The sequence below is a fragment of the Paroedura picta genome, chromosome 1 (assembly GCF_049243985.1).
Source record: "Paroedura picta isolate Pp20150507F chromosome 1, Ppicta_v3.0, whole genome shotgun sequence".
In the NCBI taxonomy this organism is placed as follows: domain Eukaryota; kingdom Metazoa; phylum Chordata; class Lepidosauria; order Squamata; family Gekkonidae; genus Paroedura; species Paroedura picta.
The window spans coordinates 196,335,392-196,407,004 of record NC_135369.1 but is presented as its reverse complement, the minus strand read 5'-3'; the positions used below and the strand labels follow the sequence as shown (position 1 = coordinate 196,407,004).

Genomic DNA, 71,613 nt, shown 5'->3' with positions numbered 1-71,613 from the left:
AGTCATGATTGTATCAGCATGTTCCCTCCGCAAGTACTGGGTGGGGCAATACAGCCTAAGGAGGTGGGTTTTGTATAAAAGGGAGCTTCCACCTGGAGTTCGGTGGAAGCTCTTACTCCATACCAGCGGACTCCACGTTGCTGAAATAAAGCTTGTTCCTGTTGTATCGTTCACCAGGCCTGGCGTGACGTTTTCTTCAAAGGGGCACCCTGTTTTTTCAGTTAGCAAGCGGGTCCCCGACAGGGGAGAGGAAAGGGAAGGCGACTGTAAGCCGCTTTGAGCCTCCTTCGGGTAGGGAAAAGCGGCATATAAGAACCAACTCTTCTTCTTCTTCTTCTTCTTCTTCTTCTTCTTCTTCTTCTTCTTCTTCTTCTTCTTCTTCTTCTTCTTCTTCTTCTTCTTCTTCTTCTTCTTCTTCTTCTTCTTCTTCTAAATATGCCAGAGCCAGAAGGAATGTATTATAAAGATGATTTCCTGTATGTTTCATATCTGTATTTCCTTCCTTGGGAAAAATCAAACTTGAATAGTAGTAGCTTTTCAGCTAATGAAGAAGTGCAGGATTCAGTCTACTCATTTCCTCTTTGATTTAAGAATTCTGTCTTTGTATGTATGTGTGTGTGTGTGTGTGTGTGTGTGTGTTTGTTTGTGTGTTTGTTTGTTTGTTTATATCCCACCCTCCCTGGAGGCTCAGGGCAGTTTACATGGAACATATGAACAATACATAAAACAATCTATAATATATGAATAACCATACAATAATATTAATAAGTGATAGTTGTAACAATATAACAGTGTAACAGTGTAAACAATGCAATAGTGCAAACAGGTCCAGAGCACTCTGGTGGAGTTCTGGGAGGGAGGGGGGGAGCAGGGGCCCTTCAGTTGCTGTTGGTTATACCTGGTCTCAACCAGATGCTTGGCGGAAGAGCTCCTTTTTGCAGGCCCTGCAGAACTGTTTAACTGTAATATAGACAAGAACAGTTCTGATCATAAGGTGCCCTGGCTGTGTTAACTTTTCTCTGGAGGAAGAATCTGCATATTTGAAATGTTATGGGAAGCTTCACAATCAATTATATGCAACGTTGGATCTTTTTTTTTGGGGGGGGGGTGTCTCATTTCACAAACAAAGCTAAGCAGGCATTCAGGTCAACTAACCAGCAACTTCTGCTGGATTACTGCTGATGGGAGCCAGGTTTTTCATTCTTTCAGTATCTGGAGATTCAAGAAATCATAGAAGATGGCCTTGGCTATTCTCAGAACATGTCATTAAATCACTTCTGATGTGGAGGTTCAAATGATGCATGATGGTAATCATGTGTCTTTTCTGTCCTGAGTTGGTTTGTTAGTGACATGAGTTTGTTTGTTTGTTTGTTTGTTTGGTTGTTGTTGTTGTTGTTGTTGTTGTTGTTGTTCTTCTTCTTCTTCTTCTTCTTTTCTCTGTCTCTGTCTCTGTCTCCTCTCATTGAAGAGAGCGAAGGGGAATCTTATCGATATCCTTAGAGAATGGAAGAATTTCTACTGTTTGTGTCATAAATAAGTGGTTAGATCTGAAGGTAACGATGGATTTGTATATGTCGACATACACCAGGGTTCCCAACAGGGTCGGCTTGTGGGGGCCAGCCCCTTTTCCTAGTGCCCACCCAGCGTTTTTAGAAAGTAGGTGCTTTTGCTCAACAAGACTTGATTGACTATTTGAATTTTGATGGGCTATGCTGATTTTTGTAAATGTTGCTTTGACAGCAGCTGCCCCTGCAGCATAGGTCAGTGGGTTTAGGAGGGTGCAACTCTGCTTAGGACGCTGCTGTGAATGGCACAAAGGAACAGTCAGGAATGTTTAGATTTTAATTGTGGCTAATCCAGTATGTTTTGGTATGTTCTATCTGTATACTTTATGCGACATTTTATCCACCCTGCGTCTCAGGAGATGGGGCGGAAAACAAGTATACTGATAAATAAAGATGAAAGCATTTTTTGGATGGAAACTCCCTCACAAACCACTCTACAATCTTCCTTCTGTATCTGCAGGGTCATCATAATGAGCATCTTGAATTGAAATATACAATTCAAGCGAATCCCTGCGGCTTGTAAAATTCTGCTTTTAAAGATAGTCCACTCATACATTTTGTGTGTGTGTGTGTGTGTGTGCCTGTGTGTACATAAGCGCAGAAGTTCCTTGGTTCCTGTTTCGTGATGAAATTCATTCGAATTAACCCCCTCCCCTCCAATATTACTTCCTTAAGAGGAATCACTGGGGAAGCAATTTGTCTCTTTTAAGCTTAGATAGCTTTGAAGTCTCATGGAGGTATCTGCTATGCCAAGTAAGGGGGAGGTTTATGGGGGGAGGGAGGGATTAAATTATCTTCAGCTCTGGAAAAATGATTTCCCTCCTCAGCAGTCGGCGACATACAAATCCCACTCAAGGGTGATATCGGTTAGCTCTCTACACTGAACAGGTTGGTGGTGATAATAAATGTAGGATTCTTAGCAGGGAAGTAAACTGAGTGACCCATTTTCTGTCCTCACCCCTCACTATGTTCTGCATCCACTGGTTGATCTCCACTCGACTCGGAACCAACTTATACCCCTTTAAGGTAGTGGCTCTCACAAATCCTAATACTTTCATAGTACTCAGGGAAATCAGTCCACAGTTGTCCATACTAAGGTGACCCAGTGGTGTTTCCAAGGCTCCACTATCAGTTTGGCCCTCTACTCTAGGAATCATCAGATGCCTAATCACCCCAAATAACTATGCTGGATTCAACTGATGCAATGATAGCAGGAAAGAATGCTGTCCCCATTTCTATCACAACCAGTTAATAGACTACAATACACAATATTTAATTTGGCATTCTGCCACTACCAGTCAAGTCACCTCTCCACTTTCTTTAGCTTTGTGGTAAACCATATGATGGAAGGACACCTCTGTAGACGGGATCATGAAAAGAAACCATTGTCTGTTACAGCTAGCCTGGTGACCCAGAGTAATTAACACTGATATCTACTGGATCCATGTGACTTGATTGCTCCATAACTGAACAGATGTCGACTGTTTCTGGGTTGAGGATTCTGCGTTCTTTACATTACAGTGCATAGCCAACAAAAATCTTCTTCTGATCTAAGATCCATCTTCATCCATTTTTCTCTAGGAACATAACTTTGATCCAAATGCTATTACCCTATATACTTGCGTATATGCCTAGTTTTTCAGCACCTTTTTTCACACTGAAAAAGCCCTCATTGGCTTATACATGGGTATATACAGTAATTGAAATAAAAGCCTGCTCCAGCCAGCCAATTGTTGCATTGCCTTTTGCAAATGCAGGGTGCCAGCAGTGGGAGAGGTGACTGCCCACACTGTTTCCTGCTGCTGCTGCTGCTGCTGCAAGGGCACAAAGTTCCCTCTTGTGGGCTTGTTAATCCTTCTAGGTGCATAATTATTATCAGTGAAACTGCTTTGGGAATTGTGCCCTTGAGGCATGTGCATTCTGCCAAGCACAAGCCCGACAGGTCTGGGTGTAACCAACACCCCTCCAAACTGAGCAAGTTCCCTGGTGCTTTGGGGGGTCACTGTTTGCCATCACACGGCCTCCTGCTCTGGAGCAAGATGCCATTTCCTCCTCACCAATGATCACTGCCCCCAGTGACAATGTGGGCATCAATGGGTAACTAGGAACCCCCCCCCCTGAGGGAAGCAGGAGGGATGGCCCAGGATCAGCACCTCAAGTGCCAGGGTGGACGATGCCCACTTCTGCTGACTGGCTGAAGAGGATGTGTAGAGCAATCTTTGTGTTTGTATTCCTTTGCAAAGTTTGCTTTTTGCATATGTGCCTCAAGAGTGTATAAACACTGATTCACAACTCCAGTTGCAATTAATTCTCCTTTCTGTCTGATAAAACGGTGGTCCCCAACCACCGGGCTGTGGCCCAGTGCTGGGCCACGAAGGCCCTGGCACTGGGCCGCAGCTCCCTCCCCCCCACCACAGCAAGAAACTTCCCAGGCCGCAAGCTTGCGGCCCGGCAAGCTTCTTACTGTGGGAGTGGGGGGAGAGGAAGCAGGGCCGTGCACACACAATGCGCCATGTGCTGGCGAAAATGCGCGCGTGTGGCACTTTTGCGCATGCACGCATGCACACATGCGTGAAAGTGCCGCGCATGCACGTTTTTGGTCATGCATGGCACATTGCGTGTGCGTGGCCACACATGCGCTTGCATACACGGCCGGGCAATCGCCCTCCCTGCTGCCACCAGTCCCCAGCCTGAAAAAGGTTGGGGACCACTGTGATAAAACATCTTTTCCAAAAAGATGCTAGCATTCCTTCCTTTGTCAGCGCTATTATAGAGACGATTACTCACTAACTGGAATATAAATGCAGTTTGTAATGAGGACCTCTCAGTTTTCTGCATTTGGGAGTTTATTTTATTGTTAACTGCCAAAAGCAGGTAAATACCAGGAGAGACAGAATATAAATATAATTATAAATAAATACATACATACAATGTCCCGGTGCTGACAATATCAACCATCACAAAGGGTCCATCTGCAAGCCTTAATTTCTCTTGCTTTTGCTCATCTAATGCCCCCCCCCAAAAAAAAAACTCTCTATAAGTACACATATGGGTCATGGTCCCACTGTCTATAAACAAAATATGATTTTTTATGGCTCTTCATAATATTTCTTTATTGGCTGCTCCTTAAATTTGATTAGTGTTTCCTCATTGTTTCCCCTCTTTACTTTGTGAAAGGCTTTCCTCTGCTTATTGGTAGAACAGTCCCGCTCAATGTGGACATTTGGCTAGTCTCTGCTCTCCTTAATTCTTGTGCATCATATTCCTCCTCAAGCTGGTAGATAAATGCTTTGGAGGGACAAATCATTCTTAGACTCAATGTGAGATACTGTATTTCAGGCTGATTAAAATTAACACAAGTATATCCGGATCAGCAATGTATTTTCCTTCACTTCTCAATTGTTCAGTTAATTTCAACATCTTGTAAAGATGTTCATGTAGATTCCCACTGGCCTGCCTTCTCATACTAAACAAGTGTTTCTGAAGGTAGAAGGAGGATTTTACATGTCGTCCTTCCAACAGCCCAAACAGCCCTAGCAGCTGGCAATGACTCTTCAGAGGATAAGGAGATTGACATCACTACGGAGCCTCTGCAGACAGTTTGGAAAAAGACTCAACGGTGTAGAGCGCGACGGTTCTTGGGGCCTTTGGAGCTCCAAAATATATTTCACGCCCTTGCAGAGGAGGTGCAAGTGTCAACGAGGGAAGAGGTCCCAAAACAAAGTGTAAGACAAAGGGAAGAGGCCACGGGGACAGAAGGAAATGGAGTTGAGAAGAAAAAAAAAGGAGAGTACTGGTAGTTGGAGACTCCCTGCTAAGAGGAATGGATCGCCATGTGGCTGGGCCCGACCCCCTAACCCGAGAGGTGTGTTGCTTGCCAGGAGCAAAAATTAAAGATGTTTCAGAATGGCTGCCCAAACTCCTCAAATCTACAGATCGCTACCCATTTGTGTTGTGGGAATGAATGACATGTCCCTGAATACCATTAAAAAAGACTATCAAGATCTGGGGAGGAAGCTCAAGCAAATGGGGGCACAAGTGGCATTCTCTTCAATCTTGCCTGTCAAGGGAAGAGGAATGCATCAGGAGAGGAAGATAATGGAGGTGAATCAGTGGCTGCGTAGTTGGTGCCGGCAGGAGAGATTTGGTTTCTGGGACCATGGGATAGGCTTTCTTGAAGGCCTACTAGCATCTGATGGACTGCACTTATCGAAGCTGGGGAAGAATGTGTTTGGCAGGAACCTGGGGAGATTCATCAGGAGAGCTTTAAACTGAAGCCACAAGGGGAAGGAGACGATCAACAAAGGGAGTGTAAGGAAGGAGACCGATCGGGGGCAGACCAACCGGCAAAGCCAGCTCATAGGGAAACAAAAGTAAAAGGATTCAGATTCAGAAGCATGGTCAATAAGAAGGAAGAGCTGGAACTTCTCATGCTGATGAAAAGGTATGATCTAGTAGGCATCACAGAAACTTGGTGGAATGATTCTCATGACTGGACTGTAATGGTGGATGGATATGAACTGTTAAAAAAAACAGAATAGATCGAAGAGGTGGAGGAGTGGCACTGTATGTGAGGAAAGGGCTTACCCGTTAGGAAATTCTAGTGAAGGAGAGCATATCTACAGTGGAAAGCATCTGGATGAAAATAAGCGAGGGGAAAACAAACAGTGTGGTGGTTGGTGTCTGCTACCGACCGCCTGACCAACGAGAGGATGTGGATGCTGCACTTTATGAGCAACTTGAAAAAATATCCAAGCGGCAGGACCTTGTCATCATGGTGACTTCAATTTCCCAGATGTGTGCTGGGAAACAAACTCTGCGAAGCGTCCTCCATTAATGCAAGCTTCTGGCCTGCCTGGCTGACAATTTCATTGATTTATCATGATTTATTTATGAGTGATTTATTTACCACTCATCTTCGGGACCTCTTTAAGGACTGGAGATGTCCTGGAGGACTGGAAGAGAGCAAACGTTATTCCGATCTTCAAATAAGGGAGGAAGGATGACCCGGGAAACTACAGACCAGTGAGTCTGACCTCTGTTGTGGGGAAGATAATGGAGCAGATATTAAAGTGAACATCTGGAGGACAATTTGGTGATCCAAGGAAGTCAGCATGGATTTGTCTCCAACAGGTCTTGCCAGACCAACCTGGTTTCCTTTTTTGACCAAGTAACAGGTTTGCTGGATCGTGGAAATTCGGTTGATGTCATTTACTTGGATTTTAGTAAAGCTTTTGACAAGGTTCCCCATGATGTTCTGATGGATAAGTTGAAGGACTGCAATCTGGATTTTTAAAGAGTAGATTAAAGTGTATTTAGGAACTAACATTCTTATATGAAAGAAGCAGAGATGAGTTCCTAACTATATCTAGCTGAAAGAGAGAGAGAGAGACTGAGGTGCTGAATTTCTGAGAAGAAGGAGGACATTGCTGAGAGTAGCAATCTGGAGACAGATAAGGAATAACACTTCACAGGAGAGAGAAGGTGCTGTCCTCACTATCCCATCTATGTCTTCTTACTGCCCCCTTCAGGGTCTTCTTTTCTTCTTCTTTGTACACCAGACATCAATGTTTCCATCAGTGTTTTATTGCACCTCGCATAACATCAGACCTTTGTATGTTCAGCATGACTAACAGGAATGTAACTTCAGTCTTTGCAAGATGAGGTGTCTAAGGGCTATTCCACACACCATAAATTAGCATCATTCTCACCCCCTGCACATGCTATATTCCAGGCGCTCTACATAAAATCGCCAACCTCTTGCATCTGGCCAGCAAACTTCTTGTGATGAATGCTATTTTAAAGAACAAGTTGGTGAATCCAAAAAGTGGATTCACCAACTTAAAAAGCACTTTCCCCCAGAAGACAACCAGCAGACTACACACAAAAGAAATGTATGGAGGCAAAGAAACACTATCTCTGCCTTCAATGTCCTGCCCTCGCACCCGCCTCTGTCTATTTTCTTCTGAGGATGAGATTTTTATGGTGAACTGCCTGGAGCAACAAATAGGTGTACAAGCATGCAGGCAAAGCCAAAAATATTTTCCCAATAGTTAAAGCACGCCTCTCTAAAGTCCCCCCTCCCCAAAAAATCAGGAATGAGATTAATTTTTAAAAGACTTTAGACTTGTGATTCCATGAGGGGTTACGTTCAAAAATGCACTGTGCATCTATGATTAATAGATTTATCTATGATTAATCTATGGAGAACTACTGATTTTAAAAAATTGGTGTGCATCATGGGACCTTTTAAAAAAGGAGAAAGGGGATTGGCTGCCTAGCTTGATTGACAGGTGGAAGAGACTCTCTTCTGCCATCTCCAGCAGTGCTTGTGGAGGGTGAGATGTATGAAAAGGCAGCAGACTACAGTGAGACAGCAAGAAGGTGAGGAATGGACAGGATGCACGATAATATTTAGCGCTACGCCATTCAGCTGGCATAACACTATTTTTAGTGTTGTGTGGAAATGCCCTCAGTGTTACACACTGCCAGTGCCCTAGCAGGAGCATAAGAAGGTTTGGGAAGATTGCCTGCCTCTGGGCATCTACAGAATGAAATTCTGAAATTTTGTAAAACCCCACCCTATCCCAAGCTCTTCCTCTCTTCACATTTATCTTTTGATCAGAATGAGATTGATTCAAAACAGATTGCAAGCTCTTAAAAGGAGGGAAAGGAGAGAATTGGACAAGAAAGAATTAACAGAATTCCACTTAACAACAGATGGTAGGAAAGCCTTCAACTTACTCTTGGCTCTTACTCAATATTGCTAAGAGGTTTAAAGCAATATAATCTCAACCGAGAACTTGAGGTGCTTTATGGGGCTTTCGGAATTAATATTTAGCCTCTTCACTTCCTGTGATGTGCTAACTTTAAAAAAACCCTCTAGCTCTAGAGGAGAGTGATTTGTGATCATGGAATTGAAAACATGACACAAATTTAATTTGGCCACACCGGGATCGCACCAAATGACAGTAACAGCAGGGAGCTGTTAAAAGCTTCCCCTTGATATTCAAAGCCCTGTAATTTTTCTGTGTTTCTCCAATCAAGGGCTGCATTGACAAGACCAGCCCCACTAATGACCTCTGAAAGAGCTCTCATTCTGCTCTTCCTTAGGGAATTTGCTTCTCTAACTAGGGTGCCTTTACAGGTGTCACCTGCCCACACTTTCCAGGGACATGAGCCATGGTGGAGCTGGGCTTTGTTACACTGTCTAAGGGTAGCCTTTTTTAATGCTGTCCAGATTCTCCCTTTAGCTTATTTAAGGGTTCTTATCAGCCCCTGAACATTCGATGCAGCCGTGACTTTTTGTAAATATCTTCTATTCTCCTGACTCTCTGTCCTGGAACATAAGAATTAGAGAAGTATAAAACCTGTTAATCCATCATTTCTGCCCTATTTCAGCAGTGTTCCCCAAGGTACCTTTTTCTATCGGTTATCTGTTTTCACTTTCTAGGTGCAATTACTACCAGTCTCTTCCACAGATCCAGCTCCCATCAGCACTTAGTTTGATGGTTCATTTCCATTAAATTTGTTTTGAGAAAATGGATCACAGCTGGTTAGATTTTGCACCTGTAGAAAAAGGGATTCCCTCCCTCCCCCATGCCAAAAAACATTGACCACAAAATTTACTGGCCAACAAGCTCCTTGTTGAACGGATGTCCGTGCTGCCTTCTGGCAGGAATGAGCATTGGCTGTCAATGACCATTTACACACTGGAGGTTTCATGCTGAGCTGCAGGCCAGACCTGGAGGCCATTTCCCTTTTTATATAAGAGAGCTCATAATGGTTAATATCTGGATGAGGGGGTGGAGGGGATACTCATTAAATTTGCACATGACTCCAGATTGGGAGGAGCAGCAGACACCCTGGAAGATAAAATTCAATGAGATCTGAACATGCTGGAAAAGTGGGCCAATGAGAACAAGATGCAATTCAATAAGGAGAAGGACAGAGTTCTACATTTGGGTGACAAAAATAAGAAGCATGCCTACTCGATGGGGGAGACACTTCTGAGAAGCAGTGTATGTGAACGTGATATTGAGGTATTGTTGATTGTAAGCTAAATATGAGCAGACAGTATGATGTGGCAGTAAAAAAGGTGAATGCAGTCTTGGGCTGTTTCAACAAAGGCATAATATTGAAATCACAAGATGTCCTAGTCCCTATGCTGTGTACTGCATGGGTCAGACCCCACCTGGAGCCCTGTGTGCAGTTCTGGAGGCCTCACTTCAAAAAGTATGTATATGAAATGGAGAGGGGGCAGAGGAGAACAACCAGGCAGTTCTGGGGCCTGGAGATGAAGCCATATGTGGAAAGGCTGAGGGACCTGGGGATGTTCAGATTGGAGAAGAGGAGGCTGAGAAGAGACAGGATTACTCTTGTTAAGATTTTGAAAGGCTGGCACTTGGAGGAAGGCAGGGAGCAGTTCCTGTTGGCAGCAGAAAACAGAAGCCTTTAAATTGCACATGGAATGGTACCGGCTAGATATCAGGGGGGAAATTTTTCAGTTGCAATAGTTCAGCAGTGGAATGGGCTACCTGAGGAGATGGGGAGCTCCACCTCCTGGATGGTCTTCAAGCAGCGGCTGGACAGATACTCATGGATGCTTTGGGCTGACCCTGCATTGAGCAGGGGGCTGGACTAGATGGCTTTCCAACTCTATGATTCTATAATTTTGCTCTGAAACCTCTTCTCTTTTCAACCATAAGGCCAACACTTTTTTCCAACAAAATTAATTTTAACACACACTCATTAAGGTGTTGCTTTCGGTGCCTTGTTAAATTGTTTGAAACAACATCTGCTTCTAAGTGTGTCTTTTAACATAATGACACCCCATAGGTCTTTAAGCAGAATTGCTCTCGTCTTTCCGGATTTCATCATCACTTTGAACCTAATCCTTAGGAATTACAGCATGCTTTCTAATGGGGGAAAATGGAGAAAATTGAAGGAAGGTTGTTATATTGTTATGTGTGTTCCTTATTGTATCACGGCTTTTTACAAATGTAGCAGGGAGGAGAAGCAAGGAAAGCCCCCTTCTGTGAAGTCAGTGGATCATCACAGAAGCCTCATTGCCTCTGTGATGGAAAAGACTCACTTGCCTGCCCACCCCCTGTTCTGGCTGGTAGCCAACTTCAGGCAGGCGGAGAAAGAAGATCCGAAGAATGGCAAATAATATTAAATTTCAAAGTGGGAATCAGTCTGAGTCTTTTATTGAAGTATAAAGTCAAAACCACCAAAGTGAGGCCCCCAATTGTCCTCTCACTTTCAATGTGCATTACATCTTCCTCAGTGGGGTACCTTTAAATATGTTCCATAAAGTAAGCATCTAACAGAACTCTTAAGGTATCAGTTAGGCAATCAATCAGCTGCCAGCCACCCAGGGCACTCCCCCAAAGGTGGCAACCGAGGAAAAGGGGCCCTGCAAGGCCCAAACTTCCAAACAAAGCAAGCCAACTCTACCTAGGCCAACCAAAGAAACAGCTTCAACAAACAAACAACCAGAACCCACCCAGGGCACTCCCCCAAAGGTGGCTACCAAGAGAAACTTGCCCTGCGAAGCCCTAACAGCTAACCAAACAAGCTAACTCTACCTAGGCTAACCAAAGAAACAGCTTCAACAAATAAGAAGAAGAGTTGGTTCTTATATGCCGCTTTTCCCTACCCGGAGGCTCAAAGCGGGTTACAGTCGTGAGGCTGAGAGAGCGCTGATATCACTGCCCAGTCAGAAAAGTTTTATCAGTGCCGTGACAAGCCCAAGGTCACCCAGCTGGTTGCATGTGGGGGAGCGCAGAATTGAACCCGGCATGCCAGATTAGAAGTCCGCACTCCTAACCACTCCACCAAACTGGCTCCATATAAACAGCAGCCACCCAGGGCACTCTCCCAAAGTTGGCTGGCAATCTAGAAAAACTGACCCTGCAAGGCCCTAACAGTTAAACCAACCTAACAAACACAACCCCATCAAAACTGAAACTAGCCCCCCACCAAAAAACACTACAAATACCAAACAACCAGCAGCCACCCAGGGCACGAAGCCCAAAGGTGGCAACTGAGAAAACCTGACTGAAGAAAACCAAAACAATCAAACAACCCCCCCCAAAAAAAAACAGTACAACTTAAAAATACAAGCCCCCAACCCCCACCCCCACCCCCAAAATATTTTAAATAAAACCAAACACCAAACAACACTTTAAACACTATTAAAACAGGAAACACTATTCCCCCCCAGGCCCCCACCCACAGAAATCCAAAGGCACAAAACTTTTGAAAAGAGGAGGGAGAGAGAGGGAGAAGAGGGACGGAAAAAAGAGAAAAATAGGAATGGAGAGAAAAAAAACCCTGTCTTCTCCAGCGATGTCCAGGCCAGGATGTCCAGGAGGGTACAGCAGGCAGGCAGGCAGGCAGGCAGGCAGGCCACTCAACCAGGCAGGGAGCTTAAGAGCAGCACAGCCAGCCAGCCAGAGAGCTTAAGTGAACTCCAGCAAGCAGCCCCTTGCTTTAAGTAGCCTCCTCCTGGGCAGGCTACAAAGCAAGGGGATTTAAAAATCAAAAGTCTTCAGTGAGTGGCCAGAATGCCTGAGCTGAAAAGCTACAGCATTCTGATTGGCCACTCACCCCCCCTCCCCCCGCCGCCATTTTAGGTGGCAGGAAAAAAAAAAAGGTAACCAGAGGCTACAGGCAACGGCTGCCTGGCCTCCGACTCTGCTGAATCGATTCGGACCCAAATCGATTCGGACTATTTTTTCCCTCTAGAGGCTCGATTCGGACCGTTCCCGATTCGGAAACATCCGAATCGGGCCCGATTTGGGCGATTCGGAAATTTCCGAATCCGAATTGCCCATAGGCAGAATGTTCTTTTATAACCAATAAAATCAGAGTCCAGTGGCACCTTTAAGACCACCAAAGATTTATTCAGGTTGTGAGCTTTCGAGTGCAAGCACCCTAACAGTAGGAATACATAAGCAAAAGTTAATCCTGTTACATTAGTAAACAGGATTAATTTTGGCTTATATATTTCTACTGTTATGATGGTCAGTTCTTAGTCTGACAAAGGGTGCTTGCACTCGAAAGCTCACACCTTGAATAAATCTTTGTTGGTCTTAAAGGTAATACTGGACTCTGATTTATTGTGCTACTTCAGACCAACACTGCAACCCATTTCAATCTATCCTTTTACACCCAAGCACTACTGGAACAAAGGGATGAGATCAGTCACTGATCAAATTAACTATTCTGTGTTGCTTTACTCTAATGTCTCTTTCTGGTAAAATCACCCTTCTAGCAGCTTCCTCCTAGCCTTTAATTACTGGCACATCAAAAGTCCATTGAGAGGGTCCTCCACACCTGGACTCCCCCTTCCAGCCAGAATGCAGATGTAGTCCGTTCCCAAAGACTCACTCCAAGGGCTCACCAGGACTCTTTCACCAGCTCCGGAGGATCCCCTAATGGCCCATTAGAAGTTTATTTATCAAAGTCTGGTTCATCCATTAACTAACCTGTTTCTTCGATAGTTCCGCACTGATCTATTCTTTGCCCCTAGGTGTAAGGTACCAAATTCCTATTTAAAAAGAACACAAACAAGCCATCTTTGTCCTCATGTTTGTTTCTACCTGCTGGCCAGGCTTCCTCTTCTGGAATTCCTCCCTCTCAGTGTGTCAGTTGGTAAATATACCCTTTATTCTCCAAAAATCTAACCCCTATCACATCCAATCATGCCTTTACTTTCCTCTGTATGGCTGATTTAGATTAAATTGTATGCATGTTGTTAGGGACCATTTTTATCTGTTCCACTTAATATTTCTGGTAAGGGCTTGGAGGAAGAGCTGGTCTCATGGCTTAAGTGCCACTCAGCACTTAACACCCACTCAGGGCGGCTGTCCTGCACAAGTGCCTCCTCCAGTTTGGTGTAGTGGTTAGGAGTGCAGACTTCTAATCTGGCATGCCAGGTTAGATTCTGCGCTCCCCAACATGCAACCAGTTGGGTGACCTTGGGCTCGCCACGGCACTGATAAAACAGTTCTGACCGAGCAGTGATATCAGTGCTCTCTCAGCCTCACCCACCCCACAGGGTGTCTGTTGTGGGGAGAGGAATGGGAAGGCGACTGTAAGCCACTTTGAGCCTCCTTCCGGTAGGGAAAAGCAGCATATAAGAACCCACTCTTCTTCTCCTCCTCTAACCGGCTTGCCTGTCTGTCCAGCAGCCAGCCAATCCCCTCCTGTCCCCCATCCCTGACCACACCCTACTCCTTCCACTTCCCTCCAATGCTTGAAGGCTGTAGATCCCTGCCGCATGAGAGCTGCCCCTGCCGGTGAGTTCCCTAACAGCTGCCTGCAGCCTCTCCAGGTCCTGGGGGGAAGTGGAAGCCATCCGCAGAATTCTTCCGCCCTATGTCTCCTAATCTAGCACCCACTGTATTTCTGAATTCAACGGGCTTGGCCTCTAATTTTTCAATAAAGTTCCTTTTCATTAAGTTTTAGAACTGCCTCTATGATTTCTGACCAGATACGTAGGTGGAATATCTCGCTCCTTACTGCCTCTCGGATTGCTTATCTGTCTCCTAGAATCACTAATTCCCACATCATAAATTAAGGAGACAGGTCTATTTCCAGTAACAGTACCAAAAAACAGATGTATGGCCAGTGCAAATCTTTCAGCCTGGGGGTAATACAATCCCTGTAATCACCCCAACATTAGTCTGTTTTGGACCAACTGAAGTTTCCAAACCATTTTCAAGGGAAGGCAGCCCCATGCAGGGTGCTGTGGTGGAGTCGGTAGTCCAATGAGACCCAGCCAATGGCTGGGGATAGTTGCCAGCAAGGTGAGGAGCACCAGCCATGGTGGCCACTGGAGAGCACCAAAAGTGAGCCGGCAGCAGAGTGGCAGAGCAGCGTCCAAGGCAGCCGCTGGGGAGGAGAACGAGGAGGAGCCGCGGCCCGGTACCGACTGATCCACAGATCGGTACTGGTCCCCAGACCAGGGGTTGAGGACCACTGGGTTAGAGAACTGCACTCAAAGTGTTGTTGTCAATGGTGTTTCATCAGACTGGAGGGAGGTGAGTAGCGGGGTACCTCAGGGCTTGGTGCTCGGTCCGGTACTTTTTAACATATTAATTAATTAATTATTTAGATTTCTATACTGCCCATTTCTTTGCAGCTCTGATCTAGATGAGAGGGTGGAGGGACTACTCATCAAGTTTGACACCAAATTGGGGGGACTAGCAAATACTCCGGAAGATAGAGACAGCGTTCAACGAGATCTGAACACAATGGAAAAATGGGCAAATGAGAACAAGATGCAATTTAATAAAGATAAGTGTAAAGTTCTGCATCTGGGTCAGAAAAATGAAAAGCATGCCTACTGGATGGGGGATATGCTTCTATGGGGTACTTGTGGATTGTAAACTAAACATGATCAGGCAGTGTGATGCAGCGGTAAAAAAAGGCAAATGCCATTTGGGCTGTATCAACAGGGGCATCACATCATAATCACAAGATGTCATAGTCCCATTGTTTACGGCACTGGTCAGTGTCAGGATCAGCTTCTGCTCTCTGCCATGTTTGTTTCAGTGAACCTAAGAGACTCCATCTTGGTGTGCTTTGTTCTTGTTACCTTTCCCATGTAACCAAAATGCTTATGACTCTGTAGTATCTCTTTGACCCCCCCTCCTTTGATCCCCTCGCTTTCACACTGCATAGTCTCCCTGCTGTGATACATTGTTGCCAGTTTTCCAGTAAGCATCTTATCTGCTAGCCTGATGTGCCGGCCTGACCAAGGCCATGCTAACTCTGGCACCTTGGCAGGAAGCCTGGGATGGCACCTGGGTGAGAGAGTGACCCCCTCCCCTTGGGAACGGGTCTGGTTTTGGCTGGAGAAGTGTATTGATAACTGCTTGCATCCCCGATGTCAAACAGTCTTGAGTTCGAATGTTAAAGTGTTCAGATCTACTTCGAATTAAAGCTTTCTTTCTATGGAAGCCTGTTTGTGAGTTTTGTGTGCCCTTGACAGTCCTCCGGTCCAAAAACATCCTTCCCCCTCACCCACCATCCTTGGGACGAGGGCAGTGAGGAAACTCCCAATGAAACTCCTGCAACAGCTTTGGGACCCAGAGATCCCCCGCCTCCACCCACTCCCTGTCCCCCATGGGGAATTCCTTCCAGTCCACTAAGTACTGCAGCTTCCCCTTATGCCAGCGAGAGTCCAGGATCTTGTTGACTTCATAGTGCATGTCCTTGTCCACAAAAACAGGAATTGGGGCAGCAGTCGGCGGGTGCCAGTTGTCCTGGGGCGGGGCGTGCTTCAGCACCCTGGAATCAAAAACAGGATGCACATGTCTATAAGTCTTAGGCAGGGACAGTTCCATGGTTACCGCATTAGTCAGTCTTTTCACAGGGAAAGGCCCCATAAATTTCCCCCCCAGTTTTCATGACGGCTGCTGGCACTGAAGGTTCTTAGTGGATAGGTAGGCTAAATCCCCCACAGCCCAGGCCAGGGCCTCCGCCTGTTTCCTGTCTGCCTGAGTTTGGAAACACATTTTGCCTCCTCAAGGCACTTAACAATGTCTGGCCAAGCCTTCGCAATTCCCCCCACCCATTTCTGAATATCCAGGGTATCCGGAGAGGAGATTTCCCAAGTGGGAGCTGCAGTCAGATCGGCCCCATAGACCACTTTGAATGGGGACAATCCAGTGGACACGTGGGCCCCATTGTTATAGGCGAATTCAGCTAGGGGGAGGAGGGAGACCCAATCTGTTTGCTGGTGGTTAATGAAGCAGCGCAAATATTGTTCCAAGGTTTGGTTCACTCTCTCAGTTTGGCCATTAGTCTCTGGATGATAGCCGGACGTGAGTGCCTGCTCTACTCCTAGGAGCCTCAAAATCTCCCGCCAGAACTTGGCAACGAACTGGGGGCCCTGATCCATCAAAACCCTCCCCAGGATCCCGTGCAGGCGGTACACGTGTTCAATTAACAATGACGCTAACTTTGGTGTACATGACAAACCCATGCACGGAACGAAGTGGGTTTGTTTGGAAAAAGCAGCCGCCACCACCCTGATTACGGTCTTCCCATGACTGGGTGGGAGTTCAGTAATAAAATCCATCGTAATGTCTTTCCAAGGGCATGAGGGAGTGGGCAATTGCTGCAATAGCCCTTTTCTTTTGCTCCCCATAGGCTTAGCAGATAGGCACACAGGGCACCCCTGGACATAAAGTTCCACATCCTTTCTCAAAGTGGGCCACCAGTAGTGCCTGCGCACCCGGTGCAAAGTTTTCACAAAGCTGAAGTGCCCCGCAGGCTTAGAATCGTGGCACAGTTTCAAAATGTCTTTCCGTGCCGCTAGAGGGACAAACAGCTGATCCTTCTCAAGAAGGGAGGCGCGGAGGCTTGCGAAAGAGTCCAGCCCTACATCCTTCCGAACCCAGCCTCCCGGGAAGGGCCCTCCCCCCTTTGCCTTACTGTGTGTCATCACCATCAGACCCAGTTGGGAGGGGGTGAACACAGGGTTGACCAATCGGTCACGTTTACAGTCATACTGGGGGAGGCGCGAAAGCGCGTCAGCCAAAAAATTCATTTTCCCCGGCAGATGCTTTAGGGTGAAGTTGAAGTGAGAGAAAAACTCCACCCAGTGCATCTGCTTAGGACAGGGATCGGGGCTTTTTCAGGGCTTGCAAGTTCTTGTGGTCCATCCAAATGACAAAAGGGTGAGTGGCCCCTTCCAGCAAGTGCCGCCAGGTAGTCAAAGCAAGCTTTACCACTGACGCTTCTTTTTCCCAAATTGCCCAATTTTTCTCGGGCCCAGAGAATTTTTTCGAAATGTATGCAAGCAGGTGCAATTTCCCCCCTCGTCCCTCCTGGAGGATAACCACCCCCATGGCCACGTCAGAGGAGTCTACTTGGACCGTGAAGGGCCTGCGGGGGTCAGCATGGGCCAACACAGGTTCCGTGGTAAACAAGCCTCCTGGCACTGGGGGGACCAAGCCAAGGGCGGACCAGCTTCCCCCCCTATTTGGTTTTCAACAAGTCCGTCAGTGGAAGGGCTACTTTGGCAAAGTTGGGGATGAATGAACGGTAAAAATTGGCGAACTCTAGGAAACCTTGCAACTGTTTCCGCGTGTGCGGGGGTTCCCATGCCAATAAGTCCCTGACTTTCCAAGGGTCCATCTCAATCCCCACGCAGGAGACGCGGTAGCCGATAAACTCCACCGCCTCTCGGTGGAATTCACACTTAGAAAATTTTGCAGAGGTCGACTGAAGATGGCACCATAAAAAGCTGAACTTCTGTTCAGCTCTTCAGCCATGCCGAGGGTCAGGAGCTTCTGCACCTGGCTGACCTGAGCAGATACGCAAATCTGCTCGCCGGTCGCCCCAGGAACCGGGAACGGCATCCTGAGGGTCCTACAGATCCGTGGGGAGGTAGGGGGACCGAACTCCCCAGATTAATAGCGGCGTGTGCTCAAGGTCACGATGGCGTCCTTGTTGCAAACAACTTTACAAGCTTGAAACGACCAGCTGACCCTACATTCTTCCCAGACCATCTTTTACCAGATTGACAGAAGCGCTGACAGAAGCTGGAGTCTGCAACAGTAAGAATTGAAAGCTTTCTGGCTCTTCCCTTTCTTTTTCCACAAGCTCTTCCCCCCCCTCCTCAACCAATTTACAAGTGAATTCCCTCTTTCGCCGAGTGAGAGACTCCCAGCTAATTATACCCACTAACCAAACAAAGAGAGAACTTTGAAGTTTTGTTGAAAAAAGTTCAGTGGGAGTAACTGACTTGATACGGAGATCGACAAACTGATAATTTGGGATCGCCCGTGCTCTCGCGAGACCGCACGAGACTTTCTGTTTTTAATTTGTGACTGCCTGGAACTATGGAGAAATTAACTAAGGCACAGCTTTTCCATTTGTTATGCGAAGGGAACTCAAAGATACTGAAAGCAGTCAAAAAGCTGGAAAAGGAAATCCGTGGGATTAAGGGGGAGCTTTTGGACGAAGCCGACGGCCTGGAGAGAGCAGCTGATACAGCTTTGCCAATAATAAATCAAAAGAAAACTCAATGTTTGGAAGTTAATCAACAGGAGAGGGAGAGAGATAAAGTATTCAGAGTCTACTCAAAGGCGACTGCAAGCAAGAATCAAGTAAGAGATTTCTCTGGCCCTGACAGAAGGACAATCAGAAACACTCTACTATGGAAAAAAACACAATTTCATTTTCTGCGACCACCTGAAGGATGAGTTGAACAATGGAGTATTCTCCTGGCTTTCTGTGGGAAAGACAGCAGCAGTAACTTTTAGGACAGGACCAATATATGAAGAGAACTGACTTTATATCATCTAAGACAATAATAGAATATATCCTTATAATAGATTATACTCTCATATGTATCAACAACTAGTTTGCTAAGAAAGATGGTAATAACTCCTAGATCAGGATTAATATGCGATGGGAATTGAATATGTATGTCAATATGTATGCTAAAAGAGGGTGATAAACCATACTTCATAGGCATTAACAAGACGGCAGTAGTAACTCCTGGGTCAGGGCCAATTTATGAAGGGGACTGACCTAATATCATTTAAGATAATAACAGAATGTATTCTTATAACAGATCATACTCTCATATGTATTAACAATCACTTGGCTAAGAAAAATGGTAAAAACTTCTAGATTAGGAATAATATGTGATGGGAACTGAATATGTATGTTAAAAGAGATGGCAAACCATATCAGCTGGTCGCTTTTTCTTCTCAATTTCTCTGTAAATGCTTTATATAATAATAAATAACAAAATTATAAAAAAAAAAAAGAAAGAAAATTTTGCAGAAAGGTGATGTGTCCGTAAGCGGTGCAAAACTTCGCGAACCAAAGACACATGTTCAGCAGGGTCTTCTGAATACAACAAAATATCATCAAATTAAACCAGGGCCCTCTTGTACAGCAGGTCATGCATGACCTTGTTAATTACATTCATGAACATGCCCGGAGCACTGGCGAGGCCGAACGGCATAACAGATTCTCCCAGGGGGGTGTTAAAAGCAGTCAAGTACTTGTGCCCTTTTTTTATCCGCACCCTGTAGTACGCCTCTCGTGAATCCAGCTTAGTAAAAATGCGTGCTTGCCCAAGATGGCCCAACAAGTCCTTGATTAAGGGCAGGGGGTAGGCATTGCACTTGGAGACCGCATTCAACCCACTGTAGTCCGTACAGAGGTGTAGGAACCCATCCTTTTTTTTTACGAACAAGACGGGAACCGCCATTGGGGAGGTGGCGGAGTGGATTCTTGTCGAGGAACGCCCTGAGCTCTTGCATCTCCCTGGGGCTCCTGGAGTACAGTTTAGCCCTCAGGAGGGGCTCCCCCGGCTTCAATTCAATGGAACAGTCAGTTTTTCGGTGGGGGGCCAACTGGTCACACGCTTTCTCTGCAAATACATCCTGCAAGTCCTAATACTCTCTAGGTAACCTCTCTGGTCCCATCCTCACCAAGGCGGCTGTCTCGGCAATGGACCGTTTCGAAGCACCCTTGGTCACTGAGCGGTGATGCTTCTCGCACCCCGGCTCTAGGAATTGTATAGTTTCTTTGCTCCAGTTTACTATGGGCTGGATCCTTTCCCAATGTTTGGCCACGTCCATCTCCAGTGGAAGCGTCTTGCTCACCGCTCCCCCCCCCCCGGGGCACATTTCCCATCCATCTGGGTGAAGCGGAGGGGTTTTGCCAAGGCCACCTGCCCCACTCCCAATATCTTTGCCAACAGGGGGTTAATCAAAGTCTTGGTGCACCCAGAATCCACAATACTCTGGACCCCCACCTGCTTCCCCGTTTTTGGCACAGTAAGAGTCACTGGGAAGCACTCACCAAACGTTCGCCCCTGCCCGGGACCGGCTGGTGGGGCTTTGTTACCGCAGGTCTTCCTCGTTTCCTGATGGCTCTCCCGAAGCAGCCTCCTCCTCCGTCTCACTGTTGCTCGTGGCATCTAGTGGTACCGGGCCACCCTGGGGCGCGAGCAGGGAGCAGACGGTTTTATTGGTGGGGGTCTTTCACTTTGGTGATCCTACAGCCGGCTTGGCTGTTGCGGCCACGGCTTTCTTGGAAGGCTTGTCCCCATAAGTAGGCGGCTGCTTCTTGGAAGGACACTGGGCAAGAAAGTGGCCCTGTCCGCCACATCCCAGGCAGAGACTCTTCTCCTGGCACCAGTTGCGTTCGGCTGCATCCACCCTGGGGGCTTTCGGGGCCGGCGCTTTCTTTGGGGTGGATGTCTTAGGTGGAACTATACATGAGCAGGCAGTGTGATGCAGCGATAAAAAAGGCGAATGCCATTTTGGGCTGTATCAACAGGGGCATCACATCAAAATCACAAGATGTCATAGTCCCATTGTATACGGCACTGGTCAGACCACACCTGGAGTACTGTGTGCAGTTCTGGAGGCCTCACTTCAAGAAGGACATAGATAAAATTGAAAGGGTACAGAGGAGAGCGACGAGGATGATCTGGGGCCAAGGGACCAAGCCCTATGAAGACAGGCTGAGAGACTTGGGAATGTTCAGCCTGGAGAAAAGGAGGTTGAGAGGGGACATGATAGCCCTCTTTAAGGATTTGGAATTTTGTCACTTGGAGAAGGGCAGGATGCTGTTCCCATTGGCTGCAGAGGAAAGGACACTCATTGATGGGTTTAAACTACAAGTACAATGATATAGGCATCAGGAAAAAAAATTTCAGTCAGAGTAGTTCAGCAGTGGAATAGGCTGCCTAAGGAGGTGGTGAGGTCCGCCTCACTGGCAGTCTCCAAGCAAAGGTTGGATACACACTTTTCTTGGATGCTTTAGGATGCTTTGGGCTGATACTGCCTTGAGCAGGGGGTTGGACTAGATGGCCTGTATGGCCCCTTCCAACTCTATGATTCTATGATTCTGTGATGGCATTCAAACCCCAACAGCTGAGTGTTAGGGATGAGAGTACGGGAGGTGGTAGAAGTGCAGGGGTGGTAGAAGTGCAGGGACACTGGAGAGTGTGAGAAGCACAAGGGGATTGTAGCAGGGCTCTGGGGTCTGGGCAGGCAAGGGCTGAATGGGAGAAGCCCAGGAAGGCAACTGGCATGGGCTGAACAGCAGCTGGCAGAACCTCAGAGAACTGTTTTACGTTGGGAGAGCCTGATGGAGCCATGGTCTTCATAGTGGAAACACCGAAGGATTCAGCATTAGAATCAGAGAGGAGAGAAGCAGAGGGGGAAGCGGAGGTCGTGATGTATAACGGACGCTGTCAGAAATCCCCTTTCCCTCAGTGGCCTGGGCTTGTTAGTGAGAGGACACTAAGAGCTGCCACCAGACTGAACACAAGGGTTGGGGATAGGCATTGGAGTAAGGCAGACATAGGATACAGGGAGGGGACATCCAGGGGAAGTAACCGGAGGACTCCCTGGTTGAGGGGCCTTGGAACTGTGACAACCACGTCAGTAATTTAACTTGGATGGGCTCAGAATATAGGCCAGTGTCATGGCCCCGTCTCCAGAGGTTTCCTCTGCACCACTGCCTGAGCTCATTCTGCCAGCTCCCTCGGAGGAAGAAGTGGAGGAGCTGGAGCAAAGCAGCAGGGTGCTGCTTAGAGAGGCAAGTCCCGATAGGGAGCCACAACCAGGTCCCAGCCAGACAAGCACCATGCCCTCTGCACCAGCATAACCTCAGCCTGCAGCAAAAACCCTGAATAGCCCAGACTGATCTCCAGAGCGCAGGAGGGAATGCAGGAGGGCAACATTGGCAACACGCAGGCAAAGTGTTCGGCTTAGACTATAGCAACAGGCTAGGTTGGGCTCAGGTGAGGCTCATTCATTGGAGGAAGGCTGAGTGCCAGATGCAGCCACTTGGTGTGACAGCTCAGCTTGTTCTTAAGCACAGCAGAAGTGCTTCCCAGTGTGGCTGCAACCTTATGCACATGTCCACCCGTTGCCTTGACTGGTTTCCTGCTCCCTGACGCTTCGACGAAGTTCTGTTTGACTGATTCCCGGCTTGACCTTGGTAAAGATAAACAACAACTCTTTCGGTTCTCCTTTGGACTTCGTCAGCTAACAATTCCTGATAAGACCCGGACTGGACTTTTGATTACTCTCTGGTACGTGCTTTGAACTTGCTTGACTCGGTAACCGTGCTTGTCCTTGCACTAACCCTGCGTGTGCCTGGCTAGGGCAGCACAGCCAGTGCCAAGGGCCTCCTAAGACTATAACTCTGAGTAGGACTGCACTATTGTATTGTTTTATTTATTTTATTTATTATGTGATTTATTTTCCTGCCACTCCCATTCCAATGCCTCGTGATGGGTCACAAAGTCCTCAATAAAAACCCATTAACCCCCATTAAAATGCCATTACAAATACAATAACATGGTAAAAGTATAGCAAACAAAGCAATAAAACAACTTGATCCCCCCCCACCCACGAATCTAATAGCCCACTCGAGGGGAGGGAGGTCCCAGCTGACAACCACCTGTCAAGAGCAGACAGAACTCACAAACAAACTTCTATAGAAAGAAAGCTTTAATTGGAAGTAGATCTGAATACTGTAACATTCGAAGTCAAGACTGTTCGATATCAGAAGAGCAAGCAGTTATCAATACAATTCTCCTGCCGAAACCCAAGCGTTCCCAAGGGGAGGGGCTCACCCTCTCACTCACTTGGCTTCCTGCCAAGGTGCCAAAGTTAGCACGGCCTTGGTCAGGCCGGCTCCCCAGGCTAGCAGATAAGATGTATACAGGAACACAGGCAACAATGTATCACAGCAGGGAGACTATGCAGTGTGAAAACGAAGAGATCAAATAAGCATTCTGGTTACATGGGAAAGTTAGCAAGGACAAAATACACCAAGATGGAGTCTCTTAGGTTCACTGAACTCGAACAGGGCAGAGAGCAGGGACTGATCCTGACACCACCCAGCTGCCAGCACTAGCCTTGGGGAGGGGGGGCACGCTCTTCCTCAGGGCCATGGCCTCAATCATATGCCTGGCGGAAGAGCTACATTTTGCAGGACCTGCAGAAAGCAGAAAGCTCCCGCAGGGCTCACAGCTCACTCAGGAGCTCATTTCACCAGGTCAGGGCCAGGACCAAAAAAGCCAATGTAGAAAAAGCACTCGGAAACCATGTATGAATCAGTTTATTTTTTGTCGTTCAGATGTGATTATACACATTCACGTGTCTTCTAAAATTCTGCACTGTTACATTAGACAGTACGATTAACATTCAACTTGAGGTACTTCATATTTATATAACTGTCCTTCATAAATGTCATCGGTAGCTATAGTCAAGCGATGTTCCAAGCACAACTGGATGCAGCTGTGTCTGAAATAACAAAGAATTTAACATTTTTTCCCGTTCAGTGCAATTACTATAGAAATTAGAACATTTAATTAAATACTATCTCAGATATGCTTAGAAGTATATTACACCACAAATCCAACATGTCTGCCTTCCCTCTCCAGTTCACCATGCAAGACTATGTTAGGTAGAATTTAACATGACATTTCTAGTCTTTCCCATTTCTCACCATCTGTTGTATCTGGTCTTTGACATACACAAACCAATAAATTCAGGAATACGTACATTTAGAACCAAGTTTCTATTGAGGGTGTAAAACCCTTATCTGGAAGCAATCCTATAATCCTACTGAGTTACTCTGGGGTAGATAGTTTGGCACTATCCACAAACCATTTAAGGCCACATTCACTTGACTGGACGGAATCTAGCCTAGTTTGGGGAGTTATGCTTCACTGACACCCAATTCAAGGCCTGCTCTGTTCCGCAGGAGGCAAAGGGTTCCATTATGGTGTGGCACATGGCCCTTCTCAAAACAGTACTGTCCAAGTCTAAGACACGTTTCAAGCTGAGACTTCTGTATCAGGCTTTCTGAACAGGGTTTTTTTTTTGTGAAACAGACCCAGAAGGGTTTTCCCAATTGGGTGGGAGCTAATTGGTTTTTTACTTTAAAATATTGGTTGACATAATATATGGTTATGTCAACCTGTCCCCCCTCCCAAAATGGCCACTGATGAGCCTGGAGGGAGTGGGGAGGGGAGGGGCCCTGATGATAAAAATCCTTGCTGGCCGAGGCTCATGGCGCATGATAGCAACCATAGTCCAGAGAGGTAACTTAACTCATTTTAACTGCATTGGGGAGGGGGGGTTGTGGAGTGGTAGCTGTCTGCCCCAACCCTGCTCCCAGTCCCAGTAGGATGCTGGGCTGCTTCTGCCGTTGAGAGGGTGTGTGTGCGTGGGGGGGGGGGCGGCAACAGAGTGTGAGGTCACATTTGGTGGGAGTGCCTGAGTGATTTCACTTTGGTGACGTGTGACTTCTGGGGACATTGCAGGGCAGTGTGGCCTCCTGATCACTTCTGAGCCTTCTCTAAGTCTGAAGAATGCTTTGGGGATTTCTCAACAGCAAGAAGGTTGAAAAAGGCTGTTCCATCTGAACAGATAGAGGACACTATTTTGTGGCTTTAATAGGCAAAGGTCTGGGGTGTGATGGAAATCCCAAAGTTTGCTGAAATCTGTTTCATTTTCTGCGATGGGAAACATTATGGCCCTGCATAGAGATTCCCTATTGAAGGAGTAAACCATTCTTCTGCCCCTAGTAAGAGAGGATAGAAAACCCTTCAACATATCAGAGATGCTGAACAAACCTGTAATTACTTCATTACTTTTTTCTATGCTTCTTACAAGTGACCTCAGTTCTCAGACATAAAGTTGAACATTACTCTACAGTAGTGGTCCCCAACCTTCATCTGGTCGGGGACCGCCTCCAGGGGTGGGGGAGAGCCAGCGGCCCTGCTGCCGCAGTTGCTCAAAAATGCGCACGCGCAGAACTGCCGCGCATGCGCGTTTTGGCCACCAGGGGGCGCAAACGCGCACGCGCGGCACTTCAACGCGCGCGCGTTAGCATCGCTGGTGCGCCGGCTGCTGTGCCGGCCTCTTTCCCCCCTCTCGCTGCAGGGGGGGGAGGCAGGCGCGGCTGCTGGCGGCCCGGTACAATGGCCTTTGCGGCCTGGTACCGGGCCGCGGACCGGGGTTTGGGGACCCCTGCGCTACAGGGAAAAAACTGTCAAAACTTCACATCCACCAACTGAGGCAGGGATGGAGTCTTACAGGGCAATGCAGTAGGACTCATTACGTCCTCCCAGGAAGGGGGTCTGCTCCTATAACTCTTGCTAGAGAAGAACAATTAACTGGTGCTTGGGTAAATTATCACCTGGGCCTCTGGGAAGCCCATAAACATTTCTTGGGAGAGGGAAGCCTCATCAAGCTGCAGCCAGTTTATGGCAGCCCCTCGTGGGGTTCTCAAGGCAAGAGGCATTCAGAGGTGCCCTGGTCTGACTGCACAGCAACCCTGGACTTCCCTGGCGTGGTCTCCCATCCAAATACTAACGAGGGCTGACCGGGCTTAACTTTGGAGGTCACCCAAGTTATGGCAGCAATACGGTAGCAGAGTTCAATTTTGTTTTCACACCTTTGCCTGCATAAAAAAAGGAAGAAATCTAACTGTCTGCTTATTAGTGCTCTGGCTTTTGATCCCAAAGGTACGTTCCACAGTAATTCATTTTAGAAGCAGCCCCAGATTTAATTGCTATTTCTAAAGGACTGGAATGGAAAACTGTCAGATAGGATGGCACACATGCTTTATATTCCATTGTGTAAGACACCCGAGCTAAATGTGCGTCAGGAAGAATGCAAGCATTTAATGACCCAAAAGCATCGCCAGCGGGACAGTCCAGGCTAAGCTGACTGGCATGAATGTGCTAAGGCCAAAGTAACTCTGCAAACTCTGCCTCGCCAGTTCTCAAACCAGGGAGAGGCACTCGTAAATGTTTTTAGATCTTTTTGCAGCAGGGGAAAAATAACTTTAAATATCTCTTCCATACATGACTAGGGCACAATTTTTAAAAAGGTTTTAATGATTCTAGTTTTGATCTATTTTAAGGCAGCCAATTCAGAAATGTAAAATCCCAAATGTGTCTAATTCTTTTTTTAAACATTCGGAACAGGCAACTCCAGGGTTCTTGTTCCGCTTAAGGCAGCCACCACCCCTGTACTCTCTCTTGCACAGCTGGGCCTGTGCTTCTCTTCTCTGATTGGAGGGAAGCTGCATGCCAATATTTACATTCCTTTGAGAAAGGCAAGTACCACCATGTCCAGCATCTGGCACGATACTTCACTTTAACTGCTGCTAGACCTGTGTACTAAAGGTGATTTGGCACTGCACTATTGGTGTAAGGACCACCGGCTCCTACCTACCATAAATCTACATATTTATTGACAGTCGTGTGGAAAAATGCTCATAGGTTTTCTCTCTTGCTTCCTGTTTTTTTAATATGCAAAAGCAAAGCTGCTCATTGTGAAGGGGAGGGGAGACTGTGTCAGGGGGCTGAACTGTGCAGCTCAGGGTCCCGCGAACACATGAAGCTGCCTAATAGTGAGCCAAGACCTTGTTCCATCAAGATTCTCCAGGGTGGGGCTGACGTCTTTCCCATCAGCTCCGGCCTGCTTCTTTGAGCTGGAGATGCTGGGGATTGAACCTGGGACCTTCTACAAGCCAGTCAGGGGCTCCACCACTGAGCCACAACCTAATGCTGCTTCTGACTGTGCCCAGTTGCTTTCCCCAAAGAACTCAATGGCAGCTGGGGACTTCTATGAGAAATACACAAGTGCTGTTCCAAGGCAATACACTGCTGGGGCAGAGAGTTCCGTGGGGCAAAGCAGGCAGGGAGAGCCAGGAAGTGCCACAGAAGTGACAAGTTAGCCAGCCAAATGCACGCTTTTGTAGACCTGACCACAAGTTTTGTCTGAGAGCAGCAGTAGTGACATTTTATCCCATTCAAAGTGTGCAATTTCACGGTATTTTTTATTTTGGCTTCCTGAAAGACATGTAAGTAAAGTTAATTATTTTGGGGGAGAGACTGCAGCAGCTTTTGCCAAGAACATCAGGGACGGATGACACTATCAGTCTGTTTTCTTGTAAATCTTGGTTTATAAACAGGGCCGACATGCTCAGGGAGTATTTATATGTCAGGGGGGGATGTGTACTTTGTTCATATGATATAACCCAAGAAACATTCTTCTTGAAAAAAGCAGCACACACTTTGCATGGAATGATTAGGTGTTAGGGCCAGAGGTTGGGCATTTCTGCTTTAGGGTTGATTTTCCCACGTCCAACCCAAGTCTGGAACTCTAGACTGTACTTTGGGCACTGCAAACAATTTGTGGCACTAATGAGGAGATACCAGGATTCTAGTTGTCATAGAGGGTCAGTCTATCAGTGGCTCCAATCCCAGGCGGCTGAGGGGAACCTCCACATTCAGGGGGACCGATCCTCTGAATCCCAGAGCCAGGAGGCAACATCAGGGGAAGGCCTCAGCCTCTCTGCCCTGTGGTTGGCCTGCCAGAGGAACTGGTTAGCCCCTGTGTGAGAAGGGAGGCTGGACTGGATGGACCCTCCATGGCCTAACCCAGCTTCTTCTGATGTTCTTAGGAAGGCCTTGGCTTCTCTGCCCTATTGTTGGCCCTGCAGAGGAACTGGTTGCCACTATGACCATTTACGCACTGGAGGTTTCATGCCAGGCTGCAGGCTGGACTTTTAGTCGGGACAGATTGCCCCACCTCTTCCTGCACCCACATGGGGGAGCATTTGGACTGGTGCACCTCATCTGCCCCCGATTTGTGCTCATCCATGGGAGCTGGGGCAGTGAAGTTCTCAGTGCATAAACGGTCTATGTAAGACAGGATGCCAGACTAGATGGGCTGCTGGCCTGTTCTTAGTACCCAGCTTGCTGGGGGTAAACGGTAATGACTGGGGAAGGCACTGGCAAACCACCTTGTATTGAGTCTGCCAAGAAAACGCTAGAGGGTGTCACCCCAAGGGTCAGACATGACCTGGTGTTTGCACAGGGGATACCTTTACCTTTAGTCAAGAGCAGTGGTTCCCAACCTTTTTATCACCAGTCAACGCTTGACAATTTTACTGAGGCCTGGGGAGGAGGCCTTAGACTGTGCTCCAGTTGCTTTCCCATTGGGGGGCGCTGCCAGCAGCAGCTGAGCAGTGCCATGCCGAGGGGGAGCCCCAGGCATGGTGGCCACCGGAGAGCACCAAAGGTGCCATGGCGAGCCCAAGGTCACCCAGCTGGTTGCATGTGGGGGAGCGCAGAATCGAACCTGGCTTGCCAGAATAGAAGTCCGCACTCCTAACCACTACACTAAACTAGCAGCTTAAGCAAGGACCTTCACATTTCCCTCAATGAAGAAACCAATTGATCCTCAACTTAAAAAGAAGGGAAGTAAAACAAACTAAGGACGAAAGCTCCTTCGCAGACACAAAAACGGGAACAAAGCAGCTCAGGAAAACTACTCTAAGCAACTTTCCAGTAGTAAGAGTTATGGAGCTGCCTTTCTGAAAGTGCACTTTTATTTTCATGAACAGGGAGTTGCTTGCTGTCATTCAGTTACACTCGTTACCTTCCCTTTTTACTACTAGCTGTCCTATGGCCCTTTTCCTGCCCAGAATGCAGACGGTTCTGCAGGAAGCCTGACAACCAATTTGTAGAGGGGGAGGGGACAATGCTTCTGGACAAGGAAAACCTTCCTTCCAGATCTCACTGGAGATTGGTCAAATCACAAAGAGACAAAACACCACTCAGGTGTATCTTTTGTAAGGCTGTCGTTGCTGATTGTATTAGAATCGCTCTCTCTTTTTTTACAAAACACATGCTTAACTCACAGTTAAATGAAATGTTTTTTATGTTTTTATCTTAATAGTTATTCTAGGTTGTGAAATACTGAGTGCTACCCAAAGCAACCAGGAGCTGTGACTGTCCTATTAAGTAGCTGCTGAGTCAACTATGTTGCTATATGACTCCACAAAACTAGAGTCCAATAGCACCTTAAGACCAACAAAGGTATATTCAAGGTAGGAGCTTTCAAGTACATGCACTCTGTGAATGCATTCAAAAGCTCCCGCCTTGAATAAATCTTTGTTGGTCTTAAAGGTGCTCTTGGACTATAGTTTTATTGTACTATGTCACACCAACACGGTGACCCGCTTGAATCTAGCTATATGACCCTGCAATTTCTGTCAGTGTGCATCTGGTATTAACAATAATCAACATTACTTAAAATGAATCAACATTCTAAGCATAATTACAGCATGTCCAGCCTAACATTTGGTTCCCACCCAGAAAGCCAGAGGCTCTTTGGAGCCAACTTGCTTCCAACTCTTTAATTATCCAATTACTTAATTTGTGCGGCATTAATAACATTCAAGATGCAGTTAAGGGAACAACAACAACAACAAAAATGTAGCCCAGAGCTGATACATTCCATTGCGACTGACAGCAAAATAATCCTCCAAAAGATTTTTAGCTCTTAATGAGAGAGGAAAAGTAATTCCATAGTAAATGAGTTCTCATCCAGTTTTAGCAGGGAACAAAAGTGATCTCCACAAAACTCACTGACAGTGGGAAGGAACTGGGGACCAAGAAAGGAAGTGCGTAGAATGGCTGCCAAGCTTCCTGGGATGAATATATATGTTCTACGAAGCAGAGAGGTTGCTACTACCACTGCCATCACCATTACTGAAGCACTGCAAAGCAGGACGAACCATTTGGGTCAGTGGTAGGGGAAAGTGCATTAGGACAGGGGTAGTCAACCTGTGGTCCTCCAGATGTTCATGGACTACAATCCCCATGAGCATTTGCTGGCAGGGGCTCATGGAAATTGTAGTCCATGAACATCTGGAGGACCACAGGTTGACTACCCCTGCATTAGGCCACGTCCAATGTACAGTGACCCAGTACGGTTTTCAAGGCGAGAGACATTCAGAGGTGGTTTACCCTTGCCTGCCTTTGTACTTCCTTGGTGGTCTCCCCTCCAAGGACAAACCAGGGTTAACCCTGCATAGGCTCTGAGATTTCAAGGTAAGAGAGGCTCAGAGGAGTTTTCCCACTGCCTGCCTCTGCATGACCACCATGGGGCTGACCCTGCGTAATTTCCGCGATCTCATGAGATCAGGCTCTCAAGGGCCAACCGAGTCAAGGCCATTTGCTTCAGTACACTAGCATTATACAGGGAGAGTGGGGCTGCCTATATGCCAGTGTCTCCAGACTTAAACATGTATGCAGAGAAGCTCTGCAGAGCAGCCAAAGTGAAAGCCTCGTTTTCATTGCTGCATAACCTGAGCTCCTTGAAGAGGTTCATTTGCAACGGTGGTCATCTGGAAAACAGCTGGCTAAGGGAGAGGGGTCTGTGCGTGGATGGCTGTTACTGGTGAGCCCCAGGTTTACATCTCTAATATCTAAATTCAAAGAAGGACACCTTCTGTAGCAAAAAAGGCCGTCCAATGTCAAAGAACAACCTGCACAAGAGCCCGCAAGATACAGATCCTCAAGTCTAGAGGAGTAACCAAGAAACAGAAAAACAGACCTAACTCCAGTTCCAAGAAATCTGTAAGAAAGCTGGTGGGGGGGGGATAATCCACATTTAACAAATGGTGTTAGTGTCAAAAATAGTGGGGGAACATCTATTTGCTCTTCTTCTGCTGGTCAGGGCATCTTAAGAGTAGGAAGACTGGGGGACTTTGACTTCATGGGACCTCCAGGGCTATCACATTTTGGCTATTAGGATACAGTTAAAAACTGCATTTAGTAACATAGTACCAGAACTGATCTCATCTCTGCAGACAACAAACTAAGCCTTAAACAGGGTCTGAAACCAGACCTACAGATCATGCCATCACATTCCCCTTGCCGTGGAAACCTTCTTTCTTTCTTTCTTTCTTTCTTTCTTTCTTTCTTTCTTTCTTTCTTTCTTTCTTTCTTTCTTTCTTTCTTTCTTTCTTTCTTTCTTTCTTTCTTTCTTTCTTTCCTTCTTTCTTTCTTTCTTTCTTTCTTTCTTCCTTTCAGGCATAAAAGATAAGTTCAGGAATCTGCCCTCCTTGGACTCCAGTGCCGTTGGTGCTGTCGGAAGAGCACTGGAACTGGACAGTTACTTTCCCGCACTGGACCTCTGTCATCCCTTCCTGCCCAAAATAGCTGAGTTCGTTGCCATCCAGAATCACGCTGGCCGTGTAAAACGTATCTGGTTCAATCTGCACAGGATACTCAAACCACACCGGGAAAGTGTTGCTAGATCCGTCCGAGAAATACTTGCTCAAGTTCTGCCCCAGGGTGACGCCTTGTCGCTTGAGTTCGATCTTCGCGCTGTACTCTGCCGACCCACAGCTGGAGCCATAGAGCCCAAAGCCCGCGATGAAGACGCGCCGGTCGACAGCAAACTGGATGCTGTCACAGCGGCCCCTATACCGCCACTGGTTGCTGCGATAGGCGCAGGACTGGAAACGGTGGCAGCGCTGCGGGACAAGCCCCTTCCGGGCGTTGCTCACAAACTGCAGCTCCGGCTTCTTGGCTGCCGTGTACCAGAGGAAGATGTCGTTCGTCTCGTTGAGGGTCAGGATGCCCGACTGAGCGGCCCCATTGGCAAAGTCGTCCAGTGCCATCGTAGGGATGCGGATGAGATAGAGGGCCTTTCCCAGGACCTTCCGCTTGTTTTCGATGCTGCCGGGCAACTCCTGCCGTTGGCACTCCACCTCAGCCCAACTGAGGGCAGCTTCGAAAACCACAATCTCTTTGGCATTCAGGGTCTCCCTGCGAAGGATGCTTTCCAGGGTCTGGAAATCGATGTCGCAGAACCCCTCAGACTTCAGAGCCAGCTCCGCCTGGGCGTCGATCACTTCCCAGCAGCGCTCGGTCAGGTCCGGCTCCTCGAACAAGCAGCTCTGGGAAAGCAGCACACAGGCGTTCTTGGCGCTCAGGCTGGTCTCGAGGAAGTTCACGCAGGCGCGGGCAAGGTGAGGGACGATGTACTTTTTGGCAGCATAAAGCGTTGCAAGAACCGTGTCCGCAGCCAAGTCTATTTCGTCACAATATATGTACCTGGAAGAGAAGACAGACAGGTGATGCTATCGAGCAAAGCTGGAATTCAGTGGCACTTTGAAGACCAATGAAGTTTTGGGCACGGTAGAAGCCTTTGTGTGATGCTGTTGTTTAGCACAGGCCAGGAGAAGGCAGGCAGGCAGGCACAAAGGAAGAAAAGCAGGCGGGCAGGCAGGCAGAAAGGAAGGCAGGTAGGAAAGAAGGCAGGAAAAAAGGCAGACAAGTAGGAAGGCTGGCAGGCAGGCACAAAGGAATGCAGGCAGGCAGGTTGAAGGTGAGGTGAGACATCAAGCAGCAACAGGTACCTGGATAGTAATAAACTCACATTTTGAGTCCAAAAGTACCTTAGAGTAGCGATCCCCAACCTGTGGGCCGTGGACCACATGTGGTCCGACTAATTGAAGGTGGACCGCGAAGGACGCCTCCCCCCCCCCCGGAAGGAAGGAAAGGGCCTAAAGGAGGGGGGAAGGAAGGAAGGGGAGTAAATGACAGAGGAAGGAAGGATGAAGGAAGGCAACACTTAGAGTGGCAGTGGTCCTGTTCTCCCCACCCATGTGGTGAAGGCCAGGGCTGCCCCCCTTTCCCTCCCAGGCATTAGCCACTGGATGGGCAACCACCCTCCCCCTGACTGTGGTCCTAGGCCCCCTACCCCTCCCTCCCAGTTTGCTTGCTAGCTGGCTCACCTCTGGGCGTCTGCACAATAGAGGGGGCTGGCACTTCTTCCAAGTGGATTGGAATCCAAGTAGAAGAAGTTGGAGTAGATGCAGCCAGGAGCAGGACAGCCTACCTGATTAGCCATTCATTGGATGGATGGCCAATCAAGTACACAAGGAGTCCCAACTCCTTCTACCATCCCTGTCCGGCTTTATTTAAGATACAGTTATGCAGTTTGTAGAGCTGTCGATAGACAAAAGAATTTTCAGGAGTTTAACCATCTACCTTTAACTGCTTCATTAACAGATTGAACATTAATCACATAGCATGCTCGGCAAAGCCTCATGATAAAGACTTTTTTTGAGATGGTGACAAAAATGTAAGCTAACATGCAATTTAAACAAAAACAATTTAAACAAAACTCACAATTTACAGCTTTAATAACATTGAAACAAAAGTGCAAAAAATCTGAAGCCATGGACTTGCAACATCCACACCAACCTCGACCAGGGCCAGAGCATTCTCTGTCCTGGCCCCCACCCGGTGGAATGAGCTCCCAGAGGAGATCAGAGCCCTGACAGAGCTTAAGCATTTCCGCAGGGCCTGCAAAAAGGAGCTCTTCCGCCAGGCATTTGGTTGAGACCAGGCACAACCAACAGCAAATGAAGGGCCCCTGCTCCCCTCCCTCCCAGAACTCCACCAGAGCGCTCTGGACCTGTTTGTACTGTTGCATTGTTTATAATATTATATTGTTATATTGTTATACTGTTACAGCCATTAGTTATTAATATTATTGTACGGTTATTCATACGTTATAGACAGTTTCATGTATTGTTTATATGCTCTATGTAAACCGCCCTGAGCCTCCGGGGAGGGCGGTATATAAACATAATAAATAAATAAATAAACAAACAAACAAACCAAAGCTGTATCTGAGTCATCTGAAGTGTCCAGCACCAGGATTTGGGGGCCCGTAGTACCAGAGCCAAGGAATTGTGGGGCCCTTGCAAAGTACACTTGTGGTGGGAACAGCCAGACTATGGGTGGAAGGTCCCCTCACAGTGGAAAGAGGTGTCACTCCAAGTATCCTTAAAGAGGAAAATGGGCGGAGGAGAGAGGCTACGGGAAAGGAATGAGGTTCTATGTTGGTGAGTGTCAGGTGATGCACATTAGGACAAAAAATCCCAACTTCAAGTCTAGGCTGCTGGGGCCTGAACTTCCTGAAAATGAGAAGGAAAAAGATCTTGAGGTTGTATCGTAGTGCAGGGGTAGTCAACCTGTGGTCCTCCAGATGTTCATGGACATTTGGAGGACCACAGGTTGACTATCTCTGTCGTAGTGGACAGTTCTATGGTGCAGCCTCATTTGGAATTAGAAGTTAGCGAAAGTACAGGTGAGAGCACCAAGATGGAGCACCTTCCTTAGGAGGAAGGGATGAAGAGTCTGGGACTTTTCCATGGAAAAAAGAGACAACTACGGGGGGTATATAAAATAGAGGCATATAAAATTATGCATGGGGTAGAGAGAGCTGACAAAGATAAATGTTTCTCCCTTACCCTAAATAGTAGAACTCAAGGGTGTCCAAGGAAGCTGATGGGCATAAGGTTCAGGATGGATAAAAGGAAATACTACTTTACACAGAGAATGATTAAAATGTGGAATTCACTGCCAGAGGATGTAGTGATGGCCGCAGGAATAAACAGCCTACAAAGGAGATTAGAGAGATTCATGGAGGATAAGTCTATCAAGGGCTACTAGCCATGGTGAATGAGGGGAACCTCCACTCTGAATTCCAGAGCCAGGAAGCAACATCTGGAAAGAGCCTCAGCCTCTGTGTCCCGCTGCTGGCTGTCTAGAGTCTGGTGTGCCCAAACCCTTTTGGGCTGCTGTTCTCTTGGCTCCCAGGCCTCATCCCTAGTGCCCCCCTTCCCACACACACAGGAACACACCCCTCTTGCCTGGTGTCAGCTCTACTGCAAAGTCAAAACACACTATATTGCCTACACATTTTTGCTATTGTTGTTGTTGTGCTGTGGCCATATTGTAGTCTGGGGGGAAATATTCCTTTGCACTTTGAGTGCTGGTGGGGGTGGGAGAGAGAGAGAGAGAGAGAGAGAGAGAGAGAGAGAGAGAGAGAGAGACAACAACTTGTCTCTCCTGATCTCCTAATAGGACAAACTGAAGAGGAATAAAGATCACAAAAATTGTAACACATCCTTTCCAAAATTAAAATTCAAAATTACATTTAGAAAGAACAATTTTAGTATTGAAATAAATTAATGACCACTGGGTAAAAGTGACAGAGTATTGTGCCGAAGAGATCTGAAAAGAGAGGAAATATTCAGATTTTCCACATAATATATTTGTGGTAAGGCCTTGGAGGAGGAGCGTGCTTCATGGCTTAAGTGCCACTCAGCAGCACTTAACACTCACTCAGGGCGGCTGTCCCACCCCTGAGTGTCTCCTCTTTCAACCGGCTTGCCTGTCTGTCCAGCGGCCAGCCAATCGCCTTCCATCCCCCACCATGACCACCCCTTCCTCCTTCCCCTCCGAGGAATGGAGGCTGCAGATCCCTGCTGCATGAGATCCTGGTCCTGGTCCTGGTAGGAGGGGGAGGCCATCCGCAGATTTCTTCCACCCTACCTCTCCTAATCTAGCACCCACTGTATTCCTGAATTCAATGGGTTCGGCCTCTAGTTTTTCAATAAAGTTCCTTTTCATTAAGTTTTTTTGGAGCATGTCCAGAGGAGGGCAACAAAGATGGTGAGGGGTTTGGAGACCAAGACATATGAAGATGGGTTGGGGGAACTTGTTCTGTTTAGCCTAAAGAGGAGACAACTGAGAGGGGATCTGATAACCATCTTCTAGTATTTAAAAGGGTGCCATATGGAGGATGGAGCAGAATTGTTCACTCTTGCCCCAGAGGGACAGACCAGAACGAATGGGATGAAAATAATTCAAAAGAAATTCCATCTAAACTTCTGGAAGAAGTTCCTGACAGAGCGGTTTCTCAGTGGAACAGGCTTCCTCGGGAGGTGGTGGGTTCTCCATCTTTGGAAATTTTTAAACGGAGGCTAGATAGCCATCTGTGAAGGTTCAAGGGGGTGGCAGGTGACAGTAGATGAGCGATAGGGTTGTGAGTGTCCTGCATGGTGCAGGGAGTTGGACTAGATGACCCATGATTCTATGATTCTATGATTCTATGATTCATTGATTCTAACTGCCTCTTAAGATTTCTGACCAGATACATAGGTGGAATATCTCGCTCTTTACTGCCTCTCACATTGCTTCTGTCTCCTAAAATCACTAATTCCCCCATCATAAATTAAGGAGACAGGTCTATTTCCAGTAACTGTGCCAAAAAATAGATGTGTGGCCAGTGCAAATCTTTCAACCCGGGGGTAATATAATCCCTGTAACCATCCCAACAGTGGAAAATCCCATGGCCAGGAGCAAGCAGAAGACTTTTCCAGCCTCCCAAAGATGGAGACTTTTGGGGAAGGGTTGCCAACCCACCCTGGGTTAAGAAATTCCTGGAGGTCTGGGGTGTAGCCTGGGAAGGACAGAGTCTGAGGAGGGGAAGGGGCGCAGCAGGGAGAGGATCCCAGCCAGCCTCCTTTCTGAAGCTGTGGTTTTCTTCAGGAAGCTAAGCAGGGTTGGGCCTGGTCAGCACTGGGATGGGAGACCACCAAGGAAGCCCAGGATCACTACTACCCAGAAGCAGGCAAAGGCAAGCCACCCTGGAACAAAACGCAGCCGCAGCAGGAAGAGTCAGACTGCTGCCCCCCTACTGCCCCCATATTCCTCACCCTCCCCTTGGGGGGAGGTACTGCCCACTTTGGGAGCAGTCTAGAGGAGTCTAGAGGAACTGGTTGGTCACTGCAGGCGACACGATGTCTGATCAAGCAGGGCTCTTCATAGGTTCTTATGAGTTCCTTTTGTACCGGAAGCACCTGGCTATGACTGCTGGAAAGAGGGAGCTGGATAACATGGGCCAGCAGTGGTCTTCCCTGCCCCAGCAGCAGCGGAGCACTTCCATGACTCAGTGGAGCCAGCCACATGGTGTCGCTTTTCGCTGGAGTCAGCCTGTGGGAGAAAGCGCGCTCCATAATCCCTGCACGTGAAACCGTGTTTTGGAGCATACTTGTCATCCGCAACAGGAGTTGGCCAGACTCAAAGCAGCTTGGCTGTCCTTCTAGTGAACTGAGAACCTCCTCCAAAATTTGTGCCCTGTGGTATCCTCTGTGTGAACTGCTGGTTTGCATCCAGATTCCCAGCCACAAGAATCAACCAAGAATGGCCTGGGGACAATCCTTTGGTTTCAATTTCAGTCCTCTAGTTTCACTTTGCCCGTTCTGAGTGCAATGCACACAGGAAAGTCAATGGGACCAAAATTGCCCCCCCCCTTTGCAGTTTACAATTGAAAACCACAATAATTTCAACAATCTGAACCGTTTGGGTCTAAGCAGGACAAGGTGCCTTTGCTACTCAGGTGATAATCGAAATTCAGCATTCATCAGAATATCCATCAGTTCCCACAGCCTCTAAAATTACCATATGGGTAAAAGAGAAACATGTTTATTGCAAGAGGGAAAATCGGACAGGTAGAAAAACATTTCTGGGGGAAATATGCTGGTTTTTTTTTTTGAACACTTCTGATGAACGGATATTTGTGTAGGAAAAGGAATCAAGATAATTAAGCATTTGTCATTTTAAATCTGGGTGCTGTTTGTGCTACTTTTCCGGCAAGGTGCAGAAAATACTTCAAACTAATTTGAACAGCCCTGAGGTCAATCCTATCTAAGGTCTTGTTAAAAAAGATTCATGTTTGGCCCTTTAAATTTTCCTCATGTAGTCTGACATGTACCTCTAGCTAGGAAAGCAGACCACAGCTTTCCAGAGTCACAAGGGAAATGAAGGGAAAGTGATCCTGGGAATGAGGACATACATAACTTGCAGGAAGTTACAGGTGGAAGGGACATCTATGACAGGCAGCAGCAGGAGGGTGGGTGGGTGGGAAAACAGAACTTTGGGCAGCAGAACTGCTATTGGGTTTTGGATCAATGGAATGCCACTGTTAAAGAGTAGCTGGGGCCATACATAATGTTAGGTTTCATTTCTGTTGACATATGGTAAGCAAAATAAATAATCTTCCTCCTTTCTGTATTCAGAACCCATGAAACAACAAATGGGTCTAGATTTAAGTCCAGTAGTACCTTAAGTCTCTGAGGTGCCAATGGACTCAGATCCAGCTTTTCTAACACAGCTGTACTCTGAAACAAATCGGTCATGAATTATAACTTTCCCCCTACTAGATTATGTATGATTTGTCTACCGCAAATGTGTTTTAATGCCACACTTTACACCAGGGGTAGTCAAACTGCGGCCCTCCAGATGTCCATGGACTACAATTCCCAGGAGCCCCTGCCAGCGAATGCTGGCAGGGGCTCGTGGGAATTGTAGTCCATGGACATCTGGAGGGCCGCAGTTTGACTACCCCTGCTTTACACAGTGATTTGGCTCCCGCTTAAAACTTATACGGAAGAAGGTGTGCGTGTGTAGATGCTAAACAAAGCACACGCCCTTTGACATTTCTGATGTACCTGCCCCAAAGATATGACATAGTTTCATCCTGGTAGTTTGTAGCATGCTATGAAAATCATCTTCCCTAGACATACCTTGCGTGTTTTCTCTGACAAATTCTGCAGCTAACAGCAGTATCATTATTCAGAGGTAAAGTTACAGAGCTTTTTAAAAAAAATAACCTAAGACAATGCAAAAACTTTAATACCTATCAATTACACGATTAGATGCCACCCTAACAAAAATTACCAGATATGAAAAATCATGGCCACAACACACCACAACAGAAACTGAATAATATTACTGTATAAAAAAACCTACAAAGAACTGGATGTGCAACTTTCACTTTAATTCCTGAACTTACAGATCAACAACATGTCTCGCCTGATATCCTAAGCAACACAGGACAATCTAAAGAGGAAAAAAAAAAGATCACAAAAATTGGATCATATCCTTTCTAAAACTAAAATTTAAAATTACATTTATAAAGAACAAGATTAAATAAAATATAGTATTGAAATAAATGAATGACCACTGGGTAAAAGTTACTTTTAAGGGTGGGAAAACAGAATCTACCAACAAAATCTTTCTGATAATTAAAACAACAACAACAGCAACACTAAGACGGGATGGGCTTCTAGTGTTGGCGTCTCCATTTATACTCATGCCCAGCTCTGACTAGTCCAGAGTTTACTTCCATCAGAGAAGGAGGCTTACTTCAGCATGGCCAGGAAAGCTGCAGGCTCCACATCCGGGATCCGGATTTCATCTTTGTCCTCTGCGAGTTCCCCATAAAACATTGCATGGAACACCGAACTCCCAACAGCTAAGACGTACTGTTGGAAAAGGGAAGTGTTATGTCATGTTTCAAAACAAAGTCATTGCTGGAAGAAAACAGAAATGGGAGAAATCCGTGTGTGCTGAGAACAAAGCTTGGTTTCTGGAGAACCTGATGTGCCTTCAGTGCTTCATCAGACTTACGTTGTTAGTTTTGACAGCAAAGTTTGCCAAGTTAATTACTCAGTTTGGCTTTTGGAAAACCCTGGAGTTCTTAAACCCACGCTGAGAGCTACTGTGGTGTGCTGCTTAGAATATTAGATCGTGAATACACACACACACACACACACACACACAAAGATGCCTGAGACAGTATCGGCCCATCAAAGTCAGTAGCATCTCCTCAGACTGGAAGTGGCTCTCCAAGGGTGTCAGCCTGAGATCTTTCCCATCCCCTCCTGTCAGGACCTTTAACGGGATAAGCTGGGAACTGAACCAAGGACCTTCAACGTGCCAAGCAGATGCTCTGCCCCTGAGCCACATCATCTCCTCCATTCAAATCCCTGGAAAGCCAGAATGCTGACTGTCTCTCAGATTTAACTATCTTGAAGGGCTGTTGTGCAAATAAAAGAGGATAGTGCACACAGCCCTGGGACTTATGGAGGACAGGCAGATTAAAAATGTTAGCCGGGGCGGAGGGGGAGAGAAAAAAGTGTTCTGGGAAGCATAGTGCTTAGTAGGAGGGGAATGCTCAAGCATTTCACTGGCTGAAGAGTCTCCATAGCCTCCTACACGGAGTCTTAGCAGTGTCCCAAATAAAAGCTAAACCATGCAGCTGTTGCTTACTTTATGTCCTGGCAACCGCTGGGTCCCACCTGGTGGCCCCACCACAAAATGAACATCTGCCATCAAGTCATTGTTGAACATCACCGCATTTCTACAAACAGAGGCAAACATGTTAATTTAGGATGCGTGCATGTCCCCTCCCCACATCCAGGCAATACTGATCAGCATTTTGACAGCAGCACAAGAAAAGAAATACACACTTTAAAGCAGGGGTAGTCAACCTGTGGTCCTCCAGATGTCCATGGACTAAAATTCCCATGAACCCCTACAAGCATTTGCTGGCAGGGGCTCATGGGAATTGTAGTCCATGAACATCTGGAGGACCACAGGTTGACTACCCCTGCTTTAAAGGACTTCATGGTCACTAAATCCTTCCTTCCTTCCTTCCTTCCTTCCTTCCTTCCTTCCTTCCTTCCTTCCTTCCTTCCTTCCTTCCTTCCTTCCTTCCTTCCTTCCTTCCTTCGGGGGACCTTTATTCAAAGCACAATGTTACCAAAGAAGCTTGGCTGAGAACTTTTTTTTTGGGGGGGGTGTGAAGTAAATCATAAAACAAAAGCACATTCTTAATGTTTTATTTAGCAGGTTAAAACAAGGAACCTTTTTCAGGACAAGCAAAAATGCTGAACATTGATGTTGGAAAAGCAAAATATCCCTCCCTACAAATAAATGCATTTCTTCAATTTCTTTAATACGGCATTAGTCAGAACTGTTTTACATACTTAACATTATTATTAAAATAGAAAACCTTAAGAAGTGATAAAAATACATTGAGATTCATTTTGAGTAATGGAGTCCCATCTTTATCTTTTGACAGTCTCTACATGCAAAGGTACAAAATTTAGCCCTGTGCCTGAAACAGACTTTTCCCCTCCCCTCTTCTATTAAGTAAACGGGGGATGAAACGAGCTCTAGCTGAAGTACAGAAGGAACATCTGAAGAGCACTTGTCCCCTGAATTACAAGGGCAAATTATTTCGGCTCTGGCATTTTTCTTATATCAACTCTCTTCCATCACAGAGGACAGAACTGAATATCTCACCAGTGGAAATGCCCCTCTGTGATTTTCTATTTCCAAGAGAGGAAGGTATTCAAGGGGGGCTTGCACAGATCTCGAACTTGAACCTGTCAACATCTCTCCCTCTTGTCAACAGGAATCACTGCCTAGTAAGTCTGTTTTGCTCCGGATTGCCAGCAAAGTTAAAGGCAAACTTACCTTTCTCGGATAGTGGGATACAATCCTTGCCAGTTTGGAGCAGGGATGATGTTGTTATTGTTGATGTTTTGCTGGTGGTACTGCTGGACAGCAGCCGCGTTACTGTTCGCCAGCTTCTTTCGGGGGAATATATCAGCAGCCATCTTCTTCTTCTTTCTCGTCTTCAAGGTAATGATTTCATAGCAAACTGGGGGTAACTTGCTGCTGCTCCCGCTGCTTACCTTCTTGGAGTTTTTCTTAGACTTGTTCTTGACTGTCTCTGGAAGCATCAAGAAGAAGGTGAGACATTTCATGTTCTTTCCCTTGTCATCTACCATGAGTCTCCTTGTCTGTTTAAGCAGAGAGCCTAACTACGAGCCACAGAGGGAGCGAGAGAGAAAGAGAGAGCACAGAAGGTGCTAAAAGAGAGCAGCAGAAGGCGAGATTGTGCTTCGTCCACCAGCCAGCCAGCAAGGTGACCTTTTTCCAGAGTGCTGAATAAGATATCAGCTTTGTTCTCTTAAGTTTGATCCAGTACTTGATCGGTTAAACTGCTCCCCATCATGATTCCCATTTCCATTTACTTGTGCCTGGGAACGGCATCATCTGCCCCTGCGAGGCTGCTGTGCGGAGCGAGCAGGCAGAAGGGTGATCAGCTGCTTGTGCCTTGAATGGATCTGAGCACAAGAGGTGTCACAGCCCTGCAGAGGGAGGCAGACGGGCAGCGCTCTAAGCCAATAGCTGAAGCTGCCGAGGACGATTGGGCCGGCAGCACACTGACGCCCGTGGCAGTGGTGGATGAGCACAGCTCTGATGTGGAAAAGCCAGGGGCTGCGCTCTCCTCTAATGACTGGTTTAAGCTGCAAGGGAAGCCGCTCGTTCCAAGTGAGTCCGATAGAGACGGTCTGAAGGTGTGCATCTGACAGAAATCCCTGGCTAGGAAGCTGCTGCTGCTGCTGCTGCTGACTTTTGCACATGGAAATCGTTTCAGTAAATGTATGGATGAGTAATGGGGCTTTCACAACACTGAGAAATGTTTGCAAGCAGCGCATAAGCAGAGCCCAATGGACTGAGTCCCTTCTGCCCTACAAATCCCTTCCCATTGCAAGATCAGAATGAGAGCATCAGATGGATTTCATATTCAGACAAAGGCAGATTAACTTGTGGCAGTGAAATGGAGGGACACCCTTTTAACAGTCCCTTCTTTCAGTGTCATTTGTACTCTCAAGCTAAATGAGCAGAGAGCTTTTAAATCCCTGTGTTTGCTGCTAGCAAAAGGGTCCTTTGCAGACATCCCAACCCAGTACGCAGAAACTAGTTAAGTCAAATTATACCAGCAATGTCTGCATAGCAACACAGCCAAAACTTCCTATGTGCGCACCGGATATAAATTCCTACACATTTCAGATGCTTCTTTCATAGGGAAGGGTCTCAACAAAAACTCTGTGCCAACACCACTTGGGCCAGCACCCATCCAGAACCGGGTAGAGCAGCCTCTGGACACAGGAGAGGAACCCACCCTCTGTTCCATTGCTCAGTTCCAGCTTCTGTATTGGCAAGCAACACACTGCTTGCAGGCAGAGAGAGAGAGAGAGAGAAAGACAAAGGTGTTGCGAAAACGTCTTGCACTTCTATTTCACCCTAACGGGCAAACAAGAGGGTTGTCTCCCTACCTGAAGCAACCAAGCAGAACACATTGCTTGAGCGGCGGCACCATCACAGGATTTATTTATTTACTAGCCTCAAAGGCCATTCCTAAGAACGGGCTTTGAGAGGGCCCCCTCCCCTGGCTCCTGGCCAGGCAGCTTAAGGTGGCCTTGGGCCGCAGCTCGCAGCCAGATCAAGTGGGGTGGGCAGGGGCTGGGCAGTTCGTTAGCAGGGCCAAGACAGAGCTCCTTAGCAGGCAGTCAGCAGGCCAAGAGGCCCTCATTAGCAAGCCCTCCACCACGACCCTTTGCCCAGGGCCTTCTCCCCTTACCTACTGCTGGCTCCAGGCACTGAGGCATGTCTGAGAGCAAAGAGGCTAGAGTCCAGGGCCGGAGGGCGGGAGCTGCAGGGACAGGGCCAATCAGGGAAAAGCTGGCTGCACCATGATTGGCCCTATTCCAACTTGGACAGCCGGACATGTCCCACCCCCCAGGCTGTCTCACAAATATATAGAGGAACCATGGATAAGGATTTAGATTTTTATACTGCCCTTCCGTACGGCTCTGGGGGGTTTAAGGCAGAGAGCATAAGAAAAATCAACCCTCCACACTTGCAACCGGAAACATGCCAGAAACAAACTCCAGTCAGCCCCCAAAATCACAATAATTTTTTTCCAGCACCCTGTAACTAAGAGGTTAAACATCCCCAGCTTTGTACTCAGAGTAACAGTTCAGGAAGGAACCCAGCAAGAGTCACTAGAGGGATCTTGTTGATACTTGGTGAAAGAAAATGGGCTTGTGGCTCAAGAGTGGTACATGCTTCTACTCAAGGCTCATCCATGCTGGAAGATCCAGGTGTCTACGGCAACCCACCATGGGGACCCAAGCAGACACTGCCTTGTCAAGCACACACACAGTGTCACAAAGCGTAAAATATATCCTGCTGAAGAGCACACCAAGGCCACAGGAACTCTATTGTCTATTCTTGGTTGGGCTGACACCCCTTGCTGACCCCTCTGCTGCCCAAAAGATGCCACACAAAAGAAAGGGGGAGAAGCAGTGCAAGGATGCTGGTGCAAAACAACTGCAGCTGTGCCCATTTTTAGCCCACCGCTCTTGGTAATGACTTGTGGTAGGTTACAACAGTACACATAAAACCGCCATTAAAACTATACAACCCAACAAAAGATGAGCAGCAAATCCCGCCCCCCCCCCAGCAACTTGCGCAGGCAACCGTCCACCTTGGGGCTGTTACCAAAGACATGGGCCTGCAGGAGAAACCACATTCCTATGCTCTGCTCTGCTCTTCCCTCCCCTCACAGGATCAAGAATATATTATGTCATTATGCTGTAGGACAGGGGTAGTCAAACTGCGGCCCTCCAGATGTCCATGGAATTCTCATGGGAATTGTAGACCATGGACATCTGGAGAGCCACAGTTTGACTACCCCTGCTGCAGGGTTTTCCTCCCAGGGTCTGCACCAACGGGCACAAACAGGGAAACTCAGGTGCAAGAAAACAATTCTCAGCAGCAGTCTCATCTTCTGAGATGGCCCAATCTCCTCAGGATATCTTAACACGGGTGACTAGGAGTAGGTCCTTCTGGAATGAATGGCCCTCCATGTGGCAGGCAGGCCTTTATCCTGTCAGCTGCAATTGCACTATGTAGATTTTTCAAAATTACAAGGTGACCTTGACCTAGCTGGCTTTGTGATGGCTCAAAAGCTACCTGGAGCTGAACAGATAAAGGCACCCATCACGCTTTTTTGTTAGATTTGCTACAGCCTCAATAGGTTTGTGCAATACTCCAGTTCTGCTTCTGGAAACGCCATCTATGCAGCAGAGTTTACTGAGTAGCTTATGCCGCCGCAAAGAAGCTGCCTTAAACAGAAACAGGCCTGTGGTCCATCAAGGGCAGTCTTGTCTATTCAGACTGGCAGCGGCTCTCTGGGGTCTCAGGCAGAGAACAGTCTCCCCCATTCCCTACAACCTGGTCCTTTTAAGTGGAGATGCCGGGGATGGAAAGGCGCTACCACAGAGCCACAGTCCCGCCCCCCCCCCCATGATGTTATGGGACTCCCTATTGACTTATCAGTCTGAGCACATCCAAGAGCACCCGTGCTTTTCCAGTTTAAACTAGAATGGATACATGAGCATGGACATTTCAAAAAGGGTGGAAACAGTGAAGGCAAACTTTGGCACGCCTGAGTGTAAACTTAAAATGCCAGGCAGCATTTGTGTACTCCTAAAGCAGCTATTGTAGAACTGCCAACTCTGTATTGATAAATCCCTGGAGATCTGGGTGTGGACTGTTGGCATATTGGGATGGGGGGGAGGGATCACAGTAGGGCATAATGGCACAGATTCCACCCTCCAAAGCAGCCATTTTCTCCAGGGAATCAATCTTTGTGGTCTGGAACTCTTTCGGTCACACTTGGAGGTTAGCAACTCTTGGATCATGGAAGCTCACTGGGTGATCTTGAACCAGCCATACTCTCTGACAATGGCAACATGGCTTCTCTTATGTTCTTATGTCTCGGGCAGTAATGCTCTGTCCCAGCCTTTCTCAACATTTTTACCACCTGAAACATTCTTCAGGCTTTGAGAAACTCCAGGAGCTGCATAATCATGCAGAATATAGTTGGGAAGCATAGCTGTGGACACGCCCACCCAGGACTCCTCCCTTTCCTTCCAAGGCCATGATTGGCCCTTCTGGGAAGGGGGGAGTGGGTTGACATGTCCATATATGGTCATATCACCTGATAATGGTTTAACAAATTAAAAAATATATATTTTAAATTAATTAACTCCCACGCTTTCGGAAAACCCTTCCAGGACCATCAAGGAACTCCAGGGTTACACAAAACCTTGGTTGAGAACCCCTGCTCTATCTTCTTGGTGCTTGGGATCAAGAGTGGGAGTGCTTCTGGAGTTCTGGCCCCACTGATGGACCTCCTAATTGCACCTAGGTTTTGGCCACTGTATGACACTAAGGGTTTTACTGGATGGACCATTTGCCTGATCCAACGTAACTTCTTTTACATTCTTATATCTAGGGCAGTGATGCTCTGTATTCTTCTTGTTTGGGGGACAAGAGCATGGGGGTTTCTGAAGTTCTGGCCTTGCTGATGAACCTCCTGAAGGCACCTGGGTTTTAGCTACTCTGCAACACAGGGTGTTGGACAGAACATGCCATTGGTCTGATCCAACATGGCTTCTCTTATGGTCTTATATCTGGGGCAGCAATGCTCTGTATTCTTGTACTTGGGGGCAAGAGTGGGAGGGCTGCTGGAGTTCTGGCGCCACTGGTGGACCTCCTGATGGCCCCTGGGTTTTGGCCACTGTGTGACACAGAGCGTTGAACTGGATGGGCCACTGGTCTGATCCAACATAGCTTCTCTAATTTTCTTATGAAGCTACAGCAGGCAAGGAAGTGTTATCCCAAGGCCATTGTCTAGCCCAAAGATAACAACCATGACTGGTAGCCTCTTTCCAGGATTCCGTATGCTGAGGTCTTTCCCACTTTCACCCCCTTTGTTCCTACTTTCAAAACAGCATCAAGGAAGCTACATGGGTGATGAGAGACACATTTTCTATCTCCATCTTCCTCCCTTTTTGTTCATGACTGTCCTATATTTATCTCATGTATTTTCTTTTTTCTTACTTCACTCTCATTCCTCTGTGAATATTTTTTAGAAAAGTCACACCACACTTGGCAAACAGAAAAGCCACAAGAGGGATTCTTCAGAACCAAAATTTCTTAGAGGACTAAATGAGCTCATAATCATTTTGTTCCACCAGACTACCTGAAAGGGAATGACATTTTAAGTTTTCCTGCTATGCTGTATGAGTCTACCAACATGGCAATACTTATTTTCCCATTGTGTCTTTGAGAAAATTGCCCAGAAACAACTGTGAGAGTGCCAGCTATGCACAATTTGCTCCTTGACAATACAATTAAAGGAGGGGAGGAATAATATAATGATTAACTTCAGACATATATACAGGGATGTACAGGCTTATTAATATACACTGTAATGGTTATTTTCATTAAGAACTACAGATATCTTTATTAAAATATTGCTTTCAACTCATTTAGGCAAGAGACATTGTTGTTTTCCAAGCTGCCATCAAAATTAGAAGAAGAGGAGTTGGTTTTTATACCTTGCTTTTCACTACCTGAAGAAGTCTCCCTCTCCTCACAACAGAAACCCTGTGAGGTAGGTGGGGCTGGGAGAGCTCTAACTGCTCTGTGAGAACAGCTCTAACTAACGCAAGTCACTCAACTGGCTGCATGTGGAGGGGCAGGGAAACACACCCAGCTCTCTAGACTAGAAGCTCTTAGCCACTACACCAGGCTGGTTCTTGGTTCATATTTATAAATATCCATATACTTTACATGGAAATACTATCAGCAAAAAGTAAAGCTTGTGTTGCAATTAACTCATACACCATACTGGAATAAGACTCCATAAAATCATTAATTATGTTTTCAGTATTTACACATATTTCTGAAATTCAGGCTGCACCAAAGTGTTAAGACATTAACTGATATCGGGGTGTGGCTAAAGATGTTGTCCCGAGGGGATTGCAGTGCAATCACTGGAGCCTGACAGGGGCAAATTGTGGAAGCAATTGGCAGAAAAGAGGAGGGGTATGCAAACTCCACCTCACTTTTTCTACCCAGGAAGTCCTAGTGAACTCTTGGGGCCGTCTCCAATCCTTTAGGGAGTTTATCTCCCCGGATTACAAGCTGTCAGCATTTCAGGTCAAGAGGACAACCGCCATATTCTATCTTGGACTGTTTTTCTTTCTTTCTCTCTTAAAAGAAACTGCTTTAACCCTCCTCTACGATTTACTGTAAGTGAACGCTGTGGACTGAGGGGAGGAAAGTATCTGGTAGCCTCAACAAAAGTCATTAATCAATGCTTCAATAGATAACTGCAAGTATCTCTCCGTCTTTTTGCTTCTCTCTTTCCCCCCCCCCTCGCTCTGCCTGGGTGGCCACCTCGATTCAAGGCAGGCAGTTAGTTAATTTAAGTCCTCTTTCTTAAGCAGAAGAAAGAGGACTTAAATTAATTAACAATTGCTTTTACTGCAATTGTTTTGGTTTCTGGAGATAAGAGATAAGAGCCGTAAATGGGAAGATCCCACGAGAACTCTGCTCCAGAACGAGACTATTGGCTTCACTGACTTCAAAACGTCATCTACTAGTGCCAGGAAATCTTGATGTGCGACCAGCTCATAAAGGACACCTTGTTTGGCAAATAGTCAATAGGGGTCCTATACAGTCCTAGGCGAAAGCGAAAGTCTGTTTTGTCCTCTGACGTTCTTAAAAACAGGGCAATTCAGAACTGAAGCACTTTCAGCAAGTTACATTTAGTATAGACCAAATTTTTAATCAAGAACCCCCCTGGTCAATGGTGTCCTGCTTTACTAATCTTAAAATCTGGTCACCTTATTGTAATGTACCATGAGTCACAAGGGAGCATGGTATATAAATATAATACAATAAAAATAAATAAAAAATAGTTCCTCCTGGTTTTATGGCTTGTACTTTGGTATTCCTTCCTCCTCCTTTGTGCCTGGTGGGCGTGGTGATGGGGGTGGCCCTCAGCCTTTCTGTTGCTCTTCCTTAGGTTTTTGTTCCTTCTGGTTTTGGCTTGCAGTCACTTTTGCAGTTTTTGTGTTGTTTGGACCTGGTGGGAAGCAGAGAGGCCAAGAATTCCTGGGTTTCTTCCTTCCGTTATGGTGCTTTGGAGCTGGTTTAAAACTTGGTTAACTTATTTGTTTTCGGTTCTTGGGGGGGGGTTGTATAAGGGGAGATTCTGGGGTTTTTTGCTCTCGTTTTACTTGAATTTTCTCTCACTCCTTTACTGTTTTTCTCTCTTTTTGTGGGGGGTGTTGGGGATGCGTGAGGCTTTGCAGCTTGTTTTCTCTGCTCCCTATTTTTTTTGGGGGGGGGTCTGATGAGTGTTTAGTGGGGCTTCTGTTTTAGGTTCTTCTGTCTTAAGTTCTTTCCCTTACCCTTTCCCCCAGTAGTTCCCCCCTCCCCATATGGCTTCCTTTTAATTGTTGGAAACTTGGCTTTTGGGGGGGGAGGGTGGTATTGTGTGTGCTTCTGGTTTCAAGAGCCATTGAGTATAATACTTGTGTGATTCTAAATAGCAGGAAGGGTCTGCTTTAGGAACTGTTTAATTCTTAAACACTTTGAATTCAGTTCAGCATAGGGATTTAGCTTCTCCATAACTTGGCCAGTGTTGAGAATATAAAATGAGGCAAGGATGTATTTAAGACAGCGGACTTAAAAAAAAAAAACAGCCTACACTGCTCTGAGCTTCAGTGAAGGCAGATATTTTTAGACAAATTTCCCTTTAGGTTGCCCTGTAGCTTTTCAGTTCTAAAGAGGAAGCACCTGCATCTCCATAAAGGAAATCAGACTGGTTCCAAGTGAATATTGTCAGGAGATGTTTAATAAAGATCCTCAGACTTATAAGACGGTCTGCTATTCCAAAACGGCCATAGTTTATTAAATCATAGTCACATTTCAGTAATGGGAGTCACTAGTTTTATGAAACCCATCAAGCCAGAGAAAAAGGAATGGAGAAAGAAAAGAACAAGAGTAGTTTAGGGCTCTGTTGAAAGACAAAACCTAGTTCATAAAAAGGTGTCTAGCTCTCTTAGTTTCAGGTTGCAGTGCAGGTAGTCACGTGCATAATACCTTCCCTACAAGTACTACTTGCAGTTTGGCCCAGAGTAAAAATGAGCAGGAAGAAGGGAATGCAGTAGGGCCCTGGGGGCAAGGCTCAGACTAGAAGGCCAGAGGGACGTAGGGGAGGAAGAAGGTTGTGGCTTTCCGCTCATCTGTGCAGAGGACTTCTCCACAGCTGCCTTCCTGTCACCTCAAGGCATGGTATGTCTGCCCCAAGGCCCACAGAGGAGGGAGTTCCAGGAGACAACTCATGGAAGATGCCTCTCCCTCGAGAAATGCTTCCCATTTTTGTGACCCAAATGTAGGACCTGGCATTTACAACTTATTGAATTGCATCTTATTCTCATTTGCCCACTTTTCCAGCATGTTCAGACTTCATTGAACTCTATCTTCTGGGATGTTTGCTTCTCTTCCAATTTGATGCCATCTGCAAATTTAATTACTTGTCCCTCCACCCACTCATTCGGATCATTGATAAAATGTTGAAAAGTACTGAGCCGAGTACCGAACCGTGTGGTACTCTGATGCTCACCCCCCTCCAATCTGATGAAATACCATTGACAACTGTTTTCTGGGTACAGTTCTCCAGCCAGTTCCCTATCCATCTGACTATTCAAAAATCCCCTGTGCAGCCCGCCAGGTTACCCAACAGAACATCATGGTGAACCTTGTCAAAAGCCTTTCTGAAATCCAGGTAAACAACATCCACTGAGTTTCCACAATCTAGTAAGCCCATTACTTGGTCAAAGAAGGAAACCAGGGCTGAATCTGCATGGAGCTTTTATTCCAACTCAGGTCGATTCAGTCCCTGCCATCTACACGGAATGCAATTTCCATTTTGATTTAGTCCAATTTAAATTTTCACTCTTCAACAAGCATGATTAATCCAGAGTGACCCTACCTTTTCCCCACAATATCCGGGAGCAGCTATAACCCTCGATATTTGAAAATTGGCATGAGTAAAGGTGCAACTTTATGCTTGTCCTGAAAAAACTTGCTGCCTTGAGCCTCCAACACTGTAGAAAAGCCCTGACAGGCCAGGTCGTCAGTTCAAAGGCCTCCTTGTTCCCAGGTTGCAAGGCTTTCCTTAAAGGGGAAGCCCTAACTTCTCTCAGCAGAGATTTTCCTCTTGGATTTATTCCCCCACCTCTGCTGTCTCCAATCCTCCCCCCCCCTTTTCAAGAAAAGAGACTCCTGCTGTACTTGGCTCCCCCCCCCCTTCTGAGCTTCTCTAATCACATGCAGAACACTTTTCTGTTTCAATGGGGGGGGGGGATAGAGGAAGACCCAAGTTCAAATCAATCTGAATTCAGCAGGATCCACAACAGAATAAACAAAATATGTGCAGAATCAGCCCTAGTTGGTCTGGCAGAACCTGCTGAAGAAAAATCTATGCTGACTTCCCCAGATCACCAAGTTGTCCTTCAGATATTGGCAGACCACCCCCTTTAATACCTTCTCCACTATCTTCCCTGTGACAGAGGTTAGACTCCCTACCCTGTATATTCCCTGGTAATATTTGCTCTCGTTTCTAAAGACTGGGATAACATTCACTGTTCTTCAGTCTTCTGGCACATCAGCAGTCCTCAAAGAGATCCTGAAGATAATGGACAAAGGTACCACAAGCTCTCAAAAAAATTTTGAGCATTCTCGGGTGCACTCCAGAGGATCTAAACTCATCCAGTGCAGTCAAGTCCCTCTCTGTCCCTGTCAGCCTGCCACCCAAACTCTACACCTTGCCTACTACCATCCCTACAGGTGCCTATACTTCAGGGAAAAACTGAGAAAATAGGTCCTGAATACTTTCTGGTTCTGCTGCTGGCATTGCAAATATGCCCCCCCCCCCACACACACATACAAACACTTACTGAAAAAGAATCTCTGGTACATTCTTCTGGGCTTGTATTGCCTTGCTATCTCCCCCTCCCCCCATTGGAAACAATGAAAGATGGGGACACCTATTTCGCTTGACCAAAGAATTGGATCCCCAGATTCAATCTTTTGAAACTTGGGGGTTCTTTTGCTGTAAATTTGGTGCTTCTATCTTAACCCTTTCCCCAGATCACTGAATATAACCCAGGATAGATTTACCATTGAACTTTATAGTCCCTATGCAGCGGTGGCCAAACTGGCTCTCCAGATGTCTATGGACTGCAATTCCAGTGAGCATCATGCTGGCAGAGACTCAGTGAAATTTTACTTGATGGACATCTAGAGAGCCATGGTTTGGTCACCCCTACTGATAAGGTATAGTAGACCCCCCACCCCAAAAAAACTGGGATTCTCAAGTATATAACAAATCTGGATACCATACTGGTATTGAGATTTGGGAATACTGAGAAATACAAATATTTTTCAGATCTAATATACCTATATACTTGCATATAAGCCTAGTATTTCAGCATCTTTTTTCACACTGAAAAAGCCCTCCTCGGCGTTGTTGTTGTTGTTAGGTGCGAAGTTGTGTCCGACCCATTGCGACCCCATGGACAATGATCCTTCAAGCCTTCCTGTCCTCTACCATTCCCCAAAGTCCATCTAGGTTTTCTGTATTTGTTTGGGGGGGGGGGAGGCTGGATGGGAGAGCCTGTGATGATGGAGCATTTCCCACCCTCGGCTTATATGCAAGTCAATAAGTTTGCCCAGTTTTTGAGGTAAAATTTGATGCCTCGGCTTATACGTACGTCAGCTTATATACAGTATATACAGTATATATATACAGTATATATACAGTATCCATATATACAGTATCCAACCTGAAAAAACCCTAATTCAGTATTACATGTTTTCATGTGTTATCCCCATACTGATATACAATATGAACTGTCCAAAATAAGGAGGTTACAATAGGAACTGTCCAATATAAGGAGGTCCCCGGAGAGTGGCGAGCTAAAAATCAAATAACTATATAAATAAAATAAATAATCATGCTTACAACGGAAGCTGCCTCACAGATCACAGGACTATCAAGTTCAATAATTGTTTCCTCTGACTGACAGCTGATCTCCCAGGTCTGTGCCCTTTTCACTACTGACAGTGAAGGGGAATGAACCTCAGACATGATGCATGCAAATCCTACCTAAATATAGGCTCTAGAACTGACCAACAGCCCCCCACCCCTGCCAGAAGTAAAATAAAGATCACCATTGCAATCCCAGGAGACTCTAGGTGAAAAACCCAGCTTGGTTACATGGAAACTAGAAAAACAGGAGTAGCAGAACCACTACAGATAACGTAAATAAAGCAACCTGGTGTCCTCCCCCCCCCCCCAGTCTTTTGTCTGCAGTAGCACAAGAACTCAATTTTTGCCTTCTACTTTCCCCCCAAATAGACCAAATCAAAGTGCAAGAGAAATATTAACATTTCAATGTGTGAACAACATAAATTCATGGCTTGTAATTTGAACAATGTAAATTCAGAAGAAGTGAGCAGTGACTCATAAAAGCTCATGCCCTGCCACGAATTATGTTAGTCTTTTAAGGTGCTACTGGATTTTTGTCCTTTTTCTGCTGCAATGTAAATTCTATGTGCCATTCTGGCACAAAAGATTAAATTAAGCACTGGCCGTTTCCACCACCGATTGCATTTTAGTCCTACAAAGCACGATGGAAATACCAGAAGGCACGCAAATGTGCCAGCTGGACTCCGTTGGCATGCAGGTGAAAGCCTCTTGCATCACATCATAATTTCAGGAAATTAGCAGGATTCCAATTTACATACATCTTCCCTCATTTTGTGGACATTTTGTTCTGAATGAATGCTCCCAAGGAATGATGGATATCAAGCAGAATTATTCATGCAAAATACTAGATATGAAAAGTATGGGTCTATTATTAACACCCATCACAATTCATCCATTAATTCATTTATGATTGAATATTTTTATCACATTTCTTTACCTACCTCTTTGCATTTTTAAGAGCAAGCACTTTGTATTCATGGCTTGGAAAAGAACAACATGTTTGGTTTCTAAAAAGCGATGCTTCCAAAGGTATGAATCCCCCACGCTTCATGATGAAGAGAGAACTGTCTGGGAATGAGTCCCTCATCATGTTGGAAGAAGAAGAAGAAGAAGAAGAAGAAGAAGAAGAAGAAGAAGAAGAAGAAGAAGAAGAAGAAGAAGAGAAGCAGCAGCAGCAGCAGCAGCAGCAGCGCTCTAAAGAAGAGTACCTACAGGTTACTAGGCACTGTAGATCAATCATCAGAAAGGCCAAAGCTGAGAGTGAGCTAAGATTGGCCAGGGAAGCCCACTGTAACAAGAAAAGATTTTTCAGTTATGTGAGGAGCAAACGTAAAGTAAAGGAGGCAATAGGACCATTGTTGGGTGCAGATGGACAAACTCCAACGGAGGATGCAGAGAAAGCAGAAAGGCTCAGTGCCTATATTACATCTGTTTTCTCCCACAGGTCAAAGGGTTTAGGCACATCTAGAGATGGCAGTAGCCAAGACATAGTGTCAGGGTGGCAGGTTGACATGGACAGATAGGTTGTTGAGAGGCATTTAGCTGCATTGGATGAGTTCAAATCCCCTGGGCCGGATGAAATGCACCGTAGAGTGCTCAAAGAACTTTCCAGAGAACTTGCACAGCCCTTGTCCATCATCGTCGGGACCTCTTTAAGGACTGGAGATGTCCCCGGAGGACTGGAAGAGAGCAAACGTTATTCCGATCTTCAAAAAAGGGAGGAAGAATGACCCAGGAAACTACAGACCAGTGAGTCTGACCTCTGTTGTGGGGAAGATAATGGAGCAGATATTAAAGGGAGCGATCTGCAAACATCTGGAGGACAATTTGGTGATCCAAGGAAGTCAGCATGGATTTGTCTCCAACAGGTCCTGTCAGACCAACCTGGTTTCCTTTATTGACCAAGAAACAGGTTTGCTGGATCGTGTAAATTCGGTTGATGTTGTTTACTTGGATTATAGTAAAGCTTTTGATAAGGTTCCCCATGATGTTCTGATGGATAAATTGAAGGACTGCAATCTGGATTTTCAGATAGTTAGGTGGATAGGTTAGAGCACCCAAAGAGTCGTTGTCAATGGTGTTTCATCAGACTGGAGGGAGGTGAGTAGTGGGGTACCTCAGGGCTCGGTGCTCGGTCTGGTACTTTTAACATATTTAACATCTAGATGAGGCGGTGGAGGGACTACTCATCAAGTTTGCAGATGACTGGCAAATACTCCAGAAGATAGAGACAGAGTTCAACGAGATCTGAACACAATGGAAAAATGGGCAAATGAGAACAAGATGCAATTTAATAAAGATAAGTGTAAAGTTCTGCATCTAGGTCAGAAAAATGAAAAGCATACCGACTGGATGGGGGATACGCTTCTAGGTAACACTGTGTGTGAACGAGACCTTGGGGTACTTGTGGATTGTAAACTAAACATGAGCAGGCAGTGTGATGCAGCGGTAAAAAAGACAAATGCCATTTTGGGCTGTATCAACAGGGGCATCACATCAGAATCACAAGATGTCATAGTCCCATTGTATACGGCACTGGTCAGACCACACCTGGAGTACTGTGTGCAGTTTTGGAGGCCTCACTTCAAGAAGCACGTAGATAAAATTGAAAGGGTATAGAGGAGAACGACGAGGATAATCTGGGGCCAAGGGACCAAGCCCTATGAAGATAGGTTGAGGGACTTGGGAATGTTCAGCCTGGAGAAAAGGAGGTTAAGAGGGGACATGATAGCCCTCTTTAAGTATTTGAAAGGTTGTCATTTGGAGGAGGGCAGGATGCTGTTCCCATTGGCTGCAGGGGAAAGGACATGCAGTAATGGGTTTAAACTACAAGTACAACGATATAGGCTAGATATCAGGAAAACATTTTTCACAGTCAGAGTAGTTCAGCAGTGGAATAGGTTGCCTAAGGAGGTGGCGAGCTCCCCCTCACTGGCAGTCTTCAAGCAAAGGTTGGATACACACTTTTCTTGGATGCTTTAGGATGCGTTGGGCTGATCCTGCGTTGAGCAGGGGGTTGGACTAGATGGCCTGTATGGTCCCTTCCAACTTTATGATTCTATGATTCTATCAGTTCTTCTGGATAAAGGCCCAGCGTGGTAAGGCAGCAGACATGCAGTCTGAGAGCTCTGCCCATGAGGCTGGGAGTTCAATCCCAGCAGCCAGCTCAAGGTTGACTCAGCCTTCTAATCCTTCTGAGGTCAGTCAAATGAGTGCCCAGCTTGCTGGGGGGTAAACGGTAATGACTGGGGAAGGCACTGGCAAACCACCCCATATTGAGTCTGCCATGAAAACGCTAGAGGGTGTCACCCCAAGGGTCAGACATGACCCGGTGCTTGCACAGGGGATAACTTTACCTTTAACCCCCCCACACACACTGTATGGAGGCTGGGAGGTGAGGGGTGATGGACATCAGGTCAGGTGAGGAGTGGTGCAGTGGCAGGCGCTTAGGTTGAAGGCAACCTGCCCCCCCCCCCCCCGTCTCTGGATGAAGGGAGGACAGGGAAAAGCAGTTGGCCAGCAGTCTCTAGCCTGTGGCCTGGTGCAGATCTTGCGTGTCATCTCAAAGTGCTCGTCTCCAAACTATAAAGACCAGCTCTGCAGGGGGAAGTCCAAACTAGTAAAATTCAACCAGTTGGCTGGTACAAAAATGTAATCTTTTTGGTTATAATTATTCCAATTTATTCTGTAGCTATTGCCTTCATATCTATGATGTCTTAATATAAACCAAAACGGGTTCCGGATAAGCACAAAAATACCCCGTTTTCAGAGTTGTTTTCTTCCTCAGTGGTTTTTATCATATAAATAGCCCCTCAGGCTCAGTGTTTCTTTACTGCTCTATGGCTCCAAACTTCAAGGCACCTTCCAAACTTCAAGGCACCTTCCCAATCCAGGGGTCGCCAACCACCAGGTGCGGTCTGGAGATCTCCTGGAAATGGGGTTCAACTGCAGACTATACAGATAAGTTCCCCTTGCAAAACAGGCTGCTTGGGAGGGGGGACTCTGTGGCCTTGGACCCCACGAAGGTTCAGGGATGCCAGTCTCCAGGTGGGTCCTGGAGATGCCCTGGAATTGCAGGTCATCTCCAGCCTAAAGAGACCAGTCCCCTTGGAGAAAATGGCTGCTTTGGCGAGAGGACCCAGTGGCATTAGACCTGTGGAGATTTCACGGAATTTCCACTGATCTCCAGGTAGCAGAGAGAAGTTGCCCTGCAGAAGATGGTGGTCTTGGAGGGGGGAGGTGCAGCGGCCAGCCTGCAGATGGGACCTGGGGATCCTTCGGTTACAAAATCGGCTGCTCTGCAGAGGATCAGACTGCAGCCAGGAGTCCCCACCCACTCCCAACTCTACTGCCAGTCTCCTGGTATTTTCCAACCCAGAGCTGGCTTCCCTTCCTCCACTAGCCTTCTGGCCACAGAGCAGGGAGGGAGGAAGAGAGATTTCTGTAGCATAAAAGGCTGTGAAAGAGAGAGAGAGAAAGAAGGCTGTGGAAGGAAAGGAGAGAGAGAGAGAGAGAGAGAGAGAGAGAGAGAGAGAGAGAGAGAGAGAGAGAGGGAGGGAGCGAGGGAGGGAGGGCTGACAAGCCAGCCTGGTGTTTCTCCCTCCTATCTTGAGGGGATGCCAAGGCTGCACCCCCACTTTGCAGGGGAAAGGGGCTTGGACCCCTTCTGGACTCCACCCCCCCCCTGGATCTCAGGCAATGGGCAGGCAGGCACTGAGGTTCTGTTCTACACCCCAAGGCTTGTAGGAGGGAAGGAGTTGCACCCTTTCTGGCATCCCACCACCTCTGGATCTCTGGTGGGCGAGGGAGCATTTAGGCCGCTCTTGTCCCCATGGGTCAGCCAGGTGCCTTTTCTCTCTCTCCCCACCCAGAGTCTGGGAAACAAGCAGGGGGAACTAGTAGTCATAATAGAGGAAGGGGGCTATGACCTAATAGGAAACACAGAAACATAGTGGGATAATACTCACAATTCGAATACTATAATAGAGGGGTACAATCTATTCAGAAGGGACAGACAAGAAAATAAGGGGGGAGGTGTAGCGATATATGTTAAGAATCTTTATACTTGTGAAGAAATACAGGTACCCGAGAATGAAAGTTCAATCGAGTGTATTTGGGTAAATATAAAAGGAGTAGGAAATGAGAGTGGCATTATTGTGGGGGTCTGCTACAGACCACCAAGCCAGTCAGAGGACTTGAATGAGATACTGCTAGACCAAATTGCACAATTTTCAAAAAAGGGGGTAAGTGATCATGGGTGACTTCAATTACCCAGATATCTGTTGGAAGACCAACTATGCTAAAAATGCAAAGTCTGTTAAATTCTGACAGCTTCATTTCCCAGAATGTAGAGAGGGGAACCAGGGGCACTGCTATTTTAGACTTGATTCTCATCAATAGCGAAGAACTGGTAGATGAGGTGGAAGTAGTGGGCACACTTGGTAGCAGTGACCATGTGCTTTTGGAATTTTCAATTGTGGGAAACAGAAAACCTTTACGTAGTCGTACATATAGACTGAACTTCAGGAAAGCTAATTTTCACAGACTTAAAAATATGTTGCTTAGAGTCCCATGGTCAGAAAGACTTAAAGGTAGCACTGTGTGTGAACGAGACCTTGGGGTACTTGTGGATTGTAAACTAAATATGAGCTGGCAGTGTGATGCAGCGGTAAAAAAGGCAAATGCCATTTTGGGCTGTATCAACAGGGGCATCACATCAAACTCACAAGATGTCATAGTCCCATTGTATACGGCACTGGTCAGACCACACTTGGAGTACTGTGTGAAGTTCTGGAGGCCTCACTTCAAGAAGGACGTCGATAAAATTGAAAGGGTACAGAGGAGAGCGACGAAGATGATCTGGGGCCAAGGGACCAAGCCCTATGAAGATAGGTTGAGGGACTTGGGAATGTTCAGCCTGGAGAAAAGGAGGTTGAGAGGGGACATGATAGCCCTCTTTAAGTATTTGAAAGGTTGTCACTTGGAGGAGGGCAGGATGCTGTTTCTGCTGGCTACAGAGGAGAGGACACACAGTAATGGGTTTAAACTTCAAGTACAAAGATATAGGTTAGATATCAGGAAAAAGCTTTTCACAGTCAGAGTAGTTCAGCAGTGGAATAGGCTGCCTAAGGAGGTGGTGAGCTCCCCCTCACTGGAAGTCTTCAAGCAAAGGTTGGATACACACTTTTCTTGGATGCTTTAGGATGCTTAGGGCTAATCCTGCGTTGAGCAGGGAGTTGGACTAGATGGCCTGTATGGCCCCTTCCAACTCTATGATTCTAAAAGAGATGGCAGTCCAAGAGGGATGAGAGTATCTTAAAATTGAAATACTGAAGGCTTAATCACAAACAATTCACTTGAGAAGAAAAGCTGGAAGGATCCTAAGGAAGCCAAGTTGGCTCCATAAGCAGTTGTCAAAAGATTTGAGGAATAAAGGCCAACGATGAGAATAAACAAATTACCAACAATGAGTATAAACAAATTAGTTCAGCAGTGGAATAGGCTGCCTAAGGAGGTGGTGAGCTCCCCCTCACTGGCAGTCTTCAAGCAAAGGTTGGATACACACTTTTCTTTGATGCTTTTAGGATGCTTTAGGATGCTGATCCTGCGTTCAGCAGGGGGTTGGAATAGATGGCCTGTATGGCCCCTTCCAACTCTATGATTCTATGATTCTAAATAACCAATAATTGTAGGGGGAGTGTTAGAAAACTTAAAGCTCAATATGAGCTTAGGCTAGCAAGAAATGCTAAACGTAACAAAAAAGGCTTCTTTGGTTATATTTCAAGCAAGAAAAAGAATAGGGACATCATAGGACCACTGTGAGGACAAGAAAGTAAAATTATAACAGATGATGAAGAGAGGGCTGAACTGCTTAACTCCCATTTCTCCTCAGTCTTCTCTTGTGAAGGAAATAGTGATCAATGTGGCATAAACGTAACACAACACGAGGGACGGGAATGGTGGCCTAGGATCACTTTGGGAACAGTCCACAAACCTAGTTTCTTTAAATGAAGTCTTCGGGGCCAGATGAACTGCATCCAAGTGTACTAAAAGAACTTGCAGATGTCACCTCTGAACCTCTGTCCATTATTTTTTACACTTCTTGGAGAACAGGTGAGGTGCCAGACAATTGGAGGCGGGCAAATGTTGTCCCCATCTTCAAGAAAGGGAAAAAGGGGGATCCGGGTAATTATCGACTTGTCAGTTTGACATCTGTAGCTGGCAAAATTTTGTAACAAATAATCAAGCACTCGGTCCTTGAGCAGCTGAAACTGAGAACTGTGATTTCTAAGACTCAGCATGGGTTTCGTAAGAACAAGTCATGTCAGCCCAACCTTATCTCTTTTTGAAAAAGTGACAAATCGTACCCAGAGGTACTTGTTAATGGTTCAGCATCTTGGAAAAGAGTGACGTGAAGTTTCCCAAGGGTCTGTCCTGGGGCCTGTGTTGTTCAACATATTTATAAATGATTTGGATGAGGTATTAGAGGGGATTTGCAGATGATACTAAACTGGGAGGGGTAGCAAACACAATTCAATACAGGATGATCTTGATAGGCTCGAGAAGTGGGCTAAACTGAATAAAATGAAGTTCAATATGGACAAATGTAAAGTTCTGCATTTAGGTAGGAAAAACCAAATACACCAATATAAGATGGTGGAGACTTGTCTTTGCAGTAGCATGTGCGAAAAGGATCTAGGAGTCTTAGTAGACAATACATTGAACATGAGTCAGCAGTGTGGCTCAGTGGCTAAAAAGGCAAATGGGATTTTGGCCTGTATCAAACGGAGTATCGTGTCCAGATCACGGGAGGTTGGGGGGGCTGGGTTTGTTTAGTTTAGAGAGAAGACGACTGAGAGGGGATCTGATAACCATCTTCAAGTATTTAAAAGGGTGCCATATAGAGGATGGAGCAGAATTGTTCTCTCTTGCCCGAGAGGGACAGACCAGAACGAATGGGATGAGATTAATCCAAAAGAAATTCCATCTAAACATCCGGAAGAAGTTTCTGACAGAGCGGTTTCTCTGTGGAACATGCTTCCTTGGGAGGTGGTGGGTTCTCCATCTCTGGACATTTTTAAACAGAAGTTAGGTAGCCATCTGACGGAGAGGCTGATTCTGTGAAGACAAAGGGTTGGCAGGTTACAGTAGATGAGCAATTGGGATGTGAGTGTCCTGCACAGTGCAGGGGGTTGGATTAGATGACCCATGAGGTCTCTTCCAATTTTTTTATTCTATCATTCTATTGATTCTATTCTATGATTCTAACTCTAGCAGGTGCATGGGAAAGTGCAAAGGCTACACTCTGTGCCCTGGGGCTTGTAGCCCATTCGCCTACTCTCAAGATCTCAGGCAGGCAGCCGTGTGCAAAGGCCATGCTAGGCGCTCTGGGATTAGCTAGCTAGTGGGCTGAGCCCCTCTCCTCCTTGCTCTTTCCCTCCCTCCCACCCCAGCTTATGTAGGCAATGGGGGCCAAAGGACCTAGCCAGCTCGTCTTCCAGGAGGAAGAAGGAGGAGTGAGTGGAATCAGAGTGGAACACAGGCCTACAGTTGACCCACTGTCACTGAGTGGCTCTCCTATTGGGGGCCTGTGCCATGAAGGGCCAATCATGTAGAGGTTGCATCATCCACATACAATTTGCATTTATCATTGGATTGATTGATGATGATGTTGGCAGTGATGATGATTCATGGAGGATAAGTCTATCAATGGCTGCTAGCCATGGTGCCTGAGATGAATCTTCAAATTCAGAGGCACTAAGCCTCTGTGCTTCTTCTTCTTCGAATCATAGAATCATAGAGTTGAAAGGGGCCACACAGGCCATCTAGTCCAACCCCCTGCTCAACGCAGGATCAGCCCTAAGCATCCTAAAGCATCCAAGAAAAGTGTGTATCCAACCTTTGCTTGAAGACTGCCAGTGAGGGGGAGCTCACCACCTCCTTAGGCAGCCTATTCCACTGCTGAACTACTCTGACTGTGAAAATATTTTTCCTGATATCTAGCCTATATTGTTGTACTTGTAGTTTAAACCCATTACTGTGTGTCCTTTCCTCTGCAACCAACGGGAACAGCATCCTGCCCTCCTCCAGATGACAACCTTTCAAATACTTAAAGAGGGCTATCATGTCCATCCATACTTGCAAAGGGTCAACAGTTAATTAGCATATAGCATAACGAAAATGCTTAACAAATTAAATGCCCAAACAGGAATAACAAGCTTGGTTTGTATGGTTACTATTTGTTTGGGTTTAATTCTGGTGAAGAAAATACATTTATAAAAATTGCAGATTGATGGATAGATGTATCCTTAACTTAATTAACTGGATAGATGTTTCCTTACCTTAATTAAACTTGGTCTTAAAGGTTCCACTGACTCAAAGAATTTCCTTCTTTGTCATCACAAGAAATCACAAAATCTGTAGAACATCTGGCCTACTTTACGGAAGATTTGAACTATTACCACACTTCATATCGTATTTTACAAGACATGCAACTATCACAACCTAAACACATGAAGATGTTAATCTGCTCTGTTAGGTGACCTTTCCTACTGCATCTGACTCTGAGTGTGGTTTGCTCGTGCAGAATGCGTATCAGAAAACTGAGTCTTTTAATTGTGGAATTGTGGAAGCTTCCAGTTTCTCCCATAATCTGGGTCTTGAGATGGAATCAAATGCAGCCTTGAAATCTACAAAGGCCGCATATAATGAGGTCACACTCTAGGAGGAATATTTTTCGACCAGATGTTGTAGTGTTAGACAGTGCTAGAGCAGTGGTCCCCAGCCCCCGGTCCGGGGACCGGTGCCAGTCCGTAGATCAGTCGGTACCGGGCCACAGCTCCTCCTTGTCCTCCTCAGCGGCTGCTGCCTCAGGGGCTGCCCTGCCACTCTGGTGCCGGCTCACCTTTGGTGCTCTCCAGTGGCCGCCATGGCTGGGGCTCCCCCTTGGCACGGCACTGCGCAGCTACTGCTGGCAGCGCCCCCCAGACTACCCCCCCCCGCCGGGCCTCAGTAAAATTGTCAAGCGTTGACCGGTCCCCGGTGATAAAAAGGTTGGGGACCACTGCTCTAGAGTACCTCTGCCCTCCCTGAACCCTGCTTGCACGGGTACAATGAGCTGGTAGCAGAGATCTGGGCCCTCACGGAACTCCCAAAGTTCCAAAGGGCCTCCAAAACAGCATCCTTCCACCAGGCATTTGGCTGAGGCCAAGGGTGCACTGCTACCATCTGACAGGGGCCCCCTGCCCGACCCCTTGCACAGACTTCCACCTGAGCCATTCCCCTCTCATCTGAATTGGGCCAATTGTTTTGTATGTCAAACATCAGGCCCGGGGAGATATTGTAACTGATGGAGTAATAGAGTAAAAAGAAATTTACTCTATGAGATTATTCTTCCTTGTTGTAAGCCACCCTGACACCTTTTTGTAGAGGGGCAGCCTAGAAATCCAAATAAACAAAGGGAAGGGAAGGGAAGGGAAGGGAAGGGAAGGGAAGGGAAGGGAAGGGAAGGGAAGGGAAGGGAAGGGAAGGGAAGGGAAGGGAAGGAAGGAAGGAAGGAAGGAAGGAAGGAAGGAAGGAAGGAAGGAAGGAAGGAAGGAAGGAAGGAAGGAAGGAAGGAAGGAAGGAAGGAAGGAAGGAAGGGGTAAATAAATAAATGTGCTACCATGGCCCCTCAGCATTGACTCTGGTAGTGAAGCAAATTATGCAAGCACATAGCAAATGCACGGAGAGACAGATAGATTGCTGCCTGGCAGTCAGGTAGATGAATAGATATGGTGATTTGATGGCAAACGGAATGAATTGTTTCTCAAAACCATTAAGGCTGCAGCCCGATGCACAGTAACTTGGAAGCAAGCCTAAGTGAACACAGTGTGACTTGCTTCTGATTTAAATATGCCCTAGTTTCTATTGCTAGGAATTAACATAACCTTAATCCCCGCCCACCCAAGTCTTTTGTTTTCTTTGGGGTTTGTTGATTATGAATGACAACATGATTCTGGAAACAAAACAAGAATTGTAGTCCTGAACAATACTTCAGATATAAAGTTATTCAGAGATCTATTCCCAGAGATCTAGAAATAAACCAATTCCTTTGTTTGCAATGTCCCTCCCAAAACCCATCCAAAGGGCAAAAAAAATTCTGAATAGACTCCAGTTACCATTCCCCAGTTCCAGCTGTTCTATCTGCATATTCTCTATTTCTTATTTTTATTCACAGGATCACCCAGTGTTGCCTGACATAGTACAACATTTCTAGAAGCATCTGGGGAGAAGAAGGAAACTCTTTTGAATTCTAACATGTGATGTTCTTACATGCATGCAAATTCTTATATATACATATACTGTGAAGCGTGTGTGTAATTACAGATTGGTGAGAGGTACAGGTCTAGTGACTTTAAAATGTATAGAAGAATCATTGCGGTAGATTGACAGATTAGGAATCCACTTGGTAACCACCCGTTCTCTCAACCAAACCTACCTCACAGGGCTGTTTTGGGATCCAATGAAAAGAAGGCACCTTTTCGGAGCTCCTCAATAAACAAAATTAAAATGTCGTTAGCTGCCCTGGGATGCAAGAGAGGGGCGGGACATAAATTAAATAATAAATAAAAATAAAAATTTATTTCAAGCTGGCAGTGATAGCATGGGGAAGGTGGATTAATTTGTTTTTCCTTCAGCCAATAGTAATTTATTACCTAGATCTGGGTTAATCAAACTGCGGCCCTCCAGATGTCCATGGACGCCAATTCCCATGAGCCCCTGCCAGCGTTCACTGGCAGGGGCTCATGGGAATTGTAGTCCATGGACATCTGGAGGGCCGAGTTTGACTAACCCTGATCTAGATATTGTGGAGCAATTGAACACCACTGAGAAGGGGGAAAAGTGTTCCTCAAAGGAAAAGGCTGTGCTGACAGAAAGAGCCAGTTCTGGCTGAGGGACTAAACCAGGGCCAACCTTCTGAGTGAAACTGGGTACTCAAATGGGGTTTTAGGCTCCTGCACATAGAAAGCTAATATATCACGGAGGATATCCAGTTGTCACCCAGATCCACAAATGCATCCCAAAATACAACAAACCCAGCCCTTCTGGATGCTCAGGCACCTTTGGGATTCTGACACTGGACATCACAACAAGACGGCTGCAAAAGGACATTGGGCAGACCGGAAAGGGAGGAAGATTTTGCACCTCTTCGACATTTGGGGAGAAGCTCTGCTCAAGAGGATGGCTTGAAGTCTGTGCGGCGAAGCCAAAGTGCTACTGGAGACAAGACAAGACAAAGTGCTACTGGGGACAAGACCCGCATCCCTGGTCCCGCCTACTTCTCTGCCTTAGTCGAGGAAAGCCAGGCCTAGATCCCTGTGGCCAGAGCCACGTCTCTCCCGGAGGACCCAGGAAGGCAGAAGCAGTCCGGATTCAGGAGGGTGGCCGCGCCGGTCAGAAGCAGCAGGGCAGGGCGCCTCCTGAGCTCGTTTCCAGGAGAAGCCCTTCCCTGGGCACTGGCGGCGGTTGGGGAGGGAGACCAGGCGCCCTTGAGGCTGTTTGCAGAGCTGGCTCTTGCCCAGGACAGGGGCCCGCGGGAGCCATTAACTGGCACAATCCCCCGAAGCTGGAAGCGAAACCGCGGCACGTGGCAGCGCGACCTCCCTGCACCCAGAAAGCTAAGCCTTCTGCCGGCCACCTGTGGGCCCGCCTGTAGCCGCAGGGGCCATTCGAGGGCAAGAACAGACCGCCCGCCCCCGCCGGCAGAAAGCGAGCCCCTCAGGGCGCAGCCCCCCTCCCCTCCCCGGGGCTGCCCCTGAGGGGCGGGGGGTTCGGAGGCCCCTGCGCGGCGGGCGCGGATCCGGGCCGAGGTCTGTCGCAGGCTGGGCCCGAGGACGCCAGGCCGGGTAAAGCGAGGGAGGGGCTCCGCTAGGCCGGCGGGAAGCGCCCGAGCAAAGGCCCGACTGGAGGACGCCCCCGCCCCCCCCCAGGCCTCTACCTCCTCGCCCCCCCCCGACCCCTCCCCTTCCCTCCCGGGCCGCGCCGCTCCTCCTACCGGGCCTCGCCGCCGCCGCCGCCTCCTCCCGGCGCTGCTGCCCAGGCTGAGGGGACGCCGGGCGGGCGGGGTGGAGCGGGCCCGCCTCCCTCCCTCCCTCCCTCGGCGCAGGGGAGGGGAGGGGGGCCGGTGCCAGCCTCCAGGGGGGCCCGGGAGGAAACGGGGGGCGGGGGTCTGTGCCGCGCCCTGGCGCCCTCCCGGCCTCGATCCCCCCGGCCGCCCCTGGGGCCTCTCGTCTGTGCAGGGCGGATCAGTCATGCCCTACTGCCCCCCCCCCCTACATTGATGGGCGTGAATGACGGACCGTCAGAAAGGCTGGCAGAAAGAAGGGCAGTCCAACGGCAGCCCTCCAGAGATCCCCGGACTACAATTCCCATGAGCCCCTGCCAGCAAACGCTCTTGGAGGAGAGACTCGCAGATGCCCCGGATGGCCCGAGAGGCAAACCGGTGGGCTCCAGACCCGGTCAAGCCTGAACTGTCCCTGGAGGCTGAGGCCCTTGTAGTTTGGGTCCGACATGAGGAGACAATAATGACAGGAACAGTTGGAGGCAGCTGGAAAGAAGGAAGGCTTGACACAGGAGGGGAGCAAGGCTGCAATTAATGGGAGATTATGTTGTTGTTAGGTGCGAAGTCGTGTCCGACCCATCGCGACCCCATGGACAATGATCCTCCAGGCCTTCCTGACCTCTGCCATTCCCCAGAGTCCATTTAAGCTTGCACCGACTGCTTCAGGGACTCCATCCAGCCACCTCATTCTCTGTCGTCCCCTTCTTCTTTTGCCCACAATCACTCCCAGCATTAGGCTCTTCAGGGAGTCCTTCCTTCTCATCAGGTGGCCAAAGTATTTGAGTTTCATCTTCAGGATCTGGCCTTCTAAGGAGCAGTCAGGGCTGATCTCCTCTAGGACTGACCGGTTTGTTCGCCTTGCAGTCCAAGGGACTCGCAAGAGCCTTCTCCAGCACCAGAGTTCAAAAGCCTCAATTCTTTGACGCTCGGCCTTCCTTAGGGTCCAACTTTCACAGCCATACATTGCAACTGGGAAGACCATAGCCTTGACTAAACTCACTTTTGTTGGCAGGGTGATGTCTCTGCTTTTTAAGATGCTGTCTAGATTTGCCATACCTTTCCTCCCCAGGAGCAAGTGTCTTTTAATTTCTTTGCTGCAGTCCCCATCTGCAGTGATCTTGGAGCCCAGGAAAATCAAATCTGTCACTATCTCCATTTCTTCCCCATCTATTTGCCAGGAATGGAGAGGGCCGGATGCCATGATCTTCGTTTTTTTGATGTTGAGTTTCAAGCCAATTTTTGCACTCTCCTCCTTCACCCGCATCAACAGGCTCTTTAGTTCCTCTTCACTTTCTGCCATTAGAGTGGTATCATCTGCATATCTGAGGTTGTTGATATTTCTTCCTGCAATCTTGATCCCAATTTGTGACTCCTCTAATCACGCCTTTCTCATGATGTGCTCCGCATACAAGTTAAATAGGCAAGGCGACAGTATACAGCCTTGCCAAACTCCTTTCTCAATTTTGAACCAATCAGTGATTCCATGTTCAGTTCTCACTGTTGCTTCTTGACCTGCATATAAGTTTCTCAAGAGACAAATAAGAATTTTAAGAACTTGCCACAATTTGTTGTGCTCCACACAATCAAAGGCTTTAGCATAGTCAGTGAAGCAGAAGTAGATGTTTTTCTGAAACTCCCTAGCTTTCTCCATGATCCAGCGTATGTTGGCAATTTGATCTCTAGTTCCTCTGCCTCTTCGAAATCCTGCCTGTACTTCTGGAAGTTCTCGGTCCATATATTGCTGGAGCCTAGCTTGGAGATTTTGGAGAACCTTAATTCCTAGGGTCTCCATACGTCAAAAGTAATCTGATGACGCTTGACAATCGTATACACGAGAAAAGGTGAGATGGGTCAATTCCAGGAAGGAAGCCTTCAGTTTGCCAGACCTGAGTTAGGCTGTTAAGAGCAGGAAGTTTTGGAGGACATTCATTCGCCAGAAGTTGCTTTAGGATGCTTTGGGCTGATCCTGCATTGAGCAGGGGGTTGGACTAGATGGCCTGTTTGGCCCCTTCCAACTCTATGATGATTCTATGATTCTAAGTCAGAAGATGCCTTTGCATCTGTTTATTTAATTATTTATATTCTACTGTTCTCCTCAGTTGGAACTCAAGGCAGCTTGGATGGATGGACGGACGGATGCATGGACAGATGGCTTTTACTTTATTGGCCAAAGGCCTTCACAATAGGATAATAAAAACATGTCAGATAAAACCGATAACAACAGATAAAATTCCAAGAACAATTTGAAATGCAATAACCAGAGGTCAAATGTCTTTTTAAATAACATTTTTGCTCTGATCTTCCTGCTTGTAAGTGTATGAAGAACATTGTATTAGAGACATAATAGTTGGAATCAGACAATAGAAAAGTCCATTTATTGTGCTCTGACATTGGAGGTACATATGGTATTACCTTAAAATAAACATTAATTTGTTCATTCATTCATTCATTCATTCATTCATTCATTCATTTTACATACCACCCCTCACTGTGACATCTTGGGGCTCCTTGACTCATCATAGAGTGAGCATGTTAGGGAATAGTGGGTGATGTCCTCAGCTTCCAGGTTCCCACAGATACAGTGGTATTGGGATCTTGGGATGCATGAGAGCTGACCAAGCTGCAGAGCTGGAGGAATAGCTTGAAACCTTATATGGGCTAAAACCCAATTAGGAAATTGAATGGTGCAAAAATTTAGGGTTGGGTGCTTCGTCATCTGAAGCGGCCATTCCAGGCCGAAGCAGCCACTGGTGCAGCAGAGGGGAGAGGAGGGAAGGGTTGCGCCGGCCTGCCAGTTGGCACACACACGCCTGCACAGAGCCCTGCGCCTCCCCTCCACCGGCGCCTCCCCCCACCCACGCCAGCTTCCCTGGACAATCTCAGCTTTGGCCTTTCTGATGATTGAACTACAGTGCCTAGTAACCTGTAGGTACTCTTCTTTAGAGCTCTGTCCTTCCCTCCATTTCCCTTTTCTTTCTTAGTTCCTCTTCAAGTTCTCTGTTCATCCAAATAGGCTTCTTAGCGCTCCAGTGTTTTCGTCTTTCTGGGATAGTCATTGATTGAGCACGCAATAGCTCTTGTTTGAGTAGCGCCCACCCTTCACATGCTCCCTTCCTTTCCAGCATTCTCGTCCATGGTATGACACTCATCATGTCTCTGAGTTTATTAAAGTTTGCCCTATGAAAATCCAACATCCGCGTCTGGCTACAAGCTTCCTTGGCTCCCCATCTCAAAAGGAATTCTATGGGAACATGGTCACTTCCCCCTAGGGTTCCCACCTCCTTCACCTCATCCACCAACTCCTGTTGGTCAGTATTAAGTCCAGTATGGCTGAACCTCTTGTGGGTTCATCTACCATTTGATAAATGAAATTGTCAGCCAAGCAGGTCAGAAAGTTGCATGACTGAGGACGCTTTGCAGAGTTTGTTGCCCAGCACACATCTGGGAAATTGAAGTCACCCATGATGACAAGGTCTTGACGCTTGGATATTTTCTCAACCTGCTCACAAAGTGCAGCATCCACATCTTCTCGTTGGTCAGGCGGTCGGTAGCAGACATCAACCACCACACTGTTTGTTTTCCCCTCGCTTATTTTCACCCAGATGCTTTCCACTGTAGATATATTCTCCTTCACTAGAATTTCCTGACAGGTAAGCCCTTTCCTCACATACAGTGCCACACCTCCACCTCTTTGATCTATTCTGTTTTTTCTGAACAGTTTATAAAGGTAAAGGTAAAGGTATCCCCTGTGTAAGCACCAGGTCATGTCTGACCCTTGGGGTGACGCCCTCTAGCGTTTTCTTGGCAGACTCAATGGTTTGCCAATGCCTTCCCCAGTCATTACCGTTTACCCCCAGCATGCTGGTTACTCATTTTACCAAACTCGGAAGGATGGAAGGCTAAGTCAACCTTGAGCCGGCTGCTGGGATTGAACTCCCAGCCTCATGGGCAGAGCTTCAAACAGCATGTCACTGCCTTACCACTCTGTGCCACAAGAGGCTCTGAACAGTTCATATCCATCTACTATTACATTCCAGTCATGAGAATCATTCCACCAAGTTTCTGTGATGCCTACTAGATCATACCTTTCCATCAGCATGAGAAGTTCCAGCTCTTCCTTCTCATTGCCCATGTTTCAGGCGTTAGTATAAAGGTATATGAATCCTTTTACTTTTGGTTCCCAATGAGCTGGCCTTGCCGGTTGGGCTGCCCCCGATCGGTCTCCTTCCTTACACTCCCTTTGTTTTTATTATTATAATTTTGTTTATTATTATATAAAGCATTTACAGAAAAATTGAGAAGAAAAAGCAACCAGCTGATATGGTTTGCCATCTCTTTTAACATACATATTCAGTTCCCATCACATATTATTCCTAATCTAGAAGTTTTTACCATTTTTCTTAGCCAAGTGATTGTTAATACATATAAGAGTATGATCTGTTATAAGAATACATTCTGTTATTATCTTAAATGATATTAGGTCAGTCCCCTTCATAAATTGGCCCTGACTCAAGAGTTACTACTGCCGTCTTGTTAATGCCTATGAAGTATGGTTTGTCATCCTCTTTTAGCATACATATTGACATACATATTCAATTCCCGTCACATATTAATCCTGATCTAGGAGTTATTACCATCTTTCTTAGCAAAGTAGTTGTTGATACATATGAGAGTATAATCTATTATAAGGATATATTCTATTATTGTCTTAGATGATATAAAGTCAGTTCCCTTCATATATTGGTCCTGTCCTAAAAGTTACTGCTGCTGTCTTTCCCACAGGAAGTCAGGAGAATACTCCATTGTTCAACTCATCCTTCAGGTGGCTTCCTTAGGCTCCTTCCATCTTTTCTTCTCAAGGTAATTGTTTGTGACTGAGCCAACTCCCAGCATTCTTGGACTCCCTTCTTAGATTGTCTTTTATGGGATTTTATTGGGGGTTATAATGCTTATTGTTAGCTGCCACGAGCCTTCACGGGAGTTGTGGGTTAAAAATACAATAAATAAATATAAGAACCAACTCTTCTTCAGTAATCTCAGGGCTCTCTCAGCCTCACCCACCTCACAGGGTGTCTATTGTGGGGAGAGGAAAGGGAAGGCGACTGTAAGCCACTTTGAGGCTCCTTAGGGTAGAGAAAAGCGGCATATAAGAACCAACTCTTCTTCTTCTTCTTCAGTAATATCAGGGCTCTCTCAGCCTCACTTCCCTCACAGGGTGTCTGTTGTGGGGACAGAAATGGAAGATGATTGTTAGCCGTTTTGAGACTCCTTTGGGTAGAGAAAAGCGGCATATAAGAACCAACTCTTCTTCTTCTTCAGTAATCTCAGGGCTCCCTCAGCCTCATCTCCCTCACAGGGTGTCTGTTGTGGGGAGAGGAAAGGGAAGGCGAATGGAAGCCACTTTGAGACTCCTCGGTTAGAGAAAAGCGGCATATATGAACCAATTCTTCTTCTTCTTCTTCTTCTTCTTCTTCTTCTTCTTCTTCTTCTTCTTCTTCTTCTTCTTCTTCTTCTTCTTCTTCTTCTTCTTCTTTATCCATTGCAAGGCAGTATCTTTTAGTCCAGATACCACAGCTCATGGTCTATTTCCTGGTTGGAAAGAAATTACCCTGAATCGCTGTCTATAAGTCTC

General features: G+C 46.7%; 1 protein-coding gene across 3 annotated transcripts; it reads right to left on the bottom strand.

Annotated features, from left to right (window-relative positions):
- Window positions 1–23,677: 23,677 nt before the first annotated feature.
- Window positions 23,678–66,180, bottom strand: BTBD3 (BTB domain containing 3). 3 transcript variants are annotated; one of them, XM_077315946.1, is made up of 5 exons: window positions 65,916–66,180; window positions 41,581–41,839; window positions 40,369–40,459; window positions 39,463–39,581; window positions 23,678–32,508 (listed from the first exon to the last, which is right to left on the bottom strand). In XM_077315946.1, the coding sequence occupies exons 2-5, from the start codon at window positions 41,721–41,723 to the stop codon at window positions 31,476–31,478; spliced, it is 1,386 nt and encodes a 461-aa protein (XP_077172061.1). In that variant the 5' UTR covers window positions 41,724–41,839; window positions 65,916–66,180; the 3' UTR covers window positions 23,678–31,475. The 3 variants fall into 3 exon arrangements, with proteins under 3 accessions (XP_077172061.1, XP_077172072.1, XP_077172051.1); XM_077315957.1 differs by lacking the exon at window positions 65,916–66,180 and adding an exon at window positions 65,066–65,123; XM_077315936.1 differs by lacking the exon at window positions 65,916–66,180 and having other exon boundaries at window positions 41,581–44,369.
- Between the last annotated feature and the right edge of the window lie 5,433 nt (window positions 66,181–71,613).

Excerpts from the sequence above, each read along its gene's own strand:
- BTBD3 (XM_077315936.1), bottom strand. The coding sequence starts at position 41,897 with ATGGTAGATGACAAGGGAAAGAACATGAAATGTCTCACCTTCTTCTTG. Across the intron at positions 40,460-41,580 it reads TATCCCACTATCCGAGAAAG|AAATGCGGTGATGTTCAACA; the intron begins GTAAGTTTGCCT and ends CTCTGTTTGTAG. Across the intron at positions 39,582-40,368 it reads AGCGGTTGCCAGGACATAAA|TACGTCTTAGCTGTTGGGAG; the intron begins GTAAGCAACAGC and ends CTTTTCCAACAG.